General features: G+C 39.1%; 1 protein-coding gene across 7 annotated transcripts; it reads left to right on the top strand.

Annotated features, from left to right (window-relative positions):
- The first annotated feature begins 17,694 nt into the window (after positions 1-17,694).
- On the top strand, positions 17,695-70,776 carry ppp1r12a (protein phosphatase 1, regulatory subunit 12A). Of its 7 annotated transcripts, XM_079454486.1 has the most exons (27): positions 17,695-18,019; positions 42,872-43,002; positions 44,713-44,831; positions 50,453-50,612; positions 51,132-51,276; positions 51,417-51,491; positions 51,589-51,680; positions 51,976-52,133; positions 52,563-52,693; positions 54,871-55,092; positions 55,229-55,320; positions 55,632-55,748; positions 56,808-56,951; positions 57,125-57,250; positions 57,338-57,484; positions 58,502-58,592; positions 59,109-59,288; positions 59,476-59,641; positions 60,097-60,218; positions 60,496-60,558; positions 63,083-63,099; positions 63,204-63,321; positions 63,405-63,509; positions 63,693-63,740; positions 64,641-64,677; positions 65,526-65,576; positions 69,055-70,775. In XM_079454486.1, exons 1-26 carry the CDS (start codon positions 17,783-17,785, stop codon positions 65,555-65,557), a joined length of 3,075 nt encoding a protein of 1,024 aa, XP_079310612.1. In that variant the 5' UTR covers positions 17,695-17,782; the 3' UTR covers positions 65,558-65,576; positions 69,055-70,775. The 7 variants fall into 7 exon arrangements, with proteins under 7 accessions (XP_079310612.1, XP_079310614.1, XP_079310613.1 ...); XM_079454488.1 differs by lacking the exon at positions 56,808-56,951; XM_079454485.1 differs by lacking the exon at positions 64,641-64,677 and having other exon boundaries at positions 17,705-18,019; positions 69,055-70,776.
- Positions 70,777-72,089: the final 1,313 nt, after the last annotated feature.

The raw sequence follows: 72,089 nt of genomic DNA, 5'->3' as shown, positions 1-72,089 counted from the left end.
CAGTTTACAACTCTCTGTCACCTTTCCCCATGCGGACCGTCCCACACTGCCTTGTCACTGTGTTTTCTATCTTTTAATAAGATTGTTTCTTTAATGCCTTTCATTTTGTGCGCAACTATTGGAATGGCCACCTTGTTGGACAAATACACACTTCTATGTCTACGAATGCCGCCTCTTTGTGTTTTTTGACAGATTAAGTAAAGCACTAGGCTTGAGTATTGATTTCAAACAGTGAGCTTTTCAGAGCAAGCTTTCATTTGTATATTTTAAAGGGGGTGTGTCAAGTCTTGCTAACTCTGGGGTTCATTTGCATTACTTGCTTACTACAGTACATCCACAAGAAATGCGCTAAGACACAACGGATTGATTTGTGACATCACGGCGTTAAAGACTCTCACCGAGTGATAAGTGGCCTAGTCTTGCAGAGTCAGACCTTCCACTGCACCAGCAGGTCTAGTGCTTCTGCGGATTAAACTGGCAAAAATTCGCCTACTTGGACAGCAAGAGCTGTCTGCACCGACACAGTAGATGATCAAGTTTTGTTTGGATTTTTATCAAAGAATAGAATAGAATAGAATTGAATGGTACACAGTATAACAAAATTGATTTACAATCCTGTTGTAAACAGGACAAAAAGTTGACAATTTAGAACAAAATTTCACCAAAATAAATAAAAGGACACCGTTTTAGTCCACTACCAGCATTGTTGTTTAGCAAGTTGTTCTAATAATATATACATTCATTTTCATTCTATTTGTTAAAATACAAAATAGGAAAATAGGAAATATGTACACACATAAAGATCCCTTAGAGATTGGGTGAGAAGCTCGGTCACCCGGGAGGAGCTCGGAGTAGAGCCGCTGCTCCTCCACATCGAGAGGGGTCAGCTGAGCATCTGTTCCGGATGCCTCCTGGACGCCTTCCCCGGAAGGTGTTCCGGGCCCGTCCGACCAGGAGGAGACCCCGGGGAAGACCTAGGACACGCTGGTGGGACTATGTCTCCCGGCTGGCCTGGGAACGCCTGGGTGTCCCCACGGAAGAGCTAGAGGAAGTGTCTAGGGTGAGGGATGTCTGGCCATCTCTACTTAGACTGCTGCCCCCACGACCCGGCCCTGGATAAAGCGGAAGAAAATGGATGGATGGATGGAGGTTTGGCACATTTTGCCTACTTTTTTTTAGATAAAAAATACTGCATACAATTTTCCTGTGTTTAAAAAATTATATAAAATTTTTATTTTTTATTTTTATTTGATATGTTTTGTTCTTTTTATCACCTTTGAGGGTAAATATTTAACTGGATAAATCAGATTCAGAACAATGATCAAAACCTATTATTTACAGACATTACATTAACTTCTTTTGGACCCAGAGATGCTGTACTCTTTCAGAAGATAAGTAACAGCGCACCCTACTGTATAGCAGTAAAAACACGGATTGCCAGATATGATGGTGGTGTTGTCTCCTTGTGTGAGGTGAAAAGTACGGAGGTAAACACCATTGCTAAAATGGAATGGTGACTTAAGACTTGTGTACAGTTCTGTATAATACCACAATTTTAGATTTAGGTGAAAAAACAAGTCAGACAAGAATGTAACGTTTATTCACCCTTAACCATGGTTTTATTATGGACAACATGTAGTAACCATGTTTTTCTTTTGCAGATTGATTTGCATTTGTGAAAATTAGTTTCCGGCTTTTTCTCTCACACACAACTTGCTGTCGTGTGTCATATTTGACTGTTCTAAACTGTCAGCCACTATAAACATTCCTTAGACTTCAGGACCGCCTCTCATTAAACTCCTTTACATTACTACTAAGGTCATGGTATGCCTAAGTCTATACATCAAGCCTCTGGGTTCTGCACAATCATCATATATCTGCCACAGTTCATACACGGACAAGAGGAATATTTGCCAAATCATAAACAGTTAAGGAGATGGCTCACATGTTAAACTGAGCTAGTGCAGTCAAGCGGTCACCTAGTGTAGGCAGGAGAATGTAATAAATAAAGGACTAGCCATATAAGGGTTTTTCCTCTGTGTGCACTGCACTATGGAAACACATCACCTGAAGGGGCGACCCCGTGACCCCTCGCTGTCAGAGGACTAGATGATGGGCGCAGATTTACGCCCGCCCAGGCGCTTTTCCCGGCTTGCCACGTCGTCCCGTTTGACCGTAATAGGTACTGCAGGAGGAGAAGAAGTAATTGAAGTTTTTCTCTGCGTTCGAAAGTCTGCCAAGTGTGGAGGTGGGGATACAGTGCTGGTGTTGGCATGGCAACAGAAGAGCACTGTTTGGGCACCGCTTAATAAGCAGGAAAGCGACTGCCCCGGGAGAAGATTCAGAGACTGTGTGATTAAGTGTGAATCGCTATTTACTGGCCAACAGAAATAATGATAAAAGCAACAGGTCCTACATCTCCCAGTGTTTGTCTGAATAGACTCGGCTCAAATGACTCTCTTTTCAAGAGATGTCATGTTTAATTAAACATGAAAGTCAAAGAATTTCAAAGCCCATCAGGATTTATTCCATTATATGAGTTTCATGAGTGATAGTGATGATCATACTTTTTACTAGATGCTTATATCTCGTTTGATATCTTTGAAGTCTTATCACACATTCATTATAAAAAACAGAAGTTTTACAGAATTTGTATGTATTTTTTAAATCTGGTAAACATGTTAAATTAACCGAAACCGAATTTCAACCCCAAAATCTGGGAATAAATGTAAATATAGCCTATAAATTGATTTGCATTTCAGTCAGTGAAATAAGTATTTGATCCCCAACCAGCAAAAATTCTGGCTCCACAGATTGGTAATGTGCCTACATGGACCACAGATTAGTCCCGTCACTTTAAGAAAATACTCCTAAAGTCAGATTGTTATGTATTTAAAAGATGCCTGCCAACAGAATCTGTATCTTTCATTTCAACCTCTCCACCACCATTGTCAAGACCAAATAGGTTTCAAAGGATGTCAGGGACAAGATTACAGACCTGCACAAACCTCAAATAGGCTACAGCCAGAAGCCTGGTGTGATGGAGACAACTGTTGGTGAGATAATTTATTATTATTTGGAAGAACAAAATAACCTTAAAATGTCCTTGGTCTGGAGCTCCCTCCAAGATTTCCCCAATGGGGTAAAGATCATTATGAGAAAGGTTAAAGGTCAGCCATGAACTACATGGAAGAAGCTTTTTTAATGATTTCAAGACAGTTGGGACCACAGTTAGCAAGCAAACCATTGGTAACACTTTATGCCACAATAGATTGAAATCCTGAAGCACCCACAAGGTCCTCCTGTCCAAGAAGGCGCTCGCATGAAGTTTGACAATAAATATCAAATGATTCAGAAAAGGCTTTGGAGAAAGTGCTGTGGGCAAACGGGAAGAAAATTGACTATTTTTGGAGGGTGAGAAATGCTGACAGTGACCACAAGAACACCATCCCTACAGAGAAGCACAGTGTTGGAAACGTTATGCTTCAGGCCTTTTTCTCTGCTCAGGTACAGGATGACTTCACCGCATTGAGGGGCTGAGGGAGGGGCACATGTACCGTAAAATATTGGGCAGGAACCTTCTCCCCTTTACCAGATCACATTAAGCACATTAAATGTCCTAGCCAGTCTCTAGACCCGAGTCATATGGAAGATCTGTGAAGGAGGCTAAAACTCACTAATATGTATCCGGACACATGTGCAAACCTTGTGACCAACTATCAGAAGTGTCTGACATCTGTGCTTGCCAACAAGGGTTTCTCCACCAAGTAAAAAGTTATCTTTTGCTCGGGGATCAAATACTTATTTCACTAAGTGAAATGCAAATCAATTTATAACCTTTATATGAGATTTATCCCCCTCATTTTTTTATTCTGTCTCTATCAGTTAAAATAAACCTACCATGAAGATTATAGACCCTTCATTTCTTTGTAAGCGGGCAAACTTACAAAATCGGCAGGTGATCAAATAATTATTTCCCTCACTGTATATCGACCAATAATTGAAATAATATATACTCATACTTATATATATATACAACGTTTATTAACTTGCATGTAGGCTATGAATTAGGTTTATGAATATAAAATGTATTAATGCTAAACTACAAAACAATACAGTGCAAAATCTAAAATACTGTAATGGACCGCCACAGACGTAAATACAAATGAGGTAGGTTTATTTTACAAACTCGATCACAACATTAAACAGAGATCAGTCAAGGAGTATAAGACAAGACTGAGCATTTAAAGTGTTCTGGTGATGAGGGGATTGTTGGCAGGAGTGTGATGACAGACAGGTGATTGAGAGTGGAGGATCGTTGGAGGTGTAGTCTAAGGTGGAAAGCTTGGGAAAACAGGCATGGGGACAGACGAGACTGACAAATACAGGTACAACAACTGTAAAAAATGACTTTATATTCAAACAGCATATGCCGTACTGTTCTGATTTTTTTACAGTGCGAATATTACCGGTTTTAACGTGTAACATTGTATCTTATAATTCTTACTATGAGCAATAATAACCGTGATGCTTGTCTTCACAAATCTGATAAAGATGTATTATTCTAATTGTAATAATTAGTATTTTCCCCTTTTTATCACAATTAATGTAACTTATTAAATAAAAAAGTATATTATAGACACAATGAAACATTAAATACATACGGTACAAACAAACTCACAATGTATCACATTGAACATAAATGAATGGTTGATTGTTGCTTTGCTTGCATATTTAGTACATGCGATGCTGGATATATGACATTTTGTGAGTAGTCTTTAAAATGATACTGGTTCTAAATGGCCAACAATAAGCCCCACTGTCCTGTAGCCGCGGTAAATATTGATGCATGCTTGTGTTGAGTCTCAGACAGGGTTTTCATAATGATTCAGATTAAGCCCCTGTGGTAAGTTGGATATTTTTGGTTCACATCTGACACGTTGCAGCCCACTGCAGCTGTCCCTTATCAAGTTCCATCTTCTTGGACCAAAAAGTTGTCCTGTCACGGCTTCACATATAGAAGCATTTTATAACTTAAATTATATTGAACTTGCTTTGAAAAATCTTTGTATTTTACAACTTTTTTAAAAGTTGCTATCTGAGCTTTTAAAAGTGTAGATTTTACATATAACATCAAACGCCAGAATGCATGATGGGGGAAAATGGCTCTAGCGTTAGTTCACCTTGTTTCTCATCGCCCCTTTGTGTCGTGTCTCAGCTCAGTCATTACTGTCATTGCTGTGCTGTACAATATATGTGATGGGCATCAGTACAGTGGCCTGCGGAAGCATTATGATTCATTAGCCCCCATCCTCCTGCAACTGACTAAAATCCAAGCAGTGTCACTTATGAGTCATGTGACACCACGTTTATGTGTACTGCACTAAATGTGCCTGAACTGCTTGTTCCTCTATTAAGAAATTAACGCAGAAACAGAATGGAATATATTAAATCAGAATGTGCTTTCTTGCACTGACAGAAGAGGTGAAATAGCGCAGCGCGTATCGTTGGAGCAGAACGCAGTGAAACTGAAAAAATAATAAAACGTTTGTAAAATATATGCCATTTGTTGGTAAGAAACTACCTGTTGTGCTTTCTACTCATTGCTTATAGGCATGGTTTTGGCATCTCGAAGAGCCCAGCATGACGCAACAACCGAAGATATCTTTCAATATCTTCCTCAAAATATATTTTGCATGCACCTCATTTAAATGTGATTTGCACTGTTCTACTGTTTGTTTTATGCAGTGTATGCCTTTTTCAGTAATTATAGCGAGTGTGTGTGAAACTGGGCCAACCCCTCATAGACTCCACAGGAGCTCTCCTTAAAAGGCCAGAATAGATGATGTCGACTGTCTTTTCTTCCCCTTCTTTCTCTCTCTCTTTTTTATCCGAGGCCAAGTAAGCTTCGGGAATCTCATCATGCGCATCAGAGAAACGCATGAGAGGATGAGTTACTGGAGATGAGGTGCAGGGAACACGCAAAAACTGTTGCCACGCACACATACACTCATATTTGAGTGAAGTTCTCCTTTAATGCTATAACAATAATAACGGCCGATACTGGCTTGCCATTATGTTTTATAACATGTGTGACCCTTTACAGGAAAACCAGTCTTATGGGTAAATTTTTCTAAATGGAGATCTTTCATAATCTGAAAGCTGAATAAATAAGATGAGTACATTTTTGGCGGAGATATAACTATTTAAAACTAGAATCTGAGGATGCAAAAAATAGAACTAATATTGTGAAAATCGCCTTCAGAAGCGTTGAAGTAGTAGGCAGTGGCTAAAAAGAGACAACTCTATGTCCTTACCGCAGTAATGACGTTGTGGAGAACCCGAAAGCAAATAAAATATCTCCATTGAATATAATCCTTACATAATATCCCAATGATGTTTGGCATTAAAACAATCAATTATTTTGACCCAAACAATGTTTTGTTGGCTATTCCCACAAAAGTTCCTGTGCTACTTAAGACATAAGGTCCAGGGTCACATATTACTACACGACAGTCTTTTATTTCTTAATTTGCATGAGGTTTTTGGCTAATCTCTAGGTTCAATAAGTGCATTCCATTGATAAATGTATCAGCGGTTCTAACTCAACCATATAATGACGCACCAGACACACTCAGCGGGTGCATTTTCATATAAGGGAAGTGAAATGACTTCTCCTTTATTGCAAATGAACAAAACAGTCAGTCAATTTCCAAAGAGCAGATATATCATTACTTCGAGCAGTGGTTCTAAAACGTTTTCGTTGTGACGAGAGCATCGCTTTGTGGCCCCCAAGTGAAGACTTAGAACCTTAAACTTAGAATTTTAATGAAACCTCGTGCTTTAAAACAGTACAATAGACGAACAACAGTTTATTTGTATTTAGATAGTATATTTTAAGAGGCTATTTTGCCGGAGTCCTGCCATTCTCCCGCAGCCCGCAAACAAGAGCGTCTTACTGCCCACACCCCTCATATCTTGTAGTAAAAAAATTTCTAACTCTTAATTTATTTATTAATGACGTCATCGACAAGTCGACGTGACTTTTATCACATAATAGTCGACCTCAAAAAATGGTCGTTCAACCCATAACCAGAAGCATGTCCACATTTTTGATCTTGTCTTAAGAGTACAGTCACTAAGCTTTCGGTTTCAAGGAATCTTGCTAACTTTTCCCACCAGGACGTTTGGGGTGAAGGTCAGTCCTTCACATACACAATGAAAAGTCCCTTCCCCCTCCAGAGAGACAGCTTGGAGGATTTATTTGTGTTTATGGAAGCAACTGCACCTTGGTCCTTATGATGCTCTTGTTTGAAGCGTGTGCGGGTTGTTATTGTTTCACGTGAATAGGGCAGAACATGCTAGCCATCTGTTGTTATCTCTGGAATGCTGGACTTCGCTCATGGACATATATGTACCAGCGGTTTGACATTTCTGCTATTTTTAGCTGCTGCCAGTCGCTGGAGGTTGTCACGATGATGTCACAGCCCATCTTAAAATATACCCGAATGTTTATCTTGGGCGGCTCCTTAGGCTAACTTCTCATGTCATATTTCTTTTTGTTTATTAGTTTCCCTTTTTCCGTCATTGCGGTCTTCTTCTCAAGTGCAATTTGCTCTTTTCTTCCAGCTGTAACACGGAGGCTTGACATTCAATAGTTTGCGGTAAACATATGCCTACAGTTCTTGTGAATGTTTCTACGTGGTGTTTTTTATTAATGATTTGTTATAGTAAACTGATGTAATATGACCCTCGTGAATCCTTATTTGGGGCGTTATGTAAATATTTGCTGTTTGTTTGGCTGATTTGGTGATGTTTTTTATTATGGGGTTGCCTCCTTATAGGATCTATATGTTGTGTATGTTTACATGTTTTGGCATGTGCATCTGTAGGTGCGTGTTTGTAAGCCTGTCTGATTTACGACGTGTTGACAGTGGAAGTGCCCAGGGGAGTTTGAGGAGTAACACAATGACTGGTTCTGCAGGTGCCATGTCACACACACATACACACAATACTGCAGCGAGAAGCAGATCTGAACTTGTCACGGGCCGCTGATAGATTCCACTGCAATTTGAGAGCCGTCAGTCGGCAACAGGTACACGAGCTGTGAACACATTGTCCACTGTTGAGCTTCTGGATGAGCCTGACCCTTCGCCCTAACCACGTTTCTAAAGCCAAATAACTTGTCTGTCCACACTGAAAATGAGAAGGCTGGACAATGTGACACAACTTGTTAATCAGAAGATGGTTGTTGTTTGATGGACAGTTATGTGGAGGGAGAGAATGTGAACCAATGAGATTTTAGGATGGGCGGGACTAGAGCCTGAGCTAAAATAGAATCCAATTAAGTGACCGACATAACATCACGTGGTTTATTGTTTGGTACTGTAGGACATTCAACTTTTTTATTGGATCATTTAGAGAGAAGCAACAATACTGAATTTCTCCACCGATTCCATTTCTGAAGATTAAATTCTATTACTGAATTCTACTGAAGATTAAGATTATATTTCAAAACTTTTTGAATGTTTTTAATTCATATAATGATTATTATTCATAAAATATCATAAAGAAAATGTTTATGTTTCTTAACATTTTCTATATACAGAGCGAAAATCCATTGCATTTTCCTGACAGGACATTTCGGCCCTGAACATCGGCTGTTTTTAAGTTATAAGCTTAAAATTTGTTTTATTGACCGATACCGATTATTGGCTGATATCACTCTAACAATTTACACAAAAATAAAGTTCTGTCATTATTCACTATATTTCATTCTGAACTTATATGATGTTAAATATGAAAGATCTATTTATAGTGGTGTAGTGGTGGTATCTTTTGACCCATTTTATGTGGACACAAAGCCAATGGAAGTGAATGCGTACCGCCGTTGTTCGTTTACCAACCTTCTTCAAAATATCTTCTTTTGTGTTCTGCTTGTGAAGGAAACCCGTGTTTAAAATGAAAAGGGTGATTAAATGATGACACAATTTAATTTTTGCGCGAACTGTCCCTTTAACAAAATAAACCAGCATTTAACTGTATGTCCCTTGCACTGTACCATGTTCATTCAATAAATGAGCTCTATTGAAAGCAAGCTCTGTGCCTGTGTGTTTAGTGTGAGTAAAAGTCAACTCTAATGTAAAACTTAGAAGTACTATGGAACGAAGTGTCTATTCTGTTTATATCTGCAGTGAGTGTAGGAGGGGGAAGAGATGCAGCAAACTCATGCAAACATTTTCGGTTAACAACTAGAGACGTGTAGCTGTAATATACGTAATCATGACTAACCTTATAACCTAGTCACAGAGAACGTGGGGACATAGTAGTAATGTCACAAGGTTAAAAGGTCATTAACATGACCAACAAATTGTTAGTCCTAGTTCGGTTTCCTGAAAATTTTGACTGCTTTGTGAGGCATTATAATAAGGAGAAAAGGCATCTAGGCATGTCTAAATAATGTTTGCACAAAGAGGCATAATTGTTTTTTTGTTTTTGCGTGCTATATCTCACAATCCTCTGTAAGCAATTTGGCAGTTAATTATATTCACATTTAAGATTCATTTCAATTATTACATTTATTTGGTTTAAATTGTATTAAATTGTAGGTTCAATTTGATCTGTTCTAGGGTATGATGTGTCTCAATAGTGTCTTAATGTAGACTAACAGTCTAAGACTACACTTTAAATGTAACTATGTTATTTTTGACAGATTTTTCACGTATAATAAAAAACTGTAATTTGACATAATTTTACTGTTTTCTCTGTTTCACGTATTTTTTAAATACGGTCAACAATGTCAACTTGCAGAACAAGACTGCAAATTTCTAAGAAAATAATGAAAAACATCACATTTTAAGTGACAAAACTGTTATTTTACAGTATTTTTCTCCCGCCCCAGCTGCCAGAAATTTAATGTTTTTTAACTGGGTTTCTTTTACAGTGAAAATTTTACCAAAACCACTATCTGGCTTTCTGACTGAGTCATTCTGCAAAATATTATCCTATTGAAGGATGGTTCACTTGTTTTTTTGAGGGACAGATCATCTTCTTTTGCGTTCCATGGATGAAAAAATTTAACAAATGTAAACAAACATAAATGATGTCAACATTTTTATTTCTGGGTGAATTCAGTTTAAACCCAGAGATGTGCTTCGAAAATGAGCTTGACTCTGTCCTAAAAAAGAAACAGCAGCGTTTTATACTTAAAGTCTATCAAGATATGAGCTTTGGTCTACTGCAAGAGGAGTCAATTTGAGGACACACTGCCCCTAGAGTGAACACTTTGGCAACTCCAACTGATTGAAGCTGGATTCTTTTTGGAACTTTTTTAACGTTTTACCCAACATCCACAGAACTGCCTGTGTCTTTGTTTCCTTGAGATAAGTAGCAAAGCTCTTCTGCTAGAGAAACATTTAAACAATAGCGAAGGTACCACTTACAGTATCAACCCAAGCTGATAAAAGGCCATGGTCTATATCTTCTGTAGATGTTCATTATGTTTCACAAATGACTGGTGTTTTTACTGGCATCAGTCAAGTGAATGAACCAATGATTGCTAATGGAAAAGCTGATGAATTGCCCGGGTTTCATTTTGCACTCTCAAAGTGGTTGTGCAAGCAACGGTAACCATGGTAATGAGTGGGCACAATTGCATCCTCATCGGAAATGTGCAGTACTACATGAGTAGGAATGTTTTTGTCGATGGCATCATCATCTACAGTCAAAATCAACCTTACTGGAGCTTAACATGATTCATTTTTGTGCTTTAAAAGAAGCTAATTTTGCCTTTCAATGTTACTGCTCCGGTCCCCTTCTGGTATATCCTATTTTTAGCTCGAATCTCAGTGAAACAAGGTTATCCTATCCAAGTCCGTTTCGGCTGTCACTTCTATTTTTGTTACCCTTAGAAAATGGTGTGCCTGCTGAGTTTGAAAGGTCTCTGCGAATACTCTACGCGAACAGAAGAGCTTCTAGCCATGCTTAGAAGTGTTTCATTCAGCAATATTCATAATGCATTTCTCAGAAATGCTATAATATACTGCAGTTTTTTATATAAACTGTTCTTCAGTCTATTTAACAAGATTATAAGGAGAATCCTGTTGGGCTTGTTAGTTAGACTGTTGAGATGTTAGCATAGCAAGCCTTCCAGAAATATCTTGCTTCTTCGATTAGGAAGCTACTTCAGAAGGATGACTGCTTTGCATGCTCATGCAAAGCGAGTATGGAAAGTTGCATGTCTCTTTAAAACTACTTTCATTGGAATGTGAGATCATTTAGTCTTTCGCCAACAACACTAGTTTGTGTTTTAGTTTTCAATGCAGTAAGGTGAAGTATGGGACCCTATTTATGGAATGGGTTAAGGCTCAGCTGTTGTCTGAGTGGGGATCAACTCCTGATAACTCATTCACTCAAAGCTTTAACAGTCTCTTTGCATCTGAGGTCATTTTGGCAAAGGTCTGGTTGTGCGATATAATTTAGAGCGGATGGCAATAGTTGGCTTTGGCTGAGTTGTGTTCAGTGGCGAGTCTGTCAGTATACCCTCCATTCCCCATCTTCCCAGCAGTAACAAAGTTGCATTCTTGAATTAAAACTCAGGCTTTATGGTATAGAATTCAACCCTTAGGTGAGAAGATGTGTAATATTACTTGTCTAAACACTGTAAAATGCTGTAAAAGGCTTTAAATGTTTCCTTCAGAGATGATTAAATGGATTAGCACTAACCATGGTTTTATCAAGTAAGTTTAACCGTTTTTGGCAGATCGATTTTATTATAAATACTATATAAAGTGCGAGGAATGCGATTGTTCGCGTTTGGTGTGAACCAAGCATTAAAAGTAGAAAATAGTCATAATGCCGCACGCACACCTCACGAGAAAGCAGTGTGGCACACGTTTTCCACGAGGTTTTAGACGCGAAATGTGAATCGGGCCTAAAACCTCACAGAAAACGTGTGCCACACTGCTTTCTCGTTTTTTTCCAAAGCACCTGGACTTCGTTGCTAAGCAACCATGGGCCACGATAGCCGTTGAGACGTGGAGGTATAAACAAAAGATATATGGATTATATATGCACTGAAAACACCTTGCAATAACTCTGCTACTAGATTTAGTTATGCTGTTATCATCTGTGTCTCCATCTTCATTAAGCTTGTCTATATTGGCTGGTTAGTTCTTGTCACATGACCTGCGGTGCGCTCGTGGCTTTCCCGACCGCATCGCCCCCTATTTCCGCACCCCTGGCATGCGACTACATTTAAAATAACAAATACGCGAAATGTGAATTGGGCCTTAGATGCGAAATGTGAATCGCCCCAAAAATGTAGTTTACTAGATTAGAAGAGTCAAGAATTCCTATAGAAGACTATTTCTAGTCACCCGTAACATGAACCCTAATTTTCGAATGGATCCTGATGTTAATTGGTGAACGTTCTCTGGATTGGTGATGACAAATATGGGCAGTCTGTCTGTGTGAACCCAGACACCTTTTAATTATGCCCCGTTACCAACGTTCCTCTGACACAATCTCACTCCCAGCTGATCCAGAGTGTTTTGCTATCACATTGATGAAAATAGCCAGCCTTTGATCTTATCAGGGATGTCAGAGCAATAGCAATACACACACCAAGATGCCAATGGCAACACTGTCGCAAGCCTGCATATTTTTAACCCTCAGGTCCAAAATCAACATGACATTTGTCAAATATACTGCATTATTAAAAAATTGTCCTACTTACAATCAGCTAAACACAAAGCAGCTCATCTGAAAGAAGAAGCAACCTTATACTGGTCAAAGTTCACTTCTGATGTAACATTGAAGCGATACAAAGCAATGTGCATTATACAGTTCCTCCCATTCAAATGAGCTCAAACACTCAATGCTATTTCATATATTGTCAGCTTTGTTGGGCAATTGCAGAAAGCATTTAGTCATCCGTAGCTGTATGTATAGACAAGGGCGTAAACATAAATCAGCTGATCGGTGTGTTTAAGTATGCATGTATGTGTAGGCTTGGTCACTGGAAGTTCTGCTTCTCACTAACATTAGCATTGTAATCTGGAAATGGTCACATGCTACGACATCACATCTGTGTGTTCAGCTGTCTGGTTATTTGTGAGCGTTTGGAATCGTTTATGTTTAGACTGGGAAGTGTTCTCATTTGTTATTTTGACGAGAACAGCAAATAATTGTCTCGTCTGATTAAACTTTGCACTATTAAACTTTCTGAAATGAATGTACCGTGGTGTTTAAACTTCGATCAACATATACTCAACATTTGGAAAGCACCTAATACACATGTTGTTTGGCCTAACAAATACAATTCTTTAGTAATTGTTTAGTCTTAAGTCATGGCTTTTACAAGGCATGTGAAATACAAGGATGTCATTCGGAGAGGATTAGGTGAAGGCTCCTGTAGCTCAACTAGTAGAACATGAAGATAAGAATGCCACAGTCATGGGCTCGATCCTCGGAAGCACACAAACTGATTAAATGTACGCTTTACATGCACTGTTAGATGCTTAAAAAAATTGCATTTCAAATCCATACAAATTAAACATTGCTCAGAAAGAAATTGCTCAGAGGATGCTTTTTATAGCTTAGAGTTGATGCAGTTTCATTCAAACGAAGACTTAATTTGTAAATACAGACAACTTTGTTTTAAAAAATGTTTAAAATCATGTTTTGATGATTTTTTGTTGTGCACTGCAGTTGGGTTGTTTTGCTTTTAATAATAATTACAAACACTTACACAAAAAAAACATGAAAAAACAAAGATTTTTAAAAACAGACTTATCTCTTCACATGTATACAATTATTTTGAATATTATAGTATATGTTTGTATATATTAATTATTTACAATGTATTGAAACAATTAAAGTTCTGTATTTTTTTACTCAGCATCTTGTCATTTCAAACCTGTTTGACTTTCTTTCCTCTGCAGAACAAAAAAGAAGATATTTTGAAGAATGTTAACTGACACCGATTGACTTGCCATGGTTTTGTGGGGGCCAGTGCTGTCCGGTTACCAACTTTCTTCAGAAAATCTTCTTTTGTGTTCTGTAGACGACAGAAAGTCATAACGGTTTTAAATTACAAGAGGCTGAGTAAATATTGACACCCGAATGAATGACATTTTTGGGTGATCTATCACTTTAAGAGCATAGAGCTGTAAAATCGACATAGATTGTGCGTAAATAGAATAATCTGGATTTGGGTCAATTTGATAAAAAATGTTGAGGTTATATTGAATCTTAAATTTAATTTAATTTTGATCAAAGAACTGGCAAATCTGACCAGAGACCTCTTATAAACCTCTGATGGATACATTTGTGAGATTTCTGAATCTTTTTCTCAAGACATATATATGAGATGTAGGGGTTTCAATATGCTCTTATTAATGTCTAGAAGAAAAGTTATTAAAGTTATTTGTTTCTAGAGACAGATCTATGATTTTGATCTTTCTCTCGAAATATGTTTATTTTCATGTGGACGTGACAACTCGGATAGACTCAAAATTAGTTGAGGTTTTCAAATCATTACATCAGCTTTGAGGAAACCATCAAGAACCCCATTCAACACCTCATACCCATGGCTGCATAGTTTCAGAGTCTTAGCAAAGTGACAGAGAGGTGAGCACAGAACACAGCTGACTGCTAAACAAAGAGCGATGAGACCGTCTTTCCAATGCGCTCGGGCTTTGTAATGAAAAAGCTCAACAGCATCTGTGAATGGGAATGCTGAATGCAAGAATTGAAGAGAGTTTTCCGTGTATTCAGCAAAGCCTAAAATTAACAGTACATTTACCTTTATTTTACGGACATTTAAAAGGTAATTTAATGCAGTACGAAATGTAAAATACAGGTAAAACAACTGTAAAAATGTATGTGGAAAACTACCTTCAAATTAATACAGTATATTGTGCCCTATTTTGTACACTTATTTATGACCCTCAGTACTGGGAAGCAGGCAATATGCAAATAATAATTTGGGTCAGCACATAACTCTCTTTATACTGATGTGAACTGTTTGCATTTTGAAGTTTTACTTGCCTTGTTTGCCCTTGTTGTCAGTTTGATTAATGCTGTGAGTCAATACAATAGTAAACAATCCAATCCAATGCACACACAGTACTAGTCAAGCAAAATGCTTAGGTACTGCTAACTAACAAGGCTATTATGTAAGTAAAGTCCATACATTTGTTAGAAGGGGCAAATGAGTTCGGTGAGGAAACACGATCACTGTAAGATAAATACAGGACTTGCAAGGTAACTATTGTATAGCCTCAACATCGAATAAAGGAGTTGCCTTATTCTAGCCAATAAGTGCCTACCTAGAGTCGGTGGGCGAGTCACCTTAGGGTAAGACTACATTTAGGATGAATTACATTTTTGAACAAAGATCAAAATCCAACATTGGCAATGTGGGCAACCCCAGATGGATCAACACAGTCTTGAACATAGAGTCCAATTTCCATCCTTTCGTTAAAATCTGCCGGATTGGCCTGCTGGACAGTTTATTGGAAAGAATATTTAGTTGCATAATTTTGCCCTAAATTTGTGTATATGATGAAAATAAAAAATGGTCTGCATGCTTGTTCACGTGTTACACTAGAACAAATATTGCATGATTAAGTGTAACAGGTACTTTATCATTTTCCAATAGTCAGTTGATTTTAGTGTGACCGTAAATCAAAGGAAGCTGATTTATCTAGCTCTCTGAGAGTATACTATATTGGCCCCAGTTTCTGGCCCCGAAATGATTTTATAATCAACTGTAAAGATCTACACACATACACAAAGAGCACGCCAGGAGCTGATTCATGGACTGACTGTGCTGAAATCCATTCACCCAAGATTCCTGTTTTGAACAGTCCAAGTGACTGGAAGATGGGCTGGATTTTTGTACTGTATAGAGCATGTGGGGTTTTTGTGTGTTTTTAAAGCATCCATATACAGATAAGTGAATTGTCACATGCATAACAGAATTGTCACATCCATAACGCACCAAATCCAATTTAAATATAGTAACTATTTTATGTTCCATAAAGAGCCATCCCTTTCTTAATTTGTTGGATATTAGTGCTTTTGGTTAGCACATTTAAATTCACAGAAAACCCATTAAGTCTGTTGGCGCTGAAAAACGTGCAACCTTTTTGCTCACATCCATAACGCATCCCTTTTCTTTCTTTTAAAATAGAAAACTTGTGCACATACTGATATTTTGGGTAAGAACCTATTATTGTCAATCTTTTTGGATGATTATAATTTCCATGTTTTGTCTTTTGTGTGTATAACAAGCAAAAATATATCTTTGGTGTATGTTATTATTTTTTTACTTTTTTAGTTTGCTTTTTCTTCCTTGTTTTTTTCTCTGTGATCAAAGTCCTGTCCTCTATACTGTTCTTGTGTTTTGAAATTAATACAAAAATAAAGAAGAGATGACTCAATATATCAGAAATTAATTTTCTGAATGTATATTTCAAGCCTAAACTGAAAATGTCACATCCATAACCGTACAGTTAAAAGGTTTGTGTATCATTTTAAAAATAGATATGTTAGTGTTAATATCACACACACCTGGATAGTTTCCCGTCAAATTAACCGGGCAATTAAATCGACATTTATTGCATTTACTTATTGCCTTTTATAAACCTCATCATGATTATAGTTAGTAAGAGACATGACATGAGTTCTGCCAGCTCACCGCAGCCGGTAAAAACCACATGAACATGGGCTTCTGCCAACAATAATAAAGCAGCACAGTGCAAAAAGTAAGAGCATATTTTTTACCGGTCCATCAGAGCGGACCACCCCAGCCTAAAGGTTCCTGTCAACTCAGATAAGCATGCTTCTGAAAGCCTTTCAGGGGTAAAATGCTCATTCTAGTAATTAGATTGTGCAGATTGTGTTCTGTTATTACAAGCAGCTGTCACTCAAAGTTGCAGTTTATTAGTAAATGTCCATATCACCATGTAACGGAAGATTAATAATTATTATTAGTGACAATAATGTCTGTTACAGTCAGTCGGTTAAGTTGAGATGAGCCTTATAAGCCGAAAAGAAAATGGAATAACATCATTAAATACTATAGTGTAAAGTTATATTTAAACATTGTATAGCATAGGACATTTTATTTGATGGAAATTACATGGTATTTATTTTTAGTAGCTCGAAATGACGTGTCTATACATTAATATGCAGATCATTTAGTAGGCTACATTGGAATTACAGTTTGATGTCAACACAGTACCACCACATAAATATTTCAATACTGTTATTAAAATGTGATATGATGACATTGTTTTTTTTCGTCACTGTGAATGTTTTCACTGTGTTTACAAATGCCATATCGAAGACATATGCCTGCATGTTTTCTATTGCATGCATGTCCTAAGTAAACTTCCTCTGCGAAGATTACGTAATTTGAAGCACAAAGTTTTGAATTGCGTAAAAATCATTAACCAATCATTGAGAATCATGTACATTAAAGAAATGTGTGTGCACATGATTTTCTTTAGTAGTTTTGCCGCTTTATCTCATTTTCCGACGCTGTGTAAAGTAGGCCTACTGTGACGCCCTATAAACAAATGACGTTATGTTGCAGCTCCTGGGATGACGTCGCCTCCTCTCGCGAGATCTCGGCGTATGGACCGATACGTTTTTTGAGCCTAACCACCCTCCCGTTTTGTCCCCTCCCACACACCAACGCGCTGTGTGGGTTATTGCCAGTATAAAGTATATCTTCCATCGGAGAGCGACAAGAAGCGCCAGGCTAGAGGGGATGAAGATGGCGGACGCCAAGCAGAAACGGAACGAACAGTTAAAGCGCTGGATAGGCTCGGAGACGGACCAGGAGCCGCCCCTACTGAAAAAGAAGAAGACGAAGGTGAAGTTCGACGATGGCGCCGTGTTTTTGGCCGCCTGCTCGAGCGGCGATACGGAGGAGGTGCTGCGACTGCTCGAGCGCGGCGCTGACATCGACTACGCCAATGTAGATGGACTCACCGCCCTGCATCAGGTAAGAGCGGCCGATCGGGAGCTGTTGTGCACGGAAACGAGTATGGGGAAGTCGCTGGCGTAATGTGTGTTTACTTAGCCGGACAGATCTTCATCAACATCGTCGGGCCGTTTTGCGAAACCATGTAGCCGCCGAAGCTAAACGGGCTCTGATTGAAATGGGAGTTCCTGTATGTTTGCGTTGAATGCAAATTATGGTGGATCGATGATGGTGGAGTGCACGTATGTGTGTGTATCCGAGTGGGCAGGAAGGAAGCTGTCTGTCTGATTTTCGGGTGTGTATGCGTGTTAGCTGCCGCTTTAGCCAGCTAGCCGCTCAGCTCACGGTCAGATCAGTATGATCATCATAGTGGCAGTTCAGTTCCGTTAAAATACACTGCGAACGACGCACAGTGTATATATCTATGTACGCGGGAAGGCGTTGTTGTCTTATGACGAGTTGCAGTTTATTCGTGTGTCAAAAGACGTTGTGATGTAACGTTATGTTTTCTATGTGGGAGTTTGCATAGGAAAGTCCTTCAGTGCGAGATCGCAAAGATCGAACAAACTTAGACGCACACGTAAATATCTATGCGGTTCATTGAATGTGTTGTATAATTGTATTTTGTGATTTCAAAATAGGCTTTAAAACGTGGCAGAACATAAGGCATAATACAGTAAAGATGTATATCATGTCAGTTTCAGAATATTTGACGTCATGTCTGTGGAGCGTGACCTCACGCACCGTCAGAAAGTCTAAGTTTGTTAAAACGACACTATGATGACATTTTAGAGGGTGTGCTTTTGTACACCACCTATTTTAGATGGTATTATCTTCCATTGACCATAAACTTCCGCAAAAGAAGAGTCACTTTGGTTTGTTTTCTCTCTTATAAGCGTTGACACTAATGCACATCACTAATGGTTTCAGGGAGCCGAAAACGAATGTACTTCCAGTCTGTTAGAATACATTTTTTTTGTCCATATGCATTATAAAAGTTTCTGTGGCTAAACGAATGTGCTTTGTTTGATTTACCTGGTGTGTTATTTATGTACCTAGTTAGCTAGACTGTATTTTGTCCCCAGTACGTATATATATTTACAGCTGTGTTTGTTTACATTCGGATGTTGGGATAAACTTATTGAAAAAGCCCCTAAGGCAATGCAATAAAACAGCATTAATTCCATCGTGTTTATTAACCACTACTACATTAATATCCTGAAATTATTTATAAAATGCACACACAAAAAGTGTAATGGTTTAGAGCTACTGGCAAGTTTGTGATAGCCATTTGAGAGTTTATGTTGCCGTGTGTGACTGCAGGAGGTTGTCTTCACTGGCGAGGGTTTAAAACACTTGCCTTTTTTTGGGCTGGTGTTCAGGCAGGGGGAGGAAAGAATTTGGATGCAACTCTAACCATGACCGCCGAAGCTTCTTTCTCTGTTGGGTCTGGTGTCCGTGTTTATATATGTGGACATGTGAGCATGAAGAGACTTCTGCACGTGACTACCAGTGGGCAATGGGTTCATCGAAAATGGTTCAGATTCGTTTCAAGCTTTGTCATTTCGGGACTGAAAAAGTCTACCGGGTGCTTAAGTTATACTATTCCTATACATTCTTAAACCGCTACAGCTGTGACAACAGAATATTAAAACGTGTACACTTTTTGTGTACTTTGTTGTTGATGTGCACATTTCAACTTGTAACCCCTATTTTAATAGTTTTCCCTGAGAATGTACAGTACATTCGCATTTCCCTGGTATTATTACGCATCATGGAATATCGCTTTACTTTGTGCAGATTGTGGTTGTAATGTCTTGATGCTTAATTGTTTTGGAAATTCGATTTATTATATTCTGTGTAAAACAGTTGTTGGTTTTACCATCCAGCCCAAAATGAAATGAAGTCTGAATTCTATAAATTGCTCAGAATTAGACATTGTCGCATTAGTATCCTGCTCACCTTATTCATTGTTTTTTTTAAATTAAATACATAATTACATAATCACACACACGCATCCAGAGAACATGACCTTCGGTATTGCCCACAACCAGACAACAGACACACCCACCATTAAAGTAAGTACCACAGCTAAACCCATGCAAATAGGTACATAAAACGACTTATGACTAACAATCAAGGGTTCAAGAGGTTCAATGTTTAGAAAACTAATTTCTAGTAGTGTTACGTTAACTTCTTTGTGTATGGTTGGACCTCTGCAGTTCATCGTAATTTGTATCCTATTGCATCCTATTTTGGGTATGTGTTTGGGTCCCTTGATGTCCGTTGTTATATTTGGGGGCTCAGGCAAAACTAAACCCACTGATCTGAAGGGTCCGATCCCGTATGGACACGCATTTGCTCAAGCAAACATATGTTAGCTGCTACTGACATGACAATAGTTTAACGGCCACTTATCAGAATATGAGGAAGGAAATGGTTTCATGCATGCGCCTTGTGCCTCGACTGGGTCTTTACAGATATGAACCCGTGAAAACCACGGCATTACTTCAAGATTTCCTCTTGAGTAGGTGCTTCGGTGTTTGACATCTTCAGAATGAGTTATTACTCTTTTATAATGTTCTCAGTTTAAATGCCATGCAACCTTTCAATAAAAGGTTGACGGTGCACAAACATTCCTGTTCCTATTTCTATACATCTGACCTGAGCGCTGGCTTATAATCGTGTAGGATGTCAAATTTGAGACATATGTTATACATATAAATATGTTTACACACAGATGTCAAAAGAAGTTGTAAATAATTTGAAGTCAGTCGTTTGCTTGCTCCGAGCTCTCCCAACATAACCGTCATGTCACATGCTAAATCTAGAAAGCTTTATGCATGACCATTTATGTTTGGCATGACAGGGAACCTCACCTTCAGCGCACTCCTGTGTTTATCTAGGGAGGGACATGGTGTGCTGGTTCTAGTGACTATTGTAGCAGTATGGATGCAGGGTTATAAATATCACGTGTAGACTGTCCTGCAGGCGAGTACAAGAACGCTAACTTTAGCACCCAGCTAACCCACATTCTGCAGTGCTTGACTTTGTAGTTAAGAAACCTGAAATGGGCTTATAGTGACTTTTGCATGTTCACATTGTGTAAAGAATTATTTGAAAAGACCTTAATCTTATTCAAAACCTGTGTATGACTTTCTATTCTGTGGAGCACAAAAGAAGATATTTAGAAAAAGGTCTCTGTGGTTTTGTATCAAACAATGGTAGTCAGTGGTGGTCAGTGTTGTTTGTTTAACAGCTCTTTGAAGTACCTTTTGTTTGTGTTCTGCAGATTAGGGATGCACCGATACCACTTTTTAAGGATCGAGTCCGATAACGATACTTTTTCCCTGGTACTCACCGATACCAACACCGATGCTAGATTTTTTTTGTTTGTGGCAATTTTCTAAGAACAACACAATGAGACTAATGAACATATCAGCATCTTTATTTTTAACAACTTCAACTCATATTATGAAAAAATAAATCAATCTTATGTGCTTATCAAAACTTTTCAAAGCCAAAATTCACAGTGTCCAATAACCTCAGAAGGGCAAAACCAAGGACATAAGCATGCAGATTGCCATGCGTGGGTCGTCATCATTGATTTTGAAATATTTCCACACTGTTAAGCGCGAATGAAGCGTTAAGAGAGAGTGATTTACATGTTAAGTCAATGCAAAGACGCGATAGACCTACTTGCGGTGCGATTCACGCGAATGAGGCGGCGCAAATTGAGCGTTCGCGTTATTCGTGCGAGTTGAAAAATCTGAATTTTGCCGAAAATTAGCGCCGCGTTAACCAATCAGGAGCTTGCTCTAGTAGGGAAGTGATTATGACATAGCAAGCGGAGGCAGAAATCTGAAACAACGATGAAGGACTGCGCCTATGAAGAACTGCGCCTCTGGACCCAGACACGACGCCAAACGAGTCTACGTCTATCTTCAGCCTTCCATACCACATTATGCGCAGCTACCTGATCAACAAAATCCATGTCCGCCATTTCGCAACAAGACTGGAGCCGCCTGCCAGAAACCCCTCCCATGACGCGAATTCCACGCGCGAATGAAGCGAATAAACTCAAAATGTTCAAGCGTCCAACTACACACAAATAGCGCGATTTAGGTGTGAAGACTATGACATTGTGTCTGCTACGGCAGGTGTCTCTGTGTGCACTGGAACGTTCTGTCAATTACGTCACGTGAGGCATCGGGGAATTTTTTCGAGTACATGAGTTTGTTATCGGGCCCGATACAGATACTGGTATCGGTATCGGTGCATCCCTACTGCAGATAATAGTTAGTCACACTGGTTTGGAATGGGGTTGAGTAAATGTGTCTTTTCAGCATCTTTCACATTTTTGTGATTTGTTATAATTTCTGTTAAGGAGCTGAATGGGTTTGCACAGGCAGTATGCAAATAGAGGTGAGAGACAGCAGATTTTGCCTGAGGTCTGAAGCGTTGGAGTCTTCCTTCACATTTTCCATGGCTGTGTGTTTTAAAGGTTCAGTTTCTTTAGAATTTGTGATCTACCTACGCAGAAAGTCTGTCTGATGTCAAAGCGTACTGCAACGTTTGAGTCATTTACAGCATTGGTGGAATTCGCGGAACAGCAGTGCTGTCACCGGTGAGGTCAGGGTTCGGGTGGTTTTGAGTAAGGTAGGTAGGTGAAGACATGCAGTGTCGGGTGTGAAGGGTTTCGGCTGTGTTGTCTTGTGCTTGCATTCCTGTCGTGTCTCTTATTGGAAACCATGGCAGACTCAGAATTCCTCAGCTGTCACTTAAAATACACCCCCACCAAAAGAACCACCACCTTCCCGGTCACACCATTTTATCTTGGCATTACATTGCGGTAGTAAGACAAACATGATAATGCATAATTGAGGAGCCAATTAGGTAAAACAATAGTTTGCGCATTGTTTCATTCATTTGTCAATGTGTCATTGTGAGGTATATGTGGCATACGGTATTTTCTAGATGAGTGTTGCATTTCTTTTGTTACGAAAAGTTGATGTACAAAGATGGCATGATAATTTGACTATTTACCTCAAGGTGAGACTTGCGTGACTTGAAAAGTGGTGTATTGTCAAATGAAAACTGCAACAGCGTGAAGTTTATCCCGCCGTAAAAACCTCTGTTTAGAATAATTTGCACAGTATGCCTATCCCAAGATTCTCAGCTGTGTCTGAGCCGCCCAGTTGGCATGGCAGTGCTTGTATCACTAAAAGAAAGACTGCTTGGGATTGTTTGTGATGAACTTTTGTTCAGGAGAGGTCGTTATTTTCTTCATGATGTGAGTCAGCGTAGAAAGCCCAGTGATTCTTGTGGCGCTTTAATCCCCAGGAAGTGTGTGAGAATGGAAACACACCTGCAACCAACCTTTTATGCTTTTTGTCTTTCGTTCTACCAATGAAAAAAAAAACTGAGACATTGTAAACTGTGCTGTCAGCATAGTCCAAATTTAACACATGTGAGTAAAAATAGATTTTGGTGAAAAGTTGCCCACTTACTCTCATAGTAGTCAGTTAAAACAGTCTTATAACAAATTTAGTTTAAATAGAAATAGAAACATATTTTTTGTTTTATGTGTTGATCTATCAGAATAAAACAAAAGATTGATCACTATCTTCACAAGAAGTCTTGACAATTTAGCGACATGTGTTGGATTTCTTAGACTGGCCGCCATTGGCAGGTGTGGCTGAAAGTTAATTTTGGACTGGTTGTCAGTTCCATTCAATATACTTTTACACAAACACCTTAGCTATGTTATCAAAGGAATCTTTAAGAGGCGCATTGATCGCGCAATGGATTAAATCGTGGCCTAAAATCTAAAATCAGGACAGGGTAATTTGGACTTAAATGAACCTTAAATTAGCCTGGGAAACCGGGAGCTGTGCTGCTGTGTGCTCAATCTTTGAAGAAAATAAAAGGATTTAAGGCCGTCCCTTAAAGGGGGACCTTTATAAATGTCTTTGTTCTGATGAACACAAAGGAAGATATTTGGAAGAAAGCGGCTCTCTCTAGTCAAATGACCCACCGTGCGGCACTCTGAAAAGTTGAACTATTTCCGTCTTAATGCGGCACCTAGGAAAATACGTCGCTCCCTATTTGCATGCACCTGCCGCGTGTCTAAATTTATAATAACTAACTTGCGTGCGCAGGAGACTCAAAATCTGATACGGTTATTCTGATGAAAAATTTTAATTCTGTATAATCTGTATTTTCCCAAAACGCGAACTAAGGTAGTTTTTGAAGCCTTCTGACTCCGGTGTCAGCATCGCTTGACGCATGCCGTGTTCTGACAACACAGGCTCTACGTCAGAACGCGCATGCATCGAGCGACGCTGCATTGTGCACTGTCGTGTGGCTCTTGGGAACGCACGTTGGTAACGAATACTCAAACAAGGATGTTTTTTAATATAGTCGTTGTTTGTTTGCAAACAAAAAGTATCCTCGTCTCATTATATAAATCTTATTAAGCAAGTTACGCACTTTCAGCAATTTGAAGATTGGTTGAGTTGCAATATGACGAGTAAGAATGCTTTCAAAACTACCCTTAATTTGCGGTCTTAAATATGTTAAACTACTTGAGAGTGAGTAATTAATGGCAGAATTTTCATTTTTCGTCAAAAAAAAAAGTTCTCTTACAAAATAAGTTTTCATGATAATTTAGTCACCCCCATGTAATCCAAGATGTTCTTTTTTCGTTAGTCGAAAATAAATGAAGGTTTATTATTAATACATTCCAGGATTTTTCTCCATGTAGTGAACTTCAATGGACTCCAAACGATTGAATGTCAAAATTACAGTTTCAGTGCAGCTTTAAACGATACCAGACGACGAATAAAGGTCTTATCTTGCAAAAATTTCTAAATAAAAATGACTGTGCTTTTGCCTTGCTCTGTTCTGCAATGCGCGTTCAAGAGTTCACGTAATTCCGTTGAAAACTTTCACGTTCAACTTGTAAACACTGACTTTGTACATCCACCTACGTCAAGCTTTTCAATGTAATTATGTATTTTGTGAAGTAATGAACACGCACGCATCGCAGAACTGAGCAAGTCGAGCATTTCTGTTTATAAAGCATATACATTTTTATTTTCTTTAAAAAATGATCAATCGTTTCACTAGATAAGACCCTCATTCATCGTCTGGTATCATTTAAAGCCCTTTGAAGCTGCACTGAAACTGTAAAGTGAACTACTCCTTTAATATTTACCATAAAGGGATTAGATAAAATCGCAACATTCTCTCTTTAAAAGGTTTTTGTAATTTTTTGCTTACAACCCATTTTTTAATTCCTCATGTCTGTGCTAAACAGTTTAGCTGATGTTTGTTATAAAATGTCAAGTAGAAAAAATAGAGTTATGTAAAGGGATGATGAAGTCATGTTTTCTGTTGGTCAGTGTATGAGCTGCGAACGTCCAACTAGCTTATGAAGACTGACCGAATGGAAATCAGTCCTGACATAAATTAGGTGTGTGGGGGCCGTATATCCTATTGGTTTGTGCAATGGTTCGCTTTGCTAAGAGCCAAATACTGATGTCACTGAATGTGTTTTTGCTTTGGCATTACCATAACCGAAGAATAATGGTTGTTGCAAAAGACTTGCGAAAGCTGAAGGCAAGTCAGTGGTTGTGGACCTGATGTTTTTGTGTTTAAGGTATGAAATTAAGAATTGTTGGTGGTTTATTTGTTATTGTTATGACATTGCAGTCAGGCGTTATTTGGTCCAGTGAGAGCAAAGGTTATGATGGGGTTGTTTTGAATAATTTATGTTTATTGCTGTAAAATACGTTTGTGGGCGGGTTCATCCAATTACAGGGTTTCTCATGCATACGTTATGGTCATGTTATAAGCATGTCATTCAATAATTCATTGTGTAAATGGGTGCCAAAGGTTTTCCTAAACTTCTGCTTCATTAACTTTTATTCAACATTTAGTTGTTTTGATAATAATTTAACACATGGTAAATTCTAGCTTTCATGCAACTAGATATATCGTGTCATGGCCATGATAGGCTATAACATTGACCTTGCTTGCTCCAAACTTATTCATGCAACGTTTTGTTTATTTTTCAAGCAAGAATTTACAAAATTATAAACGTCACTTCACGTCATAAACAGTATGGGTCTGCAAACTGCTTTATTAACATTTTAATATTAGAAACCGCACGCCGACCAGTCATGTTGTTCAGTTTGTTAAAAGCAGGTTTGGCCCTGTCAGGCAGGCGGCGTGGATATGTTTTCAGCTGAATGTTTGAAAGAAACCCATAATCAAGGACAGGAAGTCTGTGCTGTTGAAGTAGCGCCACGCTGTTTTGTCATCTGTTGTCTTGCAACATGACTCATCTCTCTCGCCGTTTTGAAGTGGGATTGGGAGGCAATACTGTACAGCCAAGCCTTGGTTTCAGTTTTTGTGATGTAACAACCAAAAGTTTGGATCTTGTGTAGGTTGCAATGCTGACTTTTTGAATATTATTATCCTTTTACAAGCAAAATGTACAAAAAAGTGTTTCACCATTGAGAGAGCATCTATTGGTTATTCACTTAAAACAGACAAATGCAGTATTTTGCGTTTTTTGACTACCGCTTGGAAGTAAAATGATACTCTGTATTATAACTCCGACAGCATTATTCTTCAAGAAGAAAACTATATTCAATTGGGAAAGCTACCTTGAGGGTGAGTTAAACATGGGGACATTTTGATTGTGTTAAAGTATGTATTTTGCACAGTGTAGGCTACTTATGCACACTATACATTCACAGTCCAAGGTTGAAGTAAATACCTAGACTCATAACTAGGGGTGTAGTCAACCAAAGAAATGCTTAGTCGACCAAAGTCCTGTCCTGCGCAGCGATCAGTCGACTAAAAAAAAAAAAAAAAAAAAAAAAAAATGTTTTGCATTTTGATTGAACATTTATTAAACAATCGTCATAGAACATTTATAAAACAACAACGAAAAGACATCAATAATACATAAAACTATAATAATAATACAATTCTTTGAAAATTAAGTGATTAATTGAAGTGAAACAATCCTAATAATAACAGGCTATATAGTATGAAGGCATGCAGGTTTATTTTCGTTTTGTTACATTATTTAGGCTATTTTCAAACGAGTCAAGTGTACAAATAAAAACAAAAACATAAGAAAACACAATCTGAGTCAGGATAATAAAGCCGTTAAGGCTACTTACATATCTGCAGGTCTAGTCCACCTTTTTTATGTTGTGGGCCAAAAACACTAACATGTCCACATTCTTGGGTAAAAGACAGCTCCTCGACTTGTTAACAATAAACCCTGCTTTGGAAAATATGCGCTCTGCAGGAGTGGAGGTTGCAGGGATGCAGAGCAGGCGTTTGGCTGCCCGAGCAAGTCGTGGATATCTCTCCTCATTATTTTTCCACCACGCAAGTGGCCCAGCAGTGTCCACTTTACTTCTGTCCTGAAGATAATCTTTCATTTCGTCGCAAGAGGATCTTTGTGCGCTTGGCTCATCAGGGTCATCCTCTGCACCATGTCCACAAAGAAGCATTGCTATCTCCTTCTCTTTTGCCGTTTTCTGTTTTTTTCCCAACGGGTCCTCATCATCCCCTGTCTGCTCTGCGCTGTCTCCTGAGAGGCTTGAACTTTGTGCAAGTTTTACGACTTCAGAATAGGCCTCATCCCGTTTCTCATCATTAAGAAAAGGTAGCTGTTTGAAGCGCGGGTCCAGTACTGCAGCTAAAATGTACAGGCTGCTTGTCGTCACAACTCGGTCTTTGAGTTTCCATCGACTATCTATTTCCTGCACAAGCTTAAGTTTCATCTTCTTCTTTGTTGGACTATCGTTATCTGTGATGGCAAGATGACATTTTTTTAGATTCTCAAGCATTGGGAAGGCCGCAGACAGGGATGTGTTAGTCTCCTCCGACAACAGCTCGGTCAGTGTAATAAAGGGCTTAAGAACGTCTGTGATGTCTTCAGCCATATTCCACTGCTCTGTTTTCATGTCCAAAGTGCTGCTGTCACTCCTCTTGGTGTAATTGGGGTCCGATAAAACGGCGGTGATGGGCCAGCGCTGCTCCAACAGTCGCTCCAACATAAAGCAGGTGGAATTCCACCGGGTGGCCACATCCTGGATGAGTTCGTGCTCAGGAACTTTTTGCTGCACCTGTTTCTCTTTGAGACCCGTTTTTGCTTTGTGTCCCTTTTTGAAGTGCCCAACAAGACGGCGCGCCGCAGCCACCGTGCGCGACACCGGGTCTTCTTTTAAGGCAGCATTTACGCACAGCTGCAGGGTGTGGCCTGCACACCTAACCAACTCCACATCTGGCCACAGACCGGATCCTTTCAGTAATTCCACCGAAAGTACCATGTTGGCAGCGTTGTCCGTTACCACTGACACCCGCTTCTCTGGTGGAATGTGGTACGTGTCCGCGACTTGAGTGAGTCGCGCAGCGACATTTTCTCCCGTGTGCGCTTCATCCATCTGCTTTGTTTCTAACACAACGCTATTCATTTTCCAGTCCGCATCGATAAAATGGGCCGTGACTGTCATGTATGCCTCCATTCTAAGCGAAGACCACAAATCAGTTGTGAAGCTTACAGCCTCGGCGGATTGGAGGAACTGGTTTACATTTACTTTAAGTCCATCAAACCGCGAACGTAGCGCACGCATGACAGTCTCCCGTGCTGGCACAGTATATCTTGGCTCGACGATTTTAAACATGTTCTTAAAGCCCTCTCCTTCCACTGTGTTGACTGGCCTCATATCTTGGGCGATGTAATGTACAATCCCCTTAGTGATGTCCTCCTTTCTCTTCGCTGACAGAGGATGGACCAACTCCAGTTTCGTCTGGGTGCTTCCTGACGCCTGTGGCATGGCCTGTGGATGTGCCTAGTACATAACCAATAAAATATATAAATTATATAAAGTTTAAGACATTAGCCATAGCAAGCTGTCTGACACGTGTATTTCTCGCTTACCGCTTTTAGGTGATAGGCCATATTGGTCGTTGAGCTATGGTAAGTTAGCTTTTGGCCGCATAGCTTGCACTCCACACTCTTGTCATCTTGTTTTATAAAATGCAGCCAGACAAAAGATTTAGATTTCTTGGACATTTTGTCCACTAAAGCCAAAACAACTCGCGTTCTAACTGAATGAATACAGCAACTACCTATATTCCTTAGCGCGAAGCAGCAGTGCAGCCACGCAGCCACACGTTAGTGATGCGCGGATGTCGGTTAAATCCGCGGGCGCTGCGGATGATCCGCGGGTCGGGTGGGTCGGGTAATAAAAAATATATTCTGATTAATTGCGGGTGGGTCGCGGGTTGATGAGATCATTCGTTAATAATACAATTATTTATAACAACATTTCTTTAAAATACGAATGTGTTTTAATAGCAGTTTCAACCAGGCAACCGGCAATTTTGCACTCATGTAAAAGAAATACGCGGGTGTCGACAGTGGAGGGGGGTCATTTTCTTAATGCAGAAATGGAGGCGAAACAGATCCGGGAGAAACTTTCAGTTAGATGAGTCCTCAGAGGAAAATGTGTTATTCTGGGACAAACAAGATCGCTTATTCCCACGACTGCGGTGCCTTGCTAGGAGAATATTGTGCAAAAGAAAAGGCCAAGTAGCTAATGCTGAATTGGCACCGTTTTGCTATCGGACTTTGTTCTGTTTTCTGGAAAGAAAAAAGTTCTTTATTGTTACTTTGAATATCTGTTTTAGGAATGTTCCAGTATAATATTTCAAATTATTTGAGCTGTGTTTGTGTGGCCGAAGCCAAACTTTTTGTTATACAAATAAAGGTTCGTTTAAAAGCATTTTACGATTCATTTTAATATCGGATATTGACAGACTAGTTCTAACGTCACTGAATCTGATAACATCATGCTTAAAGAAAATAATTAGATGAATTAAAGTGACGATCGGTTGCGGGTCGGGTGCGGATATCTATATTATAGAAGATTATACGTGCGGGCGGATGGCGGGTGGATAATTGATTTGAAGCAGCGGATGCGGGTGACATTTTAGCTCATCCGCGCATCTCTACCACACGTGGTTCCCGAGTGTTCAACGTGGTGCACTAAACTGTGGCGCTGTTACAAAATAGCCGAAATTAAAGTAAAAAAAAAAAAATAGGCAACTGGTCGACCAATGAGAATGTCAGTCGACCAAGACGGCATCGACCGATTAGTCGACTAAACGACTAAAGTTGACAGCCCTACTCATAACTGAGAACTAACATAACTGAAAAATGAGAACCGATTAAAGGTGTTGGTCAAGGCTGCCTTCCCTTATTTAAAACACTCACAGTTCTTTAATGTAAGGCCATCCACCTGACAATTGAAGCTCAACAGCAATGTTAAAAAACAAAGTATATCAACAAAATATTTTAATTCCGTAGAAGAAAACTAACTTTTGAATTGGCCCAGTTAGAAATGTACACAATCTTTTATTTAACTTTTGGTCTATCCTATTGGTTCAGCTGCCAACACGAGACCTTCATTACCCTAGTTTAACATACGTTTGTTGTATGTTTCTTGTTATACTATGTTTGTTTTTATTTTGTGCTTTGGCAGCTTTGAGAAGCTAGATTACTAAATACTTTTTGTTTAAATTCAGCTTTATATTTACATTTTATTAATTTACATTCAGAATGTTCAATATGTTTAGTTGAACCTTGAATGCTGTCAATTCATTAACATACAATTTTCTTTTATTTAAACACATGTTTGGGAAAAAAGTAAATTTCAGTTTTCTATTTTGTTTAAAATGTTGTAATACTTTCGTAATTGTGAACCCTTAATTGTGTATAGTGTTGAATTCTGTGCTTAGCGCATTGATAAACCCCACCACAGTGTGTTTAGTATAGGGATATAATGATTACCAGTTTAATGGTTTTTCAGTGATAATAACATGCAACGGTTAGTATTATCGTGTCATATTTTAATTACTGTTCAACCGTACCAGTGTTCCAGCTTGAAACAGGGTCGTCCAGCATTAAACAAAGTTATCAAGAGTAGATGCAACATGAACCGTGGGTTTTGTTCATTTATGTCAGGAGAGTAAGTCAGGAGTATTGACCTTCGGAAAAACAAAAATAATAGATATTTATTTATTCATGTCTGCTCCTGTGAGTTTGGGATGGCAATGCTTCACTTATTAGGACTTTAATCCAGAAATTGGATTACATTTTTATATGACACACGTTTACTTAATATTTCTTTATACAGAACCATAATTTCTATTCATTTACCGTTAAATGATGTGATATGATTGTTTAGATCGTTCAGCTCCTTTCTTCTACTCGGAGTGCTTTTATGAGCGCATATGTCATGCTGCTTTCTTCTGGGTCCTAAAGTACAGCTGATTTTGCTGATTTGCTCAATTGTGTATAAACATATGCTTTACTCAAGGTTAAGGTTGTGTTTAATGGGAAGTAGGAAACCTTTACCTCATGCTCCATGAGTAATATTTATATTATTTATTTGATGTTTATCAAACAAATGCATTTATTGGTTTACATCAGTACTTTTTTTGACATTTTCAGAACATGTTAATAAAACCTTGATACTAGTTATAACCGTGATAACGGTGTTCACTTTTAACGTTATCTGAAATGTTCACACCGTTACATCTCTAGTTTAATAAAGACATAACCATTTTTTAAGAATATTAAAGATTAGATCATGTTTTTATGACCTATTTATACAAAAATTACACATTTTACATCATATTTCTTCTGCAAGACGACTTTTGATCTCATGTCATTCTTGTGAGCTCCTTCCAAATTGTGGAATGTCTTCCAGTTTGGATGTGGTGGAGCAGGTGAACGGTGTCATACGAGCGTCGTTGCAGGTTCAAACTGGTTAACCCGATTGCAGATGCACAAGAATTCTTGAGGAATGTTTTGGAGCCTGAAACCCACCCCGTAGCCCACAAACGCACAGAATTACAGTCTTAACCTTTTGCGTGAGATTGAAAGCATTATCCAATCAACAACAAGTGTCTGCCAGATTGGCTTTCTGATTGACTGATGTAAGATGAGTGCTTTTCTGAATGTCATTACCCTTCATGAGCCATTTGCTGCTGTTGAGTAATTGCTACTTGATGTAATTTCGCTCCGTGTCTGTTTCCAGGAAAACGTGGAAGAGAAAGTATTCAGGGTCTTGTAACCTTTCCAGTTAACATGATTCACTTGAAGTGTTTGCAACCTGGTCCCATTTCTAAACAGTGCCGTATTTATTTCCCATTATCTGTACAGTGAATTTGTTGCAGATATGCATGTTTACATTCATTTATGATGCACTCCCATGTTTTACGGAAGCTGGTACTGTATGACGTTTTGTATCGAGAAGGTTACTGGCTGTTTATGAGGACTTTCCAGGAAAGCTAAGAACTTTTCGGTGCAGACTTCAGAAGTGAGGTATGTCCTTTGCTTTGAGTCCAAATCCAAGTGCACCTGTGTTGTTTCTCATCGGACATTTCTTGCCTGGCCGGCCAAAGAGCTGCAAGCGTTGACGAACAGCATTCATGCAATCTTACCTACTCGCGGCTCAGTACACATCTGCGGCCCTGCTACATCTTATTAGAAGGTGGCCAATTTATGCTTTCCCAGACAAGACCAGCCAAGCAGAGTAAAGAACTACCGCTTAATGTTTGCAGGGTGAGCTCAATGTGTTTGCGAGTTTGAGTCCAGCTACACATTCTGTCTTTCAGAATTATATCTGTTGAAACCTATGTTTGGATTATCCTAATTTATGGAGTGTTCGTGTTGATGTAGCCATTCATGTGAGGAGGAAGGTGACTATTTTATAAGCACTATTTCTGGACAAAACTCCTTAAGGCATGAAGCGAAATGCCCTACGTAAAATTTACTCTTATAATATGTTTAAAGAGGAGTTCAAACGGCTTTTAAAGAGCCAAATCTGAATGATTTATTTACAACAATGGGATTTACTGTTTGTGGAGTACTGTAATGATGTGACACACTTTTTTTCCCAATAAGAAAAAAAAGCAGCTTTAGAAGACGCTCTGCTCACACTGAGGAACAAAGTCCAGTGTTACATGAAACACCTGTCAACAACAGCTATGTGTAGGATGCTACTTCGTAAAATGACAATTGTAATAAAAATGTGCTATCTGTGTATTGCCAATATAATCACACCTAAATCCTGTTCAGAAACATATAATGAATGCTTAAATGCAAAATACAGCTTACTTTAATGATACCGTCATTCATGATATATGTAATATAGATTAAAACCTAGTTTTCATGCGTGACTTAGCATGTAGCGACGGTTTTATATGCTGTTTTGGGTCGGAGCTGGTGTAAAATTGCAGGTTCCTGAAAACAGGAAGTGGGATGTCACAACAACTATCTTTTTGAGCCACACTATTGAACACCCTCATGAAAACTGGCATTAAATCACCATTGGGGGTCTTTAATTACCACCATCGATGCTTGAGTCACTGCGGAGGCACGTACGCACCGGCCAGCTTGTTGGCAATTCAATAATAGCTGTCGAAGCTAGTGGGCGTGAGACGTCACGTGGGCTGATGCGATTGAATCACGCTCTTGTCCAGATGGAGCCAATCAAACGTTGAGAGCTCATAACTTGTGGACACCAGATGCCGAAACTCATGTTTGGGATTTTCACTGAGAGAAGGTGAGGAGCCACAAGTGGCTTTAAGAGGTGCAAAATACAGTAGACTAATACATATTTTAGAGAGCCACATTTCCAGGGTAGCTTATGACCTTCTATAAGCTTATTTCTTATTTGTTTGTGTTCATCAGATGGTTTTAGGTGTGTTGTGACATGTCTATGAATGTGGGCTTATTGGAGAGTAATGGAACAGAAAAGAAGGGAAAATTTTTCTATAAATGTTATAAATTGATTTGCAAGGTGGTTTTGAAAGGTGGTCACCAGGTTTGCACATGTGTCCGGATACATTTTAGTCCACTCCTCTGTAAATCTTTAAGGTTTCTTGGCAAATTGGAGTTTTAGCCTCCTTCACAGATCTTCTATATGACTCGGGTCTAGAGACTGGCTAGGAAATGTATTGTGCTTCTCCTTAAGCCACTCTTTGGTTGTCTTGGCAATATGTTTTGCATCTTTGGCATGGAAGGCACATCCACGACCCATCTTCAGTGATCTAGTAAAGGGGAGAAGGTTTTAGTCTAAGATTTTACTGTACACCGGGTGGGCCGTCCCTCAGCCCCTCGATGGATCAAAGTCACCCTGTACCCGTAGCAGAGAGAAAGTCCATAACGTTTCCAACACCGTGCTTCTCTGTATGGATGGTGTTCTTGGGGTCACAGTCAGCATTTCTCTACCTCCGAAAACAGTCAATTTTGGTGTCGCAGCACTTTCGCCAAAGCCTTTTCTGAATCGTTTTGATATTTATTGTCAAACTTCATGCGAGCGCCTTCTTGGACAGGAGGACCTTGTGGGTGCTTCAGGAATTCAATCTATTGTGGCATAAAGTGTTACCAATGGTTTGCTTGCTAACTGTGGTCCCAACTGTCTTGAAATCATTAACAAGCTTCTTTCGTGTAGTTCTGGGCTGATCTTTAACCTTTCTCATAACCATCTTTACCCCATTAACCCCTGCCCCTTCCAGAGATCCAGACCGAGTGCAATTGATAGTTATTTTTATTTCCAAAATATTGTCTCCTTCTCCAAGCTTCTGTCTGTAGCCTGTCCCTGACATCCTTTGAAACCTATTTGGTCTTGACAATGGTGGTGAAGAGGTTGAAATGAAACATTCAGATTCTCTTGTTTCTCAATTTATACGCTTTATATACATTTATTCCCAGATTTTTGGGTTGAAATTTGGTTTCTATCCACCCTGTTGCCATCATAGCTGATCTGTATTTCCCATGAGGATATGGATAACGTAACCATCTTAATGCCCTACTTTCCCATGAACAGAAGCTGTTAACTGGGTTATGGATGAGTGACAGAGATCGGTGACGAGTGCTGCAGAGTTCAACTTTATACAAATGTGGCATCTATGTGTGGATGGAGAATATCGCTCTCAAAAATACAAAAAGAATTGCTAAAGAACCAGAAGTCTGTATGTGGTGTCATGCATCTCTTTTTGATATCTTGTCAATGTGCGTGTCATTTTAAATGAAAAAGTATGTATTTTATTGTTTATAGTGTTAAAGCAAAACAAATGGCTTGTCTTAATGTGTTCTTATGATTATTTTATTGTGTATTATGGACATGTCCACAACACAATGTAAATATAACTACCTAACGATTAAGAGCCTATGTATGTTAGTGAAGAACGTTTTGACTTCAAAATCAATGATTAAATGCCGTCGTGTTCATGGTGTGTGCGACAGCCAATGATGCACAAGTTATAAAGGATCATCTCATTTCGTCTTAAATGCACATTTTGTCGGAAAATTAACACACACAACTTTGAACAGTTCTCTATATCAATTTCAAAGACAGAATGGCAAATGGCAGTTTTTTTATGCTAAGAAATCTAGGTAAATCTATGTCTATGAAAGACACTGAAACTAATTGAAATGGTTCTTAATGTCAACCTGTAGGAGAGCATGACTAATCTTGTATTGAAAATTTGAAATACAGTCATACATAAAATTCAGTGGACGTTATTAAATGAAGATTATTAATTGAGATGAAATACGTCAAAAGCCAGCTTTCAAGAAAAAAGTCAAGTAACGGGAGGCCTGTTCCCCAGTCGTGCTTTGAAGTTACGCCCATGCTTTAAAGCACATTTTGAAGTTATGGATTTATGCTTTGAAGCACATTTAGAGAAGTTATTCTGTCTTTTATTGGTAAAATGATTCCAATTGATACTTACAAGATATCACAAACATTTAGACATTTTACAGATTTTATTCATGTCGTATTTAGCTTTGCACACTGCTGGCATCTAGAATGATTTAATATCAGCATTTATTGTTCGTATCAGAGGGCTCTTTCAAATTTGATCTTACATTTAGCTTTTTTCCTAATACTGTTCATATTGTTATCAGAATTATATCGTATCAACTGTTACCAATAGTTATTTTTTCAATATGAATGTTTCTTCATTCGCTTTGATTGTGACCAGCCCTTGACATTTCCATAACAAATGTGGCACTGTTGCAGATGATCTGCATTTTTTCATCCATAGTCTAAATGCCAGGACAGGGGCATCGAGAGGCTAGCACATTATACAAGCATGCTATTCACACTGGTGGTTTATGCCCGATACCAGCCACCCACCCCCTCTATGGCCACGGCTTGCAGAAATAAACTTGCTTATGGCCAGCTGCTATTGTTTTGGCTGCCCGGCGTGCAACCCACTTACAATCTCTTCCTTATTTTCCCTCTGCATCTACCCTGCTCTTGCTTTTTCCATGGGAATCCCAGGGCCATATACGGTATTCAGCGGCTGGCGAGGCCGAGCTCCATTTGGCTTGCTTTCTGTTTCTCTCTCTCGCTCTTTCAGTCCAGCTTTACCTCTCTCTGTGGGCTCCTCCTGTAGAGCAGTAGCATTTTTCTTGTCTTTCCATGTCTGCTGTCAACTCTCCGTGAAACCTTTCAACCTGCTGGGTCAAATCTTATCCCCTAAGCATAGAAATAATTGACACTGTAAACGATGATTTGCTGCTCTAAATTTTAGTACTTTGCTTTACAAATCATTTACTGATTATATATTAAATCATAAAATTTTACTGTCGTAAACAAGGCTGCAAAAAGCTTTTTACAATGTACATGACTATGCTAAATACATCTTTAAAATGTCTTGCACTAATGTAAACCTTAGCATAATCAAAGTATAATAAAAAACTAATTTTCAATGTTTTATAGTATTAAGGATTTTAGGAAAAAATATTTTGAACATACCTTTTATTAGTTGATTTTTATTTTCAAGCTTTAATATGAAATTGTTTCACCTGCAATTCCTTCCACTTTTATCTCACATGGCCTCACACCACGCACGCACACATACACACACTGCAAGAAGGAATTCCTTTTGTGGAAGTGGCTGTGTGTTGGTGATGTAGAGAGCGGAGGCGGGGCTCTGGCTGGCCCGGAGCCGTGGAGTGTTACTTATCTGGGAATTTCTCCAGTGGTATGATAGAGCCAGGCCCGACCGCTACCTCGCTAGGTGGCCTCTACCGCAAGAAAAAGAAAGCTGCCCGGGGAGGGATTGAATCGGAGCTGACGTCCAGGCGAGGCAGCATAGCATCATCGCTTTTGCTTTATAAGGGAGTGAATTAGATTTCCCTGTAAAGAAAACACGTGCAACGTTATCTGACCTTAGACTGTATTCCCTATCTTCTGTTATTGCTTTTGCTTATGCTGGCTCATAAAAAAGGAAAATGTCTTATTTCTTGTTTGGAATCAGCCCAATGATGGTCTGTGTTTGGGTTTTGTGACAGTCAAAGGACATCCTGTTTTCCAGTTGATACTAAACATAAGTTCATTTTGTTCTTGATATACCCAGAATGTATTGCTTTGAGGCAAATAAACCAGTGACATGAACGTTTGCTTTGCAAATGGTTTACAAGAGTGGTTCTAATCTGCAGCGTGATCATTTTTTAAAGTAAAAGTAAAAAAGGGTTACTATTGACTTTAAAGTGATAGTTCACCTAAAAATTAAAATTCCGTCATCATTTACTCACCTTCACGACTTCCTTCCTTCCGCAGAACACAAAAGATATTTTTAAGAATGTTGGTAACCGAACAGCTCTGGACCCCATTCACTTCTATTGTATAGACACAAAACCAATGCAAGTGAATGGGGTACAGTTAACAAATTTTGGCTTCCTTTGTGTTCTGCAGTTTAGAACCAGAGTTTGTCTGGCTTTAAATGCGATTTAGCTTCTATTAGTCAGTATTGTAATTGTATATATCTTGATAATAGTTATTATCATTCTCATTTTTGTTGAAACATCTAAACTTCACTTTACTGACTTAACTGGTTTGTGCGAATCCGCTACAAAAATTATTAGAAAAAAAATGAGATTCTGAATAAGTGCCTGTTGAGAGAACCTGGATAATTTCAAGACACATTCGAGGTGTTGCCTTCTTGATCAAGATTCAAAGGATTAAAGTGATTGTGCACACTCGATCTGAATTGAAAGGATGCATAGTTGTCCACTTTATCACGTGAATGCTGCAGACTGTTAGCACTGTTTTTTACACACAGCCTGGTTTTGGGCTTGATCGATTTGTTAGATGCAAATGTTTTGCAGCCAATAAAGGGGCATACACCTTTATGTCCATCTGTTAATTCTGTCAATTCTGTCTCTTTCTTGTTTCTATCCCAACACCATTGCATTGCTGTCATGTAATATCCATTTGTTTTAATGGTTATGCTCACTTTCTTTGCATGAATTGCAAGAAGGTTATCAGGACAATAAAGTATGGCTTGGGGTTTATCTAATTTGAGACGGTATATAGATAATTGTGCTGAAATTACAAAGCACAGAATATGGAGGGAGACTATGTAATATTGTTAAAGCATACATATATTTTTTTGTGAGACAACACAAGCAGGACTTTTTTTATTTCAAAATAATTGTATTCTTGCATGCTAAAATTTCTTGTTTGCCCTGGATGACTATTAAAAATATTGGGAAAGGTTTCCAACATTTCAGCTGAAAGTCTGCAGGGGCTCCTAGAGGAAGTAAGAGGGGAGTGGGCCTCAAGTGTCTTCACTCCTTGATGTGAAGTGCTGCTATAGATAGATCCAAACGCTTCGCGTGATGACTTGGGAGATAAGCGCTTGCGTTTTTGCTGCAGCTTCATACACAAACAGGGGTGTAGTACACACACAGTTCCTTTTTAAGTATGGAAAAAGCCCAGTGTCCTTTTTCTGAACTGCATGTAATCGTTTGGTTTGTCTTGCTGTGGTTGATATATAGATTTAATTAAAGTCGGGATGAAATCTACTTTTTGTCTGCTTATAGCGTATCGTTACCCTCTCGTGACTTTATTTTGTTCATTTGACGTGATGCTAGTAAACCTTTCAAGCTCGCCAGTCACTAGGCAATAAGGAAGGAGGTTTACAGTGTTTTTAAACACAAAGTGAGGATGTTTGGAAATTGCTGGAAAATGTAGTGATGGAGGCCTAAGTGTTGCTATCCACATGTTCATGAGCATAAAGGAGTGAATAATACAGAAGCGTGTCTGGGTCATATTTTACCTTAAAGGAATAGGTCACCCAAATATGAAAGTTCTCTGAGCATTTCTTACCCTCATGCCATCCCAGATGTATCTGATATCAGTGTAACACAAAATTATAATTTTGTATTAAAATTTATAAATATAAATATATATATATATATTTGATTATATATAATAAATATTTATACTGTGGTCTTCTGACCTTCATTGCTTAGCAACAATAGAAAATCCTCCTCCTGTATTTAACAAATAATGGAGACATATAGTGAACTGGTTCAGAGACGTTTTCCCTTTACGTTCGGGGGTCTGAAATCACGTGTTCAGCGTTTGACCATAAAAGGGCCATGAGAATCGCACTGGTTATGCGGCTTATGCCAAACCGAAGAAACCCTGAAACACAAGCACCACAATCCCAAAAGAAGACAGAGACCCCCTGTGGTCCTCAGCTGTAAGATTTTCTTTTCATCTCCCCACTAGGCAAAGTCCGTCTCCAGGGGCCGCTGGAACAACCCTGGTGCGTTTTAAATGAATTCCCTTCTTGTATTTATTTATGTTAGTTACAAAGGGCCAATGTGACCGAACCCATGTCCTTTTTTCTGTTTGAGCCCACTCCATGGAAACAAGCAAGACCTCAAAAACGTAATCGCGTGTTTCAATCGAGCGCTGAGAACTGATTTGCCCATCTCGACCGGTGTAGCCGGAGCTCTCGCCATGTTATTTTAGGATTAGGTCGGCATATGTGATGGCCAATGTGTTGTTCTAGATCTAGTTGGATCCGTATTTAGCCTTTATTGTGTCTTTATTTAGATAGAGCTTCATAACTTCACAATCTTTTATGTGTTTCCCGAATTAATATGAGTTTTGCAGAACACAAAAGAAGATACTTTGGATGTTGTTGGTAACGGAGTTGTCCCGCTGCTGAGAAACATCTCTTTTTGCTGTCTATCTGCAAATAGATTTCTGCACGTGTGGCTTGCTTGTCTCTCATGCCATTTCATCTTTGCGAGAAATGGGAAGCAGTACCTTTGCCTCAGTCAAAACAAAACTACTTGCATCTGTGGAATTGGCTGTGAATAAAACCGAGACTGGGTCTGTGTCATTTTGTCTAAAACCCTTAGTTTATAGCAGCGCTTCATAGATCAGATCCATCTGCAATGTCGCATAATGACAAAAACTATTACTCTTTTCTTTTTTATTTGAAAATAATGGTTTACACAACTTGTTGAGGAGATTTTCTTTTCAATAAATAGGCACCGTCAGTTTTGTTTCTTATCCTGTAAAGTGCCAATTTGGGAGAGCTTTCAGGGACTTTTCAGTCCAACAGTTATGCTTAACAAGGAAGCATCACTTGTCATTCCTCATTTCGACGCTTAACCTGCACCATTTGTGCTGCGGCTATAAATGATGCATCGCACAGCTTGTTGCAGACAGGTGCGCTGTTAAAAAAGCATTCACTTCGATTTCTAGGGAGAACCAAAACATATCTAGGTACTCAAATGGAAACTTTGAATAGGCTATTTTGACAATGGCCCTGAAAGTAGTAGCTAACAAAGCAGAACATGCATCGCAAAAATTTAAAAAAATGAACACATAGATTTAGCTCTTTCGGACCTTATGCCTGACAACACTAGTGCAGGTCGGGCTCTACCTGACCTTGTGTTTTTCCCTATCAATGCTTCTTTCCAGCTCTTTCCAAACAGATTTGAATGGAGATGTGACAACTTGTTAGCTATAAGGTCAGCACGTCTGTGGTCTGTGTATGTGCCCGTCCGTGGCCATTGGTGAGAGAGATTTGAATGCAACTCTGGATATTATTGCTTGCATATAATACGAGATGTTTCTTCAGTGCTTGTCGTTCAACCATCAAAATAAAAACCACCCTTCTGTCTGGGTCTGTTTGACATAGGGTTGTTTCGATACCACCATTTTGTCTTCGGTACTGTACCAGAAACTAATACCGGTAATATCGGTACCATAGGTGATCAATAACCAGCCCCAAAATAAATCATTTGAAAAAATATTAAGAAGACTGCATGAAACTGCTGTAAATGCTTTAATTTAAATATGCAATGACTCTAAATAAAGCTACAAAAGTTTCATTTTCTCCTAAATATGTGACAGATTTATTAGGTTACTGTCACTTAGAGGCAAATTCTTTTTGATGCAGATATACATTTAAAACACAACGGACTTTACTTATGTGGACCTTTTGTGTTTTTGACACAACAGCGTCTGTATTTGACAGTATAAGAAACTACACAAGACGCGAAAGAGAACCTCATGATGATTTGTAGGCTAACGGAGCTGCTGTATGCCGTTGAATGGGGATGTACAGACGCATTGCAGCATGTAGAATAAAACAATCAAAAGATCTCTCTGCAAAAAGTAGAATATTTGTAACAAATCACTTACATTGCGAGTTTAAATGGTTGCGTAAGTGCTTGTAGAGCGATTCATCTCGTTCTTCTATGTTCCCTGATCTGTGTCAGTTCTGTGGTATACTGCCGCATAGCGGGGAAGTTTGGAAAAGCAGCGTTTCAAGTAGGCCTACCGAAATTCTGGTACTGAACCGCTTGAAATTTAACATGTAAATTTCCAGAACCGGCTTACAGCGCAACCCTAGTGTGACGCCTGTTTGCCAAATCCCTCTTCATTACACATGGTTGATGCTCTTATTGCTTTGCTTGCTAATGTTGGGAAAATAATTTACTGTTCTAGTTGTACTGCACATGAGTGCTCAAGCACTTTACAGAATTAGTTTTAAGTTCCTCTGTGAGTTTTCTTTTCTGTACCTTGACTCGAAGCTTAAAGTCCTGATTCGCATTCCCTAGTTTGGTCACGGCTTCTCACACCTGTCTGGTCTTTGTCAATTACTGCCATTAAGGGTTTGCTTTTTTGTTGGCCTGTGGGAACTACTTGGTTAAGCTTACAATAAATTGTGTTTTGGGCATGACTTGGTTACCTCACGGAACAGATGAAATGAGGTCTCCGAATACGGGCATTCAGTCTCCAAATGATCCACATTTTGTTCCTCTTTACCAAGTCCTTCCAATGCCTAGATGTCAAACTATCCAACATGTGTAGTCAGGCAAATATTGGCTTTTACAGAGCATCTCCGAGACCATCTTAAAAGCGGCCTCAATCCACACCATGTTCAAAAAGTTAGCTGTTTAGCCAGTCCTGATTTTCTTTACCACTAGCTTGACAAGTCCTTGATAAGAAGCCCACACGTTTCTACGGCGGTACTGTAAACTGCCCAAATTTGGGCAAGGATTTCAACCAGATAGTCGTGTGCCCCGAACGTGAGGCTGGTTTGTGTGTTTTTCTTCTTTGTCTATGGTGTTGTCATAGCAACCAGTAGTAAGAACGGGAGATTTAATGGGTAGGCGTTCAAGAGGAGGACAAGGATAGTTGGACGGGACTCAAAGTTGTGAGTTTACATTGAGTTGTCTTTGTCTTGTGATGGACAGTGAAATTGCCCCTCAGAATATCAGAATTATATAGTAGTACGATCATAACTTTTTCTTTCAGCTGTGTTGTAAAATATTTTTAGAAAATAATTCATAGGGGTTGTGTATATTATAGTCAGCTGACCAAGAGTCTTTTGGCACCTTGCAATGATGCACCTTGTAGCACTGTCAAATCTTTGAGAGACTAAACAGCTTGGATAGTACTTGCATTTAGATGCTAACATCTAACGTCTTGTTTCCAGGCCTGCATAGATGATAATGTGGACATGGTGACGTTCCTGGTGGAACACGGGGCCTGCATCAACCAGCCCGACAATGAGGGCTGGATCCCCCTTCACGCCGCTGCCTCCTGCGGATACCTCGACATCGCTGAGTAAGTATTGTTTTCACTCAACAGAAAATATGAATAGCAAGATGTTTAGCCAAAAGTATGTGATGAAATATTTGCGTGGTTGTTGGTGTATTTTGTGTCGTCTTGACAGTTTATCTGTTATTAGGGCATTTTGCCAGCTTTGTGTAACCTGCTCATGAGGTCACCCCAGGCTTCCAGACACACTGCATTAACACCTTCATTGTTCATAGCTTTGCAAATTTGTTGCCTTTTTCTCTGCTTTTGTCAAGAAATTATAAATTTGTGTATGCCACGTGCGGATTATGCCTTGGGTGAAGCTTGAGAACTTTTGTTACATATTTTTTTTCATTAGTGTAATGTGTTTGCATTGCTTTGTTGTTTTGGTTAAGTGGAAGTTTTAATCTAAAATGTTGCACTTTTATAGGTTATATTGGACTGCTGAGATTTGTATAGAGAACACAGGACTCTAGAGAAAATATCAGCTGTCTTTTAAAATGGGGCAAACAGTAAAACAGAACAAGCTTCTTTTGTCCTAAATATTGTAAAAATTTGGACCCGTTTTGTATGTGTAAGTAGAGTTAATGTTTCCAAAACCTTGAATTAGCAAAGGGTCTACCAAATAAATGTTGAACGACTGCAATATAAAACCTACTCCCTTATTAGACAAAGCTATAGACATTTTGAGAGACCACAGAAAGAGAAATATAACAGTGACCCAAATCGTCATTTGTTTAAACTTTCTAAACTACCAACCTAAATCATGTTTTTATCTGCTATCCTGGGGGCTCATAACTTTAACAAGCATGTTTTTCTTTTCTGTTCAGTGTTCTTGTAGCTCAGTTGGTAGGGCATTGTGGTATCAGTACAAAAGTCATTTAATAGTCCCTCAGAAACAACAAATATTGTTAAAATAAGTCACTTTGGATAGGGCTGCTCGATTAGGATAAAAATACATAAATGTAAATGTGTTCTGATGCTACCTTATACCATAATCGATGTAACCCGACAAAATGCTCACATGTATTTACTGAATACATCACTTTTTAGTATGTCACCTATTAGCTTACTGTACATGTTAACCATGTGATGCAGTATAAATAGTTTCTGAAGTTCTAAAGAGAACTCTGGCCACATTTCATCCAAAAACGTAGTTTTGGACACTAATGGCAACTAGATTTGAAAAGATTTTCTGTTGCATTTGTGGCGAACACATTTATCTTGTCTCTTAAATATTCTCTGCATTTGCGTTACTGTAGAACAACGAGCGACGTTCGGAATTGCACATTTTCTTTTGTTTTATTAGAAACGGCTTCAACTAATATGAAATGTTTTTGAAGATCATCAATTCATAAGCGGTTGATAAGACCGTGGGCTGTTTTCAAGGTCACTTTGTTTTGACTTTAACAAGGTCTTACAGTCTCTTACAGACAAGGGTCCTCAACTCCTTCAGATTTGAAGCCTTTGTACTCAGTGACTTGGTTCCAAGCTGTTAACCAATAACAGAAGTTGAGAACCACTTCACAGAATTTATTTTGATTATAAGGAGCAAATCGGCACTCAAGTGCTTGCGATTTCTGTAAAGGAGATCCTCTGGGCCCACATCCACATTTGTTCATTATTTCGGCCTCCCAACAAAACTCGCACAGGCAATTGTCAGTTAAATTTACAGATTTGGAGCGATTGTTGTTTTCGCACCTGTTGACCTGGAAACCTCTTGTCATGTCTTTGCAGGTATCTTATCAGTCAAGGCGGCCAAGTCGGTGTCGTAAACAGTGAGGGAGAAACGCCATTGGATATCGCAGAGGAGGAAGCCATGGAGGAGCTTCTGAAAAACGAGATCAACCGGCAAGGTACTGTTATCTACACCAACTTCATCTTTGCTGACAGTAACACACCTGATTTGGCATGTGCAAGGATTAATGTCATGTCCATGTCACGCTGTAGCTGAGAATATTGCTTTATGACAGAACATTCACTTCATTGAGTCAGAGTGCCTCACTGGGATGGTCAAAGCTGATATGCGTTCCACGCTAAAGTTTCCTATGTGCCCTCAAGTCATATTCGAAAGTCATGGCGAAACTCCAAGTAGGTGCATTGACTCTAATATTAGAGCCACGCTCAACCAGTAATTCAACAAACGCCCTTTTTTCAGCGTCCACTCTTAACCTGCCCGTTGACCCGACTTGTTACTTTATCTCTGAGGTATATCATGCGTGTATGGAGTCATAATGGATTTTGGGAGTCAACCGAGCAAAGCAGCATGGCCTGCTAAAGTGGGGGGCCTTGCAAAATAGAGAGACATAATCTATTTAACCTGCTGCCCATTTGTTATGATCCTAAGCTAGATGGAAGTGTTGTTCTATTTTTGGCTCTTGTCATTCTTGAGATGATGAAATGGATCCCTGCTGGTTGTGAGAGGCCCTGTTCAGACATCCTGAGGGGACACTCACTTTCTTGGTTCACTGGGATGTATGTGCAACAGATAATAGAGACTGCATTGGCTCAGGGGAGGGTCCCTGGGTATGGAAGTGTAGCATTTAAGCACTCATCTATAATAACAAATCTATAAACAAAGTCCTTCAGCTTAAATCTCAGCCAGCTAAGACACTTCTCTTCTCATAGCGATGCGTTTAGTAAAGATAACACTCAACCCCAAATCAGAATGTTTTTTCCTCGGGTAACTCAAATTGCTGGAGGCCGATCACTTTCACATTTTCTGGGATTCCCTAATATTATACGCTTTTAGAAAGAGATACACAATGTCCTCTGAAAAATTCTAGACATGCCAATTGATTTTAGTTTTGAGGCACTTTACTTGGGTAATGTCTCAATGATGGCTTGGACAAAGAGTAAGAAATACATGTTTAAAATAATTATTGCATCAATGAAAAAAGCAATTACTGGTATAAACCTAACCTCCCACAAAGGCAGGACTAGATCGATGTTTTGGAGAGTATATTTATAATGGAATATATTATAATATAGTGTCAATTTCCAGAAAGACTTATTTGTAAATTTTTGCTCTAAGTGGAACTCCTATTGAACCTACTATTTTTGTTATAGAATATATATATATTTTTTTCCAAACAATATTACTTTTTTTGTAAATGGTTTCAATGTGGAAACTTAAAGAACGCAAAGGCGTCCAAGGATACTACTGTCATAATTTTGACTGTGTTATTGACGATCTGTTTTGTAGTTAAACCGTGTAAAGCTGACTAACTGTAAACGTGATGTTGTCTTAATCAGAGGTTGCTGAGTGACCCTTTGCAATTTGCAGAACTATTTGTACAATAAAGCTTTAATATAATGAAAACAACAATAACAGTGCAAATATGTTGAAATCTATGTGTAAATAAAAACGTTTTTTTTTACCAACAGTTGCTATAGATTTTACCCAGGTTTATGCCTAGTAAAGTTGCCTTTAAGATATGCACGTCCTGAGACGCCACATCTTTGAAAGTCCAAAACGCTGCTACATGCAATACAAGTAATTCCTGAGGCTCATAACAATATATTGACATCTTTTTGATTATAGTTAATGTTATTTACAATTTTATAATCTGCAATCCACAGCCACAGACAGTCGGTTTGGCCACGCGATAGGTCATATTCAAAATGCGTCTTTTGCCCTTCAAAGTAACAGAAGGAAGGGTACACCGGTTGTCTTATATAATGGAAAAACTGTGTTGGTTTTATTACTGCATTCATTATGCATGATTTAAATGGCTACGTTTCTGAGTGCGTGGGGCACATGAATGCGATTGGAATTCACCCAAAGATGCAATAATAGCGTTCAGTTTCTTGCACCGTTCAATTGATTCGCTTTTTAAGACGATTCAACGTCACATGGGGCAGGGATTACTTTTGTGCTGAATGTATTAACGTATTGATTTGCCTTTCATTAATTCAACCAAATATCTTCTTAAACATCGAATTGAAAAAACAAAGAAGAAATGAGGACGTTGTAAAAAACTGGCCGACATTCTATTTATACTCTTGGATTCTGGCCATCAAAGAAAAGTAGTTGAAGACCCCTGGTCTAGTGTGAACGTGGCATTAGCTAGGGAATCGTCATTTTCCCACATTGGAATATAACATCACTGTGGGATTCATGTTCCGCAGATATCCTCTTTGTCCAAGGGAAAATCTCATACTGGTCAACCAGTACACAATGATAGTGTTGGTCTACGTAGGACCACCAAGCTTCCATCAAAGGCCTCTATTAGTTGTGTCTCTGTGGTTTTGGCCAGCTGCTGGCCCACAGTAGCTGCAGTAACATGAGCTGCGTCTTGGCATGTGGAAAGAAGTGGTCAAAAGATTAGAGAGCAAAAACTGAGATTGAGTTGTAGTCAGAGCCCATTATTATTACTCTCTCACTCCTAACGGCTTAATACAAAGCATGAATTTTTTAACAATTCCTGCTATTTGTTAGCATGTCGTACTTGTGTATAAAAATATGCCTTCAACATACTCCTCTCACGCTCATCCAGTGTGGCCAAGACAATGCATCTGCCAAATTTCATTTTAGGTTTGAAGGACACGGCTTTGATGAAAAGCATGGGTGATAGATAGAACCCTGCACACCTCCAAAAGCCAGTGGTACATGCGTTGCATGCTGTCTGCACAGATTTGGGATTTAAGAAGTCATAATGTTTGAACAGCTGAGGTGGATCATCGTTCTCTATCTGATCAAGGAGGCTTCTTTGGTGGTCACACTTTATCTTTCAGCTCTGTATTAAAGCATGAACAAAGCTTTACTCCTCACGTATTGCAATATAAGAAGCTCTATTCTCAGCTTCGATATGGGCTTATGTAATGGTCAACGTTGTGTAATACCCTCTACCTCTTCTAATGTGATTTTCTTTTTTTTCACCCCCCTCTCTTTTGCCTTCAAATGAGACTCCAGTCATGAGTTGAACCCAGTCAGTTAAAACAGTTCTCTCTCTCTCTCTCTCTCTCTCTCTCTCTCTCTCTCTCTCTCTCTCTCTCAGGTCATCTTTTAAACCTTTTATCATTCACGTATTTTTCACGAAATCAGGTAACCCCTCCATTCCTAACCAAAGAACAGCCTTTTTTTGGCACCTACTGCTTGGAAGACCACATGCCACTCAGTCACTAACTCCATCATAGTCTGTGACATAATCTGTCTGAAAACTGGCATTTGCTGTGTGGGCGGCCTAAACTGCTTATGTAAAAGAACAGTTCTCGCGGATTGATGGAGAGCGAGTGTTTTAGGAGTAAACCCGAGCTGGGTCGCTGCCAGCCAAAGCACTCGGCTGTTGTTCAGGGCTCTTGTGGAGGTCAATTCTTCTCCCGCTTTTTATAGAGGCTGCATATTCACCAGGCACTCAGAGAGCACTTTTGTTCTACCTGCTTGCCTTGTAACGTGGTCTTTCAGATGGAGAAAAAAGAGCTATTATGCTCTTCAGCTGTCTGTTACGGAGTGCACTACAACGTATTACGAAGGAAAGACAAAGCAAAGCTGTTTTTGCCACCCTTGGGTGTGTTGAATCAGCAGAACCAACAGGGACATCTCTACGTACTCGCCATTTTGAGTAAACTATATTATAAGAGCCTGTAGATTGTGCGTTGGCATCTGTTTAGCCTGTGTTGAAGAAGAATGGTGGTTCTGTTGTCAACAGACATAAAGAACTAACTGATGCTTGTATGCGGAGTTATAGGTCACATGAATGACGCAAATGTAGTTCTGCGAGAGGGATACAAATAAAAAAATGTGTATTTTGTATGTGTATCGTTATTCTGTATACATTTTTGTGTATGACTCTTTCATCCGTGGAACACAAAATAACATATTTTGAGAAATGTTTTATGTCCATACGATGGAAGTCAATCTTCTTTTGGCAAATAAATGTTTTTAAATATATTTTACATCTTTTGCACAACACAACATAAGTTACTTTGAAGAATGTTGATAGCCAATTGGATTGTCTTCCATTGTGTAGACACAAAACCACTGAGACATTTCTCATAATATCTTCTTTTGTGTTCCACATAAGATAAAAGTCACGTTTTAAATGACATGAGGGTGAAGGGAAGAAGTCAACTCTATCCATATTGTACCCGTAACCTTGGTAGCAGCAAAAAGTGAACACACCCATTCCATAACCCATACCAACCTAAATAATCCCAGAAAAGGCTCTGTCACTTCACTTGAAAAATGGACAGACACTTTTGCCGGAACTCTTAATTCCTTCCCATGACCAGACATTAGTTGCAACACAAGTACAGCTATGTTGTGGAATTTGCCCAGGAATTCCAACAGAGGAAGATCTCGGTTCCAGAGCCCTGTCTTATGTGCCGCTGGCTTACGTCCAGCTGTCTTATCAAATTCGGGCCTCCCCTCTTTAGCTAAAATGATCAGAATCTGTCACTTTGTTCACGTCACAGTTCACCTCCGCTGGAAGCAGCACCTGCCAGCAATTCAGCTGGACCTTTATCCATATAAGGGACGCATGCCTTTCAAGTTTTATCTGAGACTTCCATTAATGTTCATTATTGTTATTAAATAAAAGGTTACCGCTGTTATTATTAAATCGAACAATCAATTGTTTTAAGTTATAGTAAGAGTTTCGTTCCAACAGCTATATATGCCATAGGAATATATTTTGTTGCTTATTTTCAAACACCGCTCCATTGTCTCTATTCAGTGGAGAGGTTGCTAAGCATTGTGAAACACGCTCACTTCAAAGTTATATACTCTTACGTGTCTTTTGTTGTTTCCTGTGTCACGTCATACTTTCAGGTCTCTACATGCCTGTGCACAAGTCAGGGTATATAAAGTAGAGGCACAGTGACCCATTTGGCAATCTTCCAGTATGGACTGCTTTGCTTGGACAATAAAATAAATCCGAGTATGCTCAGAATATTTTTGGTAGTGATAAAGAAGTGATACAGTTCTGGCACTGATAAGGAAGTACATATTCTCATGACGCCATTTGTTTGGATAGTAATAAATAAGAGCGTTAAAGATGGTTTGGGATATTTCTATTAAAAATTGTTTCTTGAACTTCATTTGATAATTAAAAATGTGAAAACCTAAAAAATACATTTTCATTCGGTTTTGATATTAAGAACCAGGACTTTCGACACCCCCCACAACACCTTGCATCATTTAGTTTTGCAAGAAAGGCGCTACTCGCATTTTCTAAAGAAATGCAAATTTCTTTCTGTAACGTCTGAGGAATATTTGAAGTCTAAAGAATATTTGTATTACAGGTCCGTGCTCTTTTCTCAAGGTTCTCTATTAGCTGGAGCCAAATATTACGCAATGGGCTGTTTTGAATTCTTAACATGTTTATCATACCGGTGAATTTATCAATATTGTTTGTTTATCATTAACTTTATCAGAATCATAAATTCCATCGTTTATTGTTGGACTTCGATATTTTGCCAATTGGGCAAGTTAAGAATGTGCACTAATCCTGCCCCTCCCTCCATCTTTCTCCAGGAGTGGACATCGAGGCGGCCAGGAAAGAGGAGGAGCGGATCATGCTAAGGGATGCTCGACAGTGGCTTAACAGCGGCCACATCAATGACGTCCGGCACACTAAGTCTGGAGGGACCGCACTACACGTCGCTGCAGCCAAGGGATACTCGGAGGTTTTAAAGTAAGGTCCAATGAATGTACATCTACAGTTTATCTTCTTTGTGCCAATAAGAGAGATTTGTAGGTGATGACTCCAAATGAAAGTTGTACGTTGTAGTGTTTGTGATATCCTTTGGGTGCTTTAGTCTTTAGTTCCTTGCTTTACTCTGTATGTCTCATAGACACAGGGCGAGACGGTGTAACACATTTACATCTCTCTATTAGAGCAGATTATCATGTAATTGTTGAAGTTGCCTCGCTGTTCACCCGCTTTCGCTACAGGCCTTTACATGTCAAAGTTGAATGACTTTGACAACTGCAGCTCTATCTGCCACCACACAAAAACAACAGGTTTCAAACGTTGACTGTTTTCACACTGACTTTTAGGGGGCTGGTGGCGTTAAAAATGCGTTTGTGGTTCAAGAAAATGTGTGCCCAGCATTTGGCGGACGGGGCCAAGCTTCGATTGCGGCACCAATATCCAAGAAACCCAGATTTGCCTAATCTCATCTGCTATTTCTGTCTCTCTGACCGCTTGTAGGCTTTTAATCCAAGCAAAGTATGAGGTAAATATTAAAGACTACGATGGCTGGACACCGCTCCACGCTGCTGCACACTGGGGCAAAGAAGAGGCCTGTCGAATACTAGTAGAGAACATGTGCGATATGGATACCGTCAATAAAGTGGTATGGTTTTGTTTTTTTTAATGTATATAACTTGTGAACTGATATTTGGTTTCTTTTTTTAACGATGTTTGATGTTTTCAGGCTTAATGTAAATGCATCTGGTTTGAGTTAAATGCTAACAAGGTGTTTTTCTTTTTCAGGGCCAGACAGCATTTGATGTTGCTGATGAAGATGTCTTGGGCTATTTGGAAGAGCTCCAAAAGAAACAAAATCTGGTAAGCTCTTTGGCTTTTTCACGAGCTAAACAGAATTCAGCTTTGTGCTATAGCCTTAGGGTGTCAGGTGTGAACTGATAAATGTTTTTTTCCCCAGCTTCTGAGTGAAAAGAAGGATGTTAAGAAGTCTCCTTTAATAGAAACTCCCACCACTGGGGACAATAATCTATCTGTGAAACCACTGAAGAGGTAAATGCTTTCTAGAGCATCGCCAATCGATTTACTATGTTGACGATAAACAGTCCTAGAGCCTTTCATACCGGTGCGATGAGACCAAATGACACGACACCATGATAGTACAGTAATGTTGATGGAATAGAATGTAAACCGCAGCAAATGTTTGTATCTGATATATGTATTTTAAAGGAAAAGCAGCACATCATTTTGAACCTCATAGAGATGATTGTTGTCCGTATTTTTATTCTGCCAAAATCACAGGTTAAAGGTCATCTGTGCCTAACTGTTGTGTGCCTTTTTACTTCAGTAAAGAAATTCTTCTGGAGCAAGATAAAACTGCCCCAAGAATCGAGACTCTGGAGGGGGAGAAGGTCGATGAAGAAGAGGGGGAAGGAAAGAAGGACGAGTCCAGCTGCTCCAGCGAAGAAGAGGAGGAGGAAGACTCGGAGTCTGAAAACGAAGCGGGTGTGTAGACATTCAAAAGCGTACACCGTATATGCAAGCAGAGCCACACATACACAGGATATTGGTATTTACAACAAATGTTGTGTTTTTTAGTTTTTGCTCATCAGTATTTTTACGAATCGTTTTTTGAGGGAAAGAAGATAACAGAAGTCCAACCGTACTATAGCACACTTCTCCTTTTATTTAACCTTAAATCCAAATTAAAGATAAAAATGTTGTTAAGCACTCAAGTTTATTGAACCTTTTAGCAAAAGACCTTGGTGCATTACAGTTACTATACCCTTAACATGATGAATCATCGCATGTTGCCATGTCCCTGCTGTTTCCCCTCCCTGATAGATGTTCCTGGTATTGTAAGGCTTTGATGTTATAATAATATTGACTGTCTCAGCACTTCCTATCTGACTGCGAAATCCTCTGTTTTTTCAGACAAGACAAAGGCTTCTGTTCCCACGAGCAATACCAACAGTACACCTGCACCCGCGCCAACTAGCATCACCGTCACATCTCCAACAACCCCAGCCAACCAGGTGACCACCCCCACCTCACCTACCAAAAAGGTACGTGCTCTTCCCTCCAAGTGCCATCGTCCCTTCCACCTGATCTCTTTTTTTAGCCGTTCGTTGTTGTGTTTCAGCATATCAAAGGTGTTCTCCTTAGAAACATAATTAGCTCCGAAGTGTCATTTCAGGAAAAAATTGTCAGCCGCATTTTAAGACCGACTCAATGTTATTAATCATTGTAACACGCACTGCGCATCATGCAAATTCTAAGTAGTCAGGTTATCTACGTGTTCAGAAGAGAACGTTCATTGGACAGAGAACGTTTCTTGGAGAGAGAAAATGTCTTCCGTCTGCCTTTATAACCAAGAGCCTGCTGCCCTCTGCTGGGTAGTGGTAGAATTGAATCGCTTGTGTATAAATATTGAATAAAAATTGTATTTAGGCATCACATTTAAATTAAAAGACTCTTAAGAATGCCACAGTGATTTTATCCAACGCAAAGTGTATTACGTTGGCTTCAATTCTCAATTCTTCATCACAAGCCCCGTTGTAAAATTACTAACATTCTTCCATATATATTTATTTGTGTTCATCAGAACAAAGAAATGTATACAGACTTGGAAGATCTTGAGGGCGAGTAAATGATGACAGAATTTTCATTTTTTGGTAAACTATCCCTTTAATGCACATGAAATCCATTTCTGAGGAGAAGTCCTTATTCTTTTAGTATCTGTCTTCCTGTTCGATTCCCAGTGCACACACGTACATGATCAAATCTGTAGCTTTTATGCACAGCGAAGGATTTTCTTTTTAAAAGTCATTATTATATAATGGTGGTTATTGTGCTTTGTTTGCTTTTGTTAACAAATAAGTTTGCATTTTAAAAACCAAGGTTTTGTCTGCTTAATGATGGGAGCACCCAAAACATACGCTGTGACTGAACATCCCGGGCTTCCTTTTTGTGTCACTTGTGCATCATGACTTATCTATTTTCTTTGCTACCGCTACTTTATTTCTGTCATGCAGAGGTTCCTCATTCCTTTTTTCTTTCTGATCTCTCCACATTCATCTCTTTCTTTCTCTCTGCTCATTGCTGTTGTCTTGGATGGCTTTAGTCTGATAACATTACTGCCCTTATGCCTGGGGGGGAGCCAGGCTGTCCCGCGTTGTGGCGTCAAGGCTTGCGCAAAACTGGCATTTCGCTTGTGCCCAAAAAAGCGATGGTGAGACCTCGGTGTGTTCAGCCCTGTGATTCCACTCCCCCACCGTCCCCCACCTACATGTTCCCAACATGACCGTGTGCCTAACCTATCAGATTCTTCCTGTCACTGGCTCACTGCATGGTGTTGTTGCTGCCAGTCGCGGCTGTGATTGCGTGCCGTTTGCTCAATGTGTTTTGTTGAAAGATATCTGTCCTTGTTTTACACCTGAGTACGGCGAACTTGACATTACAGGGTGCCATGCGTGTCATGAAGTTTGAATAAAACGGGATTTATCTGTGATGCTAAATCCTATTGGGTTTTGTATGTTAGCAGTAACTAACATCTTGACTGAAGTTTGCATGTCTTTAAAATTGTATATTTAATTGAAAGTTTAAAATGAGGTTTTGGGTGTTGGCATTAGGCAACATAATAAAAAATATGACAGAATTATCAGTGATATAGCTGAATCGTGATGTTTATAAATCTAAACAGATTTAATCTGTCATAACGGATAGTAAATTAAAATTAGGGGAAAATAAATAAAATTGACTAAACAAAAATATTCATTTTGGTTAAACTTACACATTCGTTTCATGCTTTTGATAAGGCTTTCCAATTTCACATTTTAACAAATGTCTAGATATAACGTCTGCATGCAAATATTAATCCTTATATTATTTCACAAAAAATGTTAGCAGTTGATTTTTCTGTTATATTAATATGTTAAACGTTTTGTCACCCACTCTGTGTGTCTGTTGAAGCTTATTTTATAAATAAGTTCACTGTTGCTTTATGTTTGTCCTGCTTTTGCAGAAATTAATCTAACAAGTCTTACCGTACCGCCACCATGTACACCTGGGATGTAAACATTCCTGTCTTAAACTTTTATGTATTTGCTTAATTATACAAAATGTGGTCCTTCCCGATTCCCAAATCGAACATTTTCAGAGTTGTTCAGACCTTATAGGTAAGTCTGAGCCTTTAGATACTCTAAGAACTCTCACCTTAGCCCATCTTTCTTTTCTCGCCCAGGTGAGCTCACCTGCAGGGAAGGTGTCTCCTAAAGAGGATGAGAGAAAGGATGAGTCTCCTTCGTCGTGGCGACAGGGACTGCGGAAAACCGGAAGTTATGGAGCGCTGGCGGAAATCAGCACAACTAAAGAAGCACAGAAAGAGAAGGACACCGCTGGTGTTATGCGGTCTGCCTCTTCTCCTCGCCTCTCATCCTCACTCGACAACAAGGATAAGGAAAAGGTCCGATGGAATTTTGTCGTAGTATAGCACAGATTTTAGAGAATGTCTTGAGTTCGCAACATTCAGGATTTGTGCTATAATGTCACAGAAAAGTGACTCAAGTGATGCACTTTCTGCTTTATTTTATTGACGACAGGAGAAGGAAAAGACACGACTGGCATATGTTGCACCCAACATCCCACCAAAAAGACACGTCAGTACATCAGATATCGATGAGAAGGAGAACAGGTAAGGAAAAGAACTTGCTTATTTTAGCATCTCCTGCTGCTCCATTGTGTGTTGTGTGTCGCGGTGTGAGAAGCACAAGCTCAACTGTAGCATGTGTTGTGGCATTCGCAGCTGCTGCACACTTAAGAGCGCAATTTGTAAATAAATCAATGACAAATATTTCAAATCGTTTAGAGCAAAAGGTTGGCAGTCCAGGTTTTGCTAGCTTCTCGCATTCTATCTACGATCAGAAGAGCCAGTTTGTTAGCGTAAGGTTGATCAACATTCGAACTTTGGAAACGGAGGTACAATAAGTAGCCTGTGGTTCTCAGGGATTCGGCTGCTACTCTGGTACGTAGCGGCTCCTACAACAGGAGACGCTGGGAAGAAGACCTGAGGAACAGCGACGGAACCTCCTCGCTAAACAGAATCTCCAGCTATCAGCGCAGGTTAGCGTTTATCTCAGCAACATTGGTTTTATTCACCAGAAACCAATAGTTTGCAATATATTCTTTTATCTTTTATTCTTTGAAGAGATGGTGATAGCTCTTGTTGCCATCTTCTCTAACCATTTTCGCCTTGGTATTACTGAATGATAGCTTTTATAGGCTAGCTGAAAAAGCCAGCGCATGGTGGGTTAGGTATGTTTTGTTGCTGGTTTGTGCTGGTTTAAGATGGTCAGACCAGCTCAGGACCACCACATGAACAGTTAAGGACCAGCACACGACCATGACCATCTTAAACCAGCATCAAAACATACATAACCCATCATATGCTAGGTTTTTTTTAACATGGAGGGCTGCACAATATAGTACAATATAGTGAGACGTGTGTTGGTTATTTAATGTTACATATAAAGCATTCACTCTTTGCATATCGTGATATTTAGCAATAGCTTTAACCATTTATCATGCATCACATTTCTCTTCAGTGATGTTCAGCCCTAGTATTGGCTCACGTTCAAGCGTCTGTTGCTCAAATGGTTATTTTAACTATCATAACCCTCATAACCATCTAAACTGCAGCAGGATAGATACATTAACCAAGGAATTAACAAACAACAAGCTTTAATAGTATAGCATTATTGTCGACTTACCATGCACTCGCTTGTCTAATAAACAAAAGCTTCCGCCAAGCCATGCAAATGACTTCGAGCGCTTATCCATCATTGTGAAACAATGAATTTGCATGACTGCACTTATGCCACTTGGTTTTAAATGGCTATTTAAATGAGCATGCTGCAGCGCTACATGCTTGGTGTTTTCAAACGATCCTTAAGGTTTATCAATAGCAGACTAGTTTGTCCAGTTTCGCATTCCAGTCATATTGCTGAAACTATTTCAGTTGACGCATTCTTAAAATACTGCATAACCAAGCCCCCTCACAAGTGAGTCAGTGCTTTCAACGTACGTTTGATGTTTTGTCTACATGTCTTCATGTTTTTATGTGTGTGTTTTGTCTGCTCCCTGCTAACTCGCCTCTCTCACCCCGCCATGCCCACACGGCAGTACGTCACACACGCTAGCGTTAGGCCGCACGTCTAGCTCTCGCGACCTGCCCGCCAAATCTTCCTCTGCCTCCAGCCTGGAACCTAACAACTCTAAAGCCTGGCAGCAGCCTTCCTCCTACCAGTCTTACAGCGTTCACCGCAGGTACCTGTCCGACCACCGCTTGCCCAAACACACACAGGTGTCTTTGTGTTCCACATGTAGCTTTCTGCCAGTCTGCTGATGTGTGTGCTCATTGGGCCTCTGGGGAGACAGTTATTCTTTTTTCTGTATCTCTGATGCATCTCGTCCCCTTACTGTTATCTGTGTTATCGTAGCGGCTCGTTCGGAAGAAGGCACGAGGATGCTTTAAGTTCCACTTCTTCCTCCGCTTCTATCCCCGCGACGACGACCTCCACCTCCTCTGTTACCTCACCCACAGGACACCGTAGCCTGCTGTCCAGGTAAAAGACACAGTCGCACATTTACACACTCGCAGCTTAACAATCACTTCGAACAGATCTTGTTAGTGAAATGTGAACGTGTGACAGGTATTGGGCGGAAGAAAGTGCAGACAAGGAGAAAGAAAAGGAGAAAGAGTCGGCCACCGTTATTCCAACAATCAACACTGCAGCCACCACCACTACCACATCCACTACTGGAACTATACTGGGCTCTGATGGACGCGAGAGACGCAGGTTCATGCGCACACCCATCTACACACTGCTGAAAAATCATCAGGAATATCACAATCATTTTATCCAGCTATTAATATGATACAACAGTGTGGTAAACAACGACAGCATCTGTTTTAAACAATTATTTTTCAACAATCATTTTTTTATTTGATCAGAATTTAGTTTATTTTAGTGCTGTCAGATCGATTTATTGAAATCGCTTTTCAATTAAATAGATTTTCCCCCACCACGAAGGAGACATACAAAAATAATATATTATGTCCTTTCATTATCAGCTTTCATCCCGGTTTTTACCAATGCACAATATTTTTCCTGTTTGGCGGCCATACTGCACATTAGTATTATATACATTCAAATGCCACTAAGATGTAAATCACGCATTTGCATGGTACAGTAAGTTTCCATAATCTGTTAAAATCGCTATACTTTTAAAACGTCTTTGGTACAAACCACATAGCTGCGTTTTAAACATTATGTTTGCATTCTCCTTGATTCACAGCAGTTTTTTTATTTAACAGAATAGAAATATCTTGTCCATTTGCTTGTAGATATCTGCTTATAAAGGGTACACCTGCAATGGGTAGATCTCCATTAGTCAAACGCCTCCTTATAAGGCGTTTCTCTCAAAGCCAGCGAGTTGACACGGCTATGGAGGACTTAACCTTTTATCCCTTTCAATCAAAAAGGTTTTGGTCTTTGTAAATAGCAGTGGCTTCATGCATTGCAAAAACAACCTAAATGCCTCTTCACAACATTTCTTTATTCTTTATTTTATAGTTTATTATAAACAAGTTTTTATAATAGAAAATGACGGAGCACATAATTCAACCTGAATCCTATAAGATCTTTCAAAACCACATCAGGTTCATATTTTAGTAAACATGTTTATACGAAGTATAATTTCTTAAATATAATTTCAGACAGAATGATAATATGAGAACACAATCCCATTGCTTCAGCTGCTGGTTTCATTGTATATAATGGAAACTGTTTTGTTTATTCGTTGTGTATCTATAGATCATACCTCACCCCTGTTCGTGATGAAGAGTCAGAGTCTCAGAGGAGAGCCAGATCCAGACAGGCTCGACAATCCAGGAGGTCTACACAGGCAAGTCTTGACGCTCATCTGAACACCTTTACAGAATATAAGTCTAATGACAGAAAGAACTGTGCAGTGGTATTTTCCCGGCACATGATTTGCTGGGAGCTTTAGGTTTCCTTTAGGCACACACCCGTATTTTATCGCTGGTACAGTTTGAAGTTCAGGATATGCTAGCCGAAATTTATCACAGTCCGAGCCCTGCAGTTTGGTAGGGATTTATGGGAGAAGTAACCATTTACAATAGAGAGGAAATTGAGTGCTTCCTCTCCAAAAGTGAAGCCATGTTTCCTTGTTGGTTGCGGCGCAGATCACCCAAAATTGCGGGTGTGCCATACATTTGTTAAATACCATTTGTTAAATTGATTTCTTTATCGCCATAGTAAAAATGTGCTCAAATGTATCAATAATATAAGAAATGTTTTATAGTTATAGTTTATAGTAATATAGTTTATTTTAGATTTTTAAAACATTCTTGAAATACAGTAAGATCTGGTTTGACCTTTTACTTCTGTCTTTTTTTAGGGCGTGACCTTGACTGATCTCCAGGAGGCAGAGAAGACCATCGGACGCACTCGCCCCTTGCGGCCTCGAGAAGATGAGAAAGAAGAGAAGGAGAAACAGGACAAGGAGAAACAAGAGGAGAAGAAAGAGTGGGAGACCAAGGAGGATGACTACAGGTCACGCTACCGCAGCCTTGAGGAGGTGAGGAAGACCTCTTTCTTTTACACAAGTCACAGGTCAAATGAGATCCAAATCTAGACAAAATGGCATCAATGTTTTGAGTTTTCTACGTTTTTACTACTTGCTAATGCACTAGGAGCTCTATTTTGAAAACTTTTTGAAGTCTCAAATGACCATTTGTGACCAAAAACTTTGTGGTTCTTTCCAGAAGTACCGGAGCTCCTCAGCATTGACCACCACGGCCTCCTCCACCACCCTTCCTTCTTCCTCTAGCAGCACCTCTTCCCTCTATAGCACCTCCTCTCTGAACCGCCCCAACAGCCTGCTGGGCCTCTCCTCGTCCTACAGCCGCTCCACACGCGAAACCGAGCGAGGTATCACACGCAATACCTTCCATAGTATTACAACGGAATGCTGACTGTCGCCGAATGATGTGAAACAGGAAGGGAAATGATTTATCTGGGTTCGTGGCAGTGCATGGTTTGACATGGCAGACAGGAACTTCCTTTTTTTGGCTGCATGCTGACTAGGCCAAGCATCAGGCCGCGTTCACACATTGGCTGGGCTTATTCTTAATATTATTGGCTCGGGATATGTTTTTCGAAGCACACGAAATATCTTTGATTTAATTTTTTATTTTACATGGCCACTGCAACTTTCTTTAACTTGGTTGAGCACGACACTTACAGTGCCAAAATCAAAAGTTCTGTTCCTCAGAAAAGGCTGATAAATGTGAAGCCTCATTATGAATAAAAGCGTCTGCCAAATGCACAAATGCTCTCTAAGAAAAACAAGGCTTGTGTCCGAAATGTGTCTGTTTTATGTGTAGACTCTGATGCAAGAGAAAAGGATGAGGAGAAGGATGGTGAAGACAAGCCACGCTCCATACGCGACCGCAGACGACCACGAGAGAAACGACGCTCGACTGGGGTGTCCTTCTGGACCCAGGATGTAAGAGAGATACATTAAAAAACTTGTATCTTTGTACACTGGACCAATGATGTCCATACTCAAAAGCCACACGTTAAACTAATGCGTTATTATGTGGCACGTCATCGTCCCAGTAGTGCCACATTGGAATGTGGGCGTCGTCCAAAATAGGATCACTATTTGAGCATGCATTTAGTTGAATGAGATGAAAACAAGATTGCCATAGACTTTTGTTATAGTTAAAATGGAGTCATAGTGAGTGAAATTCACATTGTGTGTGTTATTTTGTTTGTTACAGAGTGATGAAAATGAGCCAGATCATCCTTCGGATTCAGAAGGGAGCACTAAAGGAGAGCCACAGGTGAATGTCACTCCACCCACAGTTCACCGGCAAACACAATGGAATTGAATAATAGAACCTTTCTTTATTATTTACATAGATGCATATTTCCACTGAACGAACAGCTCGCTAAGCCATCATTACATTCTTTAAATGTTGGCAGACAAATGTTGTTTTCTGGAACCTGCCCCATAGTATAGTCAAAGAACATTGCAAGTTGAACAAACAATTCGCTCACATCGCTGTTCGACTGGTGACTGCTGACCCCCACTTCCTGGAATTGTCCCAGTAGCTTTAGTCATTTTTAAAAATGAACGTCAACATTAGTCACAACCTCCTTACTGTCAGGAAAATATAGATTTATTATACATACACGGATTGGTTGTTGGTTACAAAATCTCACATGTTTAGTTCTAAAGACTAGATCAGCGTTTAACCGCATAATGTATGCTTGAAATGTCAGTTGCACTCCGTATTATTGTGAGTCACATCGAGGATAAGATAAATATCCAGCATATCCTGTGCCAGCAAACCCTGGAACCAGATCAGACACATTGGGCGGATAACTGGAAATGACTGATACAAAGTTACAGAACGAAAATTGTCAGAGAGATCAAGCAGGATCAGGAAAACAAAAGAGCAAAATGGAGCTCTGTTGAGGGTTGGGTCAGTGGAAGATGAACAGGAAGCTGCCATTTAATCTCTATGTGGAGAGAAAGAAAACCAGCCACCACTTTGTTTGAATAACAGTCAGATCTCAACACTTCTAACTGCATCACATTTTAAATATAGCTCCGATATGAATCCAGTAGAGCTGAGCATCACTTCCTGGATGTTTAGTATTTATTAAGTATGAAAGACAGTATGATGGAGGCTTTAAGCTTTTCATTACGCAGCTGTTTTTTTGTTTGTTAGTTAAAGCACATGGTTCCTCTCGGTGAACTGCTCTGCATTCAAAACGAAGTTCTGACACAAAGCTGAGTGCTACTGGATGCTTCCAGCTACAGGAAGTGGGCTGCACTGTCAGATGGGTCATTGCTTGAGAGCTCACAGCTCGGGCCCTGAGCTTAAGCATTTATCTCTGTAGCTTCATACTGGCTCCCTGCCCAAAGTTTCTAGCCTTGTGCAGTCAGCGAGAACAGTTGAGCCGATATTTAGTTCGGTTTTGTATACTAGCGTATTGCATACTGCATTTTTGCATTTTTCAAGTATACAAACCCAAAGTTAACCCAAAAATGAATATTAAACAATTCGTTCTCGATTGGTTTTTATTATCAAACACTTCTTGCCATGAACATAGCCAAAGATAAAAAATGGTATCTTTTGGCTCCCTATTACCAACTCTTGAAATATAAAATTGCAGGTTACTTAAGTCAAATTGACATTTCAATTATTATATTATATTTATTATCTATTATATTTCAAATATTAAGACCTCCACAAAGAATCTGTTTATAGTTTAATTTCATTTACTTCAATTAATATGCAGTTAAAATTAATATAAATTAAATATAAAATAAATTGTTATTTTATAAGCCAAACACAGACCGGATGAAAGTTCAGAATTGCAGCTTTAACGTTAATCTGGCTACGCATTTGGTTTATTTGCCTTTTAATTTAGTTTTGTACCAAAATAAAATCGCAAAATAAAGTACTACAAATTAAAATAAAACAGTCCCATCAAATAACGGGTCAAAAAATTATAACATATAGATATATAAAATTTAAATGTGAGTTCATGAACTCTGAGGATAAATGTGGTATAAAATACCTTTTGATATCGCTTCTTTCGTTTGCCCCTTTATCAAAGTCAGGTGCATTGCATTGCTGGATACGGTATCTGACCCAGTCTTCTGATTTAAGTCTGGACATTTTTAGTAGGTCATACGGATATTCCATACATACCAAAAATGCACACGGTATGCATACTGTGTATAACTCTCCGTCACAAATAGTTGATGGTATGCCATTCCAAACTTTCCCTGCGTGTGCGCTGACATGGCTCCTACTCTTAACTCAGACTCCATCCCAATAGAAACAAGAACAGACACAGAGGTCTTGGCTGCAATTCAGGAATTCCGTGAGAAAAGCCTCTGCGGGTATAAGAGATCTCACGAGCTCTCGGAAAGAAAGCCCGAACCCTGCGTACTTTGAACTCAGCGTCACATTTATCAAAAAGGTGGTGTTAAAAGGAAGTCAAAGTTTACTTGGCTTTTTTGAAACATGACTCTAATAGGGAGCAAAAAAAATTGGATTACGCCCAGATGTCTTCAAACACGTCCTTTACTGTAGGGCGGTAAATGATAGATCGCTGACCCACACGGACTCTCATTAAATGGCAGAATTAAGCAGGCCGTCAGAGTTGGGAACGAGAGCGTCACAATCCATCCCAGACTAATTGAAAATCTGCACGCTAGATGCTCCGGCAGTCTAGACGGCTGGGATAGTAAATGCATTATGAGCATGTGATTGATTAACAGCAGGTAAAGATGTATAATAACCTCTCTCTCTCTCTCTCTCTCTCTTTCTTTTTTCACTTCCACAGAGCGACAGACTATCCAGGCATGTACCACTCAACTCATCTTTGAATAATGTTACTCAATGTTATTACATATTGACTTCAGGAAGCGTATCATTAAAATTACCACCTTCGTGTTCTTTCTCAGGAATGAACTACTTTCTACAAGCGCTGACCGCCTCGAAAATTTTGGTAGCCGCAGTATAGGGGAGTTCCGTCGATCGTACTCGCGCCACGACAGAGACGACACAACTGATTATAAGAAGGTACAAACGGCACACCGTTTCGTTGCATCACAATAAATAAAAAAAGCTATTCTCTTTTAACTTCCAACATTTTTTGCATGCAGCTTTACGAGCAGATCTTAGGTGAAAACGAGAAACTGAAAGCTCAGTTACGTGACACAGAACTTGAGTTGGCAGACCTCAAACTGCAGTTGGAGAAGGCCACACTGGTGAGTCCGTTTCTCCCGTATTCGGTTTTGTTCTTAGTCTTAGTTTCTCGAAAGATGTGTTTTAAAACTTCTCTCATTTGGCGGCATCTTCGACTTCAGATTTCCATTCTTGAGCACAGAAAAATAGATTCCATGCATATTCAATATTCAGACATGGAAAAAAAAGGTGATTTTGCATTACAGAGGCAGGAACGCTTTGCTGACCGGTCACAGCTGGAGTTGGAGAAAAGGGTAAGAATAGTTCAATCACGCATATTTAATGTCTACTAAAACATGAAAGGTTTTTTTTAACCATCTCTTAGTGATGGTTTACCCAAAAATAAAAATTGTGTGATTTAATTTAACATACTCACCCTCTTGTCATTACAAACCTCTATGACTTACTTTGTTCCGCAGAACACAAAAGAAGATATTTTGAAGAAAGTTGTTAACTGGACCCCATTCACTTGCATTGGTTTTGTGTCCATACAATAGAAGTGAATAGGGGCCAGTGCTGCTCGCCTACCAACATTCTTAAAAATATCTTCTTCTGTGTTCTGCGGAAACAAAGAAAGACATAATGGTTTGAAATGACAAGAAGGTGAGTTAATTATGACAGAATATTTCTTTTTGGGGGAACTATCACTTTACGTGTCATGATAGAGTTTATATCATTTATATAACATGTATTAGATTATGGAGTATTAGATTCTTAAAGGCTCCTTACTGCAGTGATTCTCAAACTGGGGGGGCCCAAGATGGATGCTGGGGCCACAGTTTTTGTGGCATTTGATGAAATATAGAAATGGATCATACATTTAATGCAATGAAACGAATTGATGTTCCAGCATTGTATAGCTATTATTGTATAATATGTTTTTGATTTAATTCAAATGATTATAATTTAATATAATTTAAGATTACAATTCTTTATTTGGGGGCCGCAAAGCAGTGCATCCTACGAGGAAAATGTTTGACCACTGCCTCAATGAATATTATTCAGCAGTACATCTCTGTTACAATTTTGGAGATGTTTAGGGCTCGAAATCACGGATCACTTGATCCTAAATGTGATTTACCTGATCCAAATGCTTATTCCCGGCCTCGGGTTTTGTAACGGTTTGTAACTTCCAAACTGGTTTATGTCTGAAGGTTGCAGGCAGGTCTAGAGCCCACCTGGGTGCTTTGGGTAACGTCTAACCTGAGTTTAAAGTGTTTACAGCTCTGCTATTGGCTGAATCGCATGCCTGTCACTGCGTATGGGGAATGGAACCAAACCCCATCCATCAGCCAATCACAAAAGCCTTTTTTCACTCTGTGTGTTTGAGTCACTGCTGCAACACACGGTCACCTTTCAGTTCTTGTAAAAATAAACTTCTGTTCATGTGTGTGAAATGTAGAGTTTGCTGTGGTTTCTCATTTAAAATAGATTTTTGCATGTGTATGAGCCATCTGTCAATTTGATATGAGTTTCCTTTAACTGCTTATTTTTAGACTTTTCTTAATTTCTTAACATGTTATATGATCCTTTTTCTGTCGTACTTGGAGTTTCGCACCATTTGTATCTAATATCTAAATGATTCATATTTTGCTTTTGTTACTCCGCAATAGTTTTCACACATAATTTATTTTAACTCTTTCACATGACCTAGTCAATACCCCATAGAGGTTTTTACTAGACTATTATATATATATATATATATATATATATATATATATATATATATATATATATATATATATATACTATATACAGTATATCAGCTGCGACAAAACACAAAGCGTCATCTCCACAAAACCTACACATTTATAAAACTGATAATATGCTGGTTTCCTAATGTATATATCAGACTAGGTCTCTGGCTTTTATTTTGCCTCACCAAGCAGTTTGTGTTTCTCACGTACTTCACTCAGTTTTGACATACATTCACTTGATCTTGTGTGTGTACCTTTCTGTAAAGTGAAAGTGTGTCAAAGAGCTTTCGTGTGTTTTAGGAGCATGTGTGCTAACTTATGTCAACACGTGTGTGTCTGCAGGAAAGAAGGGCTCTAGAAAGGAAGATCTCTGAAATGGAGGAGGAATTAAAGGTATTTTTTCTTATCAAAATGTGCTACTGTGTGTTTAACCACAAAAATCGATATGTTGAGAACATCTGTCCTGGCATTCAGACTTTGGCATGTTTAATACGAATCTCAAATGTCTCTCAATATTAGACAAGAGATTGTTGTTCTTTGAACTGCACTGTGAATAAATAGACAATAATAACCACTAGGAGAGCGAGATACTCATTTTTACACTTGGATTTTGAGTCAAGACCCAAGATAGTGTGATGAAAACAGTTTCTTTAGAAAATTAAAACAGGATTTATCTAGCAAGTTCCCTTTAGTTCACGTGACATACTTGCAAAACAGTGACTGCTAGTCAGTGCATACGTCACAGTTCTACAAAGTTAATTTTATAGGACAAAAATCTGTACAAATTTCTAAGCAAGAGACGATGGCATCAGCACTTTATCCTAGAAATGGAAGCCTGTGATATTCTGCATGCTTTATAGATTGCTCTGTATATTCCAATACATGAATATGATGCATTTGGCAGCTTTTTCTGTTCTTGCACATTTGCAGTGGTTACAAAGATGCTACTAAAAGAAATGATGCCACTGAGATTTTTGTATCTTTGATGTTCGTTCTTCTTTATTTCGCATTACGGATTTCCCTCCAATACACTGTACCACACACTGTTTTCCATACATCTTTATTTTGCGTTTTTAATCGTATGTGATGCCATATTCTTCCTCTTCCTGTCTGCATCGTACTTCTCATACACATTCTTCCATTCTTTTGCTTTTGTCTGATGTGTCTCGTTTCTTCTCCTCTATCGTTGTTCTTGTCTGTGTGTTATTTCTTCTCTTGTAGAACCTTCCTCAGGTAAAGCAGGTGCAGTCTCTGCGCCAGTATAATGAGCGTTTGCAGGCAGAGAACAGGGCGCTGGCCCGCGTACTCTCCAAACTCACGCAGGGCTGCAGCCACCTGCCCGCCGCAGACCTGTAGACCCGCCCCACCTCCCCTTTACACCCCTCCTCATGCTCCATTCAGCTTCGCCCACACCCATAAAGGCAGGTGCAAGCCTCTGTCTGAGCTGATGCGTTCCTCCTCCCTCAACCCTGTTTGCTTTCTTTGAAGGGGAGGTTCTTTTCATACAGTGCAATTATTGCTAAGAAATCTGCGGCAAAATGTGTGTGTGTAACAATTTCTAGTTTTTAAGATTTAACAAATGACAGTCGACTTTATTTGGATTTGGATTATTATTTGGATTATTAATTGGAATTTTAACAAATTCTCTTAAATTAAAATGTTTAAAATACCAACAGTGAGCCTGAAGTTTTCCCATTTTACAAATTTGTTTTAAAATATTTGTTGGCTAAAACCTTAAAATTGTTAAATAAATCAAATATTGCTTATTCTACGTTTTAGAAATGACATTTTACAAACTTTTCTTATTGCAGTGGTTGTTTCTATTAAATACAGCTGCTATGCATTGTATAGTATACTGTCGAACAGTATCGTATTCCATAATTGTTAGTATTATATTCTAAGCCTGTAATATTGATTTTTTTTTTAGTAATAAATTGTACTGTGGCTGATTTTGATTGAATTTACGGACCCCTGGACACTTATGTTGTGAAAGTGTGAAGTGCAAAGTTCAAATCCGTTTGGAAGATCCTAGGATCATGCATGTAGAGTTTGACTTTTTGTGAATACATTGTTTTGCCTTCTCCCTCCATTCCCAGTTTAAATGAGTGAATTCTGGAGCTGAAATGTCATGTATGCTCTGCCTGAGGCTAGTCTGGACTGCATGGCTTCTGAAAATTCATGCATTTAATCTGAAGAGTAAAAGTGAAAAGTACGTTTTAGTTTTTTTATCTTTTGTTCAGCTCTGTCACTTTCTTGGGATTGATTTAAAAAAAAAACAGCAGTGACTACAGATGCTGTAAATGTATTCGTCAATAGCAAGTTCAGGCATTTCTTTTTAAAGTTTTTCTTTATATTCCTCAAATTATGCCCGCAACACATAATCTTTTATTTTCTTTCCATTAAAATAAATGAAGATGGATACTGTCAAGCTCCACAAAGCTGAAGAAAAAGGACAGTGAAAATGTTTTTGTGGAAAAGCTTTTTGGAGCTCAATAGAGCTCACATTCGCTTTAATTGTGGAGAAAAAGTAGCAAGAATGTGTTGCTTCCTGGATTATACAGAAAGTCAGATATTTTCGGACATGAGGTAGAATACATGATGGCAAAATTGGCGTTTTTTTAACCAAACTATTCCTTTATAAATATTAGTATTAGTAGTTTCTTACATCTGATGTACTTAGCTGCAATCTGATTTTTATTGTAAATGCGTTTACAAACCATGGTGTCAATTTATTGCCAGAAAGCTCAGTTTTCCCCAACGTCCCCCTTAGGGATCAGTAAAGTACAGGTATCCTGTCTGTGTGACAGTTATGTTAATGAGCACCGTGGGTCAGTTTCCTTCACCAGATCCCAACGGCTGTGCTCCAGTGTTTAGGTTACAGTGTTCAAGTGAAGCAGGTTGGGTAACAAGAACCACTCCAGGGCGCTCTTGTGTTCTTTTATTTATTCCGGAAAGAGACTCGATGTGCGGAGGGAGTGCATGGCTACGGTTTTCAATGGAAATGCATTGTGCTGTACCTCTTGTGCTGTGTGGCTATTTGGTCCCTTTTCCACCAAAACGGTGCTGGTTCCTGAACTGTATTATATGATAAAATATTAGAACTGTATTTATATCATATCATATTATGATGATGAGGATGATGATGACATAACTAACTGAATTAGTATATTTGTATCAAGTAAATGTACCATAACGTCACTGTGGGACTGAAACATTGTATGTGTTTTTATTTCATAAATCATAACTATTGGTCACCCTGGTTTTTGAATATTTAACCAATAACAGGAATAAAAAGAGCTTGTCAGCTTTGTTTATCGAAAAAAGGTGAGTTTTTTTCGCAATTTCCTGCAAAGTGGCAGTTCCGGATATACAAGTTTTCAGTCCGACAGCAACCATAAGTGAAGAAACACAATAGAACAACCATTATAATATTATTAAGGTGTTTCTTGCTTTTTTATAAACAAGACCATAATATGAAGGAGCTCCAATTCTGTACAACATTCTTTCAGGTCAACAGTCCTATAACGCCGTTTGTCCAGTTAAATAAAGAGGACCATAACTTATCATAATCGTAAATGATATTGTTAATAAAAAGGACTTCGGCGACAATTTTGAGTCCAAAATAAGAACTATGACATCATCAAATCCTTTTTTTGAGACCAGTAGCTTTTAGGGACCGCCGCGGAGTAGAACGCTTGTTTTTCTGTTCAGTCATCAGCACCCGGTGGAAAAGGGTCTGGTGTTGGACAGGAAGTGCTGATCAAAGGAAGGAGGTGGCACTTTCCAAACATCAATGTGCAGGTTATTACCTCTGGCGCTTTGTTTCGTCCACGTCATCTAAACCGTCTATTTCTCTTGTGTTCTCTTTCAGATGCTACCAGACTTGAAAGCCGACAACCAGAGACTAAAGGATGAAAACGGAGCGCTGATTCGAGTTATTAGCAAGCTTTCAAAATAGAACAAGACCCTCCCTCCCATTCAACGACAGTGTCGGTATTGCACATCTAGATAGAAATACCAGACAACAGCGACCAGAAGGCTCCGTCTCCCTTACCGTTTCTCAGTCTCTCGCTTCCCCTCGCTTCTCCTCTCCACCGTTCAGTCCGCTCACCTCACGACGCCCGTGTCTGCGGCCCACACAGAACCACTGAGTTTACAGAGCTGAGGATAAAGCTCTAGACGACTGGCATTGAAAACTACGGGCGGGGAAAGCCTCAAAAAAGAAACTATTTAACCAATAAGCCTTAGTTGTACATACGTCACTCGGCTTCTTTTGGCTGTCACAGAACACCTGATTTTATTTGTGCCACACTTTTTTTTGTGATCTTTTTTTGTTGTTGTTGCTCTGCTCTATTCTTTCTTTCTGTATAGATGTGTTATGCAATGCGCAGCGCTCTGCAGCTATTTCCTCTTCCTGTCCTCAATCCGCGCAGGCGTTCGAAGTTCCGCCTCCGAGTCGAAGGCACTGTTTGTCAACAGAAGACTTCCCAGCATTCCGCAATGTTGGCACACGCCCCCCGTTTACCCTCCTGCCGCGCACGCACACCTACACACCCTGCACATTTTTTTTCTCTCAAGAGAGATGACAAACCCCTGGCTTACCGTACAGGTGGACCTTGTGGAGTCGAAGCTTTCACTTATGTGCAATATGCATTTATTTCGTATAAAAATGCTTTAATAATGAGTCCATCACTAGTAAATGTTCACTTCCTTACCACTTCCATCGCTCACTTCGATTTCCTTCCTCCTCCCTTCCTTTTTCTCTCATTTCTTTAAGTTTGTAGTGTAGTCGTTGGTTTATATCTTGTACTCCACACGTTTTAGCAGGTACTTGAGTGAAGTTGTATATACCTGTATGTATTGTTTGAGACCAGCACATGGCATGCGTTTATGGTTCCCTATCTGTTACTATTGAAATATACCAACTCCAGAGGACAAAAAGTGTGTTTTAACTAGTTTCTTCTTCTTTTATAGTCTCGAGTCATTGAATAACAGCTGGGTCGCCCTCTTGAAAGGGAAGGCTCGCACGTGTTCAGTGCATTCTTTATTTCGCAGTTTTTAAAGTGTTCACGGTAATTGTGAGATGATAATATAACTGCTTCACTACATTTCACACGTTTTATTCAGTATCTTTTGGAAGAGTGCTGTTCATTTCTCTCTTTGTTTTTTCCTTTTTCCGTGTTTTTTTTTTAAGCTGTAGTATTAGCCAAGGTGTTGTCGCTAAAAAGAAACTTCTAGATATCGCTAACCCAGTCCTTTTTACAATGTCTACATGCACTGTCAATACCATGTCAGGAGTCTTGCTGTCTGGTTTAGCAAAGGTTTCGCCACCACGTCAGATGAAGTCCATGCATCGAAAATATGTTTTATGCATTTCAGTGGCCTTTTACTTAAAAATACTGTAGTGGAAAAAAATGTCACTGTAGTTGGACTGTCAGCTGTCTCCTCTTTGGTTTAGGATTTTAATTTTTTTCCTTTTTAAATTTCCCATCATCTTGTAAAATAGATGTGTGGCTTCATCCGTGCAAGCTGTGCTGTGACTACCAACCACTGAGAGTTAATTAAAATAAACTTGTACATTGTAAAAATCTCTGTGGCTTTGTCATCTTGCGTCTGTTTCTTGTTGTGTCTTGATTGTTCTTTTTCATTTTGTTTAAACATTTGACAGATTTTGATGCGAGAGGTTTGTTCCTGGTAGTGTTCATGCAGTAAACTTGCGTTCCGACACTTTGTCAATGAAATGAGGTTTTGAAGTCCAGATCCGAGTTTAAATTATGAAGAATTATATTGAAAAACATCTCAAATACCAGAAGTTGTAATATTTATCATCTTTACGTGATTTTGGGAAATATGGTTTAGGTTTATATTATTTAGAAAATTGGTGTGCTTTGTGTTGTTGACTGTTAAGAATTCTAGACACAGGATGAAATCAAATTAATATTTTTACAAAATATGAAACCGCAACCAACATCAGCACCACTAGATGGCGCATCACAGACTCCAGCAGTATCACATCAGCAACGCTCCTATAAGCTCACAACCTTGCAGTTTGGTTAACAGGAAAAACAGGAAAATAGTTTCTTGATGAGTGTGTTGAGTCTGTTGTGTGTTTATTCTTCTGGTCTTGCATAAGGCCTGCGTTTTTGTATAGACATTTTGTTAGTGTGTGAAATAGAAGAACAATAATTCCCCTTAAGCATTTTTATTGAATCGTTTCATAATTTCTGTATTGCACAACAATTGCAAAACCGGGTGTTTCGTGGACCGCAATCATAAATGTGTTTGTCAGAGAACTCTGCCTGTTGCGTTGTGGCGTTTCGGCCACGAAAAGCTCAAATGATGCTATGGGCATTAACTGCACACAGTCATGCAACTGGACAATTTTCTGTCTTTTTCCATTTTGAAATCTTGTAGATAGCCCCTCATTCCTCTGGTTCTAGCTCCAAGCTCGCCGATCCAATAAGGATACATAGGTCACATTCCAGTCACAAATTTTCTTTCATAAATATCCACTCCACATTTTATATGATAAATGCATAGTACACTTGGCATTTGACACCATAAAACAGAAATTGGATCGGATATACAAGGAATATTTGTAAATGTTTAGTGATGTATAATGCATTTTATTTTTAAAGCGGTTTAAAAGATAAGTTGTGTAATATTAATAATGCATATGTTACTTTTCAAGCATAACCAGCATCTTGCGCAAAATACATTTATAACTGCTGGAATTGACCTATTTAACATTATTAAGCCATGACATACACTTGTATGTGGTCACCTTAAAACTCCAGTTGTCTTGAAGGTGACTTCAGTAATATGGAATGCAGATTTTCCGGCAAAGCGTCATTGTTCAAACACTCTAAACAACATTTCCCAGTTGAGATGTACCCGAGTGTTTAC

This window comes from Barbatula barbatula (assembly GCF_947034865.1).
Source record: "Barbatula barbatula genome assembly, chromosome: 4".
In the NCBI taxonomy this organism is placed as follows: domain Eukaryota; kingdom Metazoa; phylum Chordata; class Actinopteri; order Cypriniformes; family Nemacheilidae; genus Barbatula; species Barbatula barbatula.
The sequence above is the reverse complement of the archived record's forward strand: the minus strand, read 5'-3'. Positions and strand labels throughout refer to the sequence as shown.

Bases quoted from the DNA above. Each gene is read 5' to 3' on its own strand.
- ppp1r12a (XM_079454491.1), top strand. From the start codon at position 17,783: ATGAAGATGGCGGACGCCAAGCAGAAACGGAACGAACAGTTAAAGCGC. The intron at 57,485-58,501 runs GTTCATGCGCAC...GTGTATCTATAG, and splicing joins GATGGACGCGAGAGACGCAG to ATCATACCTCACCCCTGTTC. The intron at 63,510-63,692 runs GTGAGTCCGTTT...TTTGCATTACAG, and splicing joins AGTTGGAGAAGGCCACACTG to AGGCAGGAACGCTTTGCTGA.